The 72,089-nt window shown below is 38.9% G+C and overlaps 1 protein-coding gene across 3 annotated transcripts; it reads left to right on the plus strand.

Moving 5' to 3' along the window:
* The first annotated feature begins 900 nt into the window (after positions 1–900).
* On the plus strand, positions 901–41,085 carry LOC104570138 (vitellogenin-1-like). 3 transcript variants are annotated; one of them, XM_088526073.1, is made up of 36 exons: positions 901–940; positions 1,221–1,241; positions 1,454–1,605; positions 4,049–4,300; positions 6,472–6,633; positions 7,270–7,421; positions 10,138–10,288; positions 10,394–10,551; positions 10,662–10,827; positions 11,833–11,955; positions 13,489–13,707; positions 15,679–15,896; positions 15,979–16,076; positions 18,890–19,014; positions 19,100–19,201; positions 19,285–19,404; positions 19,666–19,855; positions 20,018–20,111; positions 20,231–20,416; positions 25,193–25,337; positions 26,929–27,148; positions 27,956–28,125; positions 28,817–29,156; positions 29,256–29,527; positions 29,606–29,659; positions 30,558–30,743; positions 31,726–31,932; positions 32,539–32,681; positions 33,207–33,345; positions 34,236–34,371; positions 35,000–35,186; positions 35,585–35,682; positions 36,245–36,339; positions 36,445–36,604; positions 37,851–38,012; positions 40,916–41,085. In XM_088526073.1, the coding sequence occupies exons 1-36, from the start codon at positions 901–903 to the stop codon at positions 41,032–41,034; spliced, it is 5,562 nt and encodes a 1,853-aa protein (XP_088382199.1). In that variant the 3' UTR covers positions 41,035–41,085. The 3 variants fall into 3 exon arrangements, with proteins under 3 accessions (XP_088382199.1, XP_088382197.1, XP_088382198.1); XM_088526071.1 differs by having other exon boundaries at positions 28,817–29,527; XM_088526072.1 differs by having other exon boundaries at positions 28,817–29,521.
* The last annotated feature ends 31,004 nt before the right edge of the window (positions 41,086–72,089 follow it).

Here is a 72,089-nt window from a genome sequence, read left to right on the forward strand (position 1 = left end):
GCTTTATGTTAAAATGAATGCTAAACTGTTTCCCAAAGTAGGTATAATTGAGTGCACGGAGCAAATTCACTCATGACTAAATGTACACTTTTGCTGAATGGATCTGAATGTTGTTACAATAATTAATTTTTAGATACATTTTTCCAAGCACCTCTGCAGCCAAAATCTATTGAGGACTTGACTGTTCTTATGTTTTTTGAAACATAAGTATTGTTTTTTATTAGAACCATCTCATAAGCAAATTAATTTTCCTCCTGTTTTATAATGCAAATCTTGATTATTAGCCAGAACCTGATGTGAAGGGCATACTGAGAAAATCTTTCCCGGGTGAAGGCAATAAGATATGCTTGCAAAGAAAGCCGTGATAGATAACTGTGTAAAGATGGTTTTCCTTGCATGACTATGAGCTTAAAGGAATCCCAAATATAATACTGTAAAATCAGTCACAAATTTACCTCTGCAAGTAGGTATCCTTCTTCAAGGATTAAGATGTGTAAACAAGGCTGTGGTCCTCAGCAAGAGTAATTCAACAGGACATCAAAAGCATGGTTAGAGCTATGATTGGCCAAGTTAATCTCGTTATGATTGAAGAACTATTTTGATTTTTTTAATATCCAAATTATTCTTTTATTGTATAACTGCAGCGTTCAGAAGCTGAAAAATAGGAATTAAGATATTTCAAAAATAAATCCTGTGTATTACACGCAGAGTAAAATTAGTTGCCATCATGAAGTTTTAAGTTGTCAGCATTCATGCTGTTAGAAATGTTTATCCTTTGATTGATCAATACACATTCTAAAATACACTTATTTATCAAATCAACATGCCAAAAGAAACATGTGATAGCACACACCTTTATAAAAGTGAACTCAACATGTTCACCTTTACTTTGTCCCCACCATGAGGGAGTTGATACTAGCCCTGGCTTTAACCCTTGTGGGTAAGTAACTTATCTACCTTGATGATTTCAAATAATAAGAGTCAGAAAAAGGTTTCAGAATCTAGATGTGATTCATTTATCAATACAAGCTTTAAAGTTTTATAGGAAAATTCAATTTATGACTTTTGGTTATATTAAGTTATGTTCCAAGTTAACTGGAAAGAGTTACACCATATGTGCAAGCTGAGAGGTAGCTTTTCATACTAAAATATATGAAATTTTGTATTATTCTTGCTTTGTCACTTCATCACTTTTTTTTTTTTTCCCCCTTCTCTTTCAGGGAGCCAGCATCTTAATTATCGTAAGTAATATTCCTATCAGCTAATATAATTAGAATAAATGAAACTCAAAATCTGAAAAATATATCAATGTTTAATATGATTTTTAAAATTTCTTATTTTCTTCAGATGCAATATAAAAATATAAAAAAATCATCTTTTCTCCTTCATACTAATAGGGGTATTTTATTGTATACATAATGTATAATGTTTTGCTGGAACTATTTCTTTGCAGAACCTGATTTCAGTGAAAACAAGGCTTTTACATATAATTATGAAAGTATACTTCTCAGTGGACTTCCAGAGAAAGGACTTGCAAGAGCTGGAATAAGAATGAGAAGTAAAGTGGAAATTAGTCGTATTGGGCCAAAACTTTGTTTTCTTAGGGTAAGAGCATGTATCTAATTTGAAAGGTAAAATTACCTTCATACTTGACTCTCTCTCTCTCTCTTTATTTATTTATTTTTTTAAAAAAAGCTTTTTGGAAGTAATTAACTTTCGTCAGATGTTGTGCTTACTCGGGCAGAATGTAACTAACACTATTATTTTTATTCAGTGCCCTGAATTCTATTTGCACTTTGCTAGGTAATTCTCAGCTCAAGCCAACCTTAGGCTTGAAGGATTTCTTCTGCTTTATGGTCAGGGAGACAGTGGAATGTAATTTGAAATGAACAATAATTTATTACTGGATCAGTCCAATTGTTCCAAACTGTACAACCTTGGATTATTTAATCACCTGATTTCGTAACCAGAAAACAAAAAGCAATAAAACATGCAGCAGTAGTTGGATGTGATTCAATATTTAGCATAATTAATGTCTACTGGTTACTTCTTTTGCTGCAGGGCCCTAAATGACACCCTTTGTCATCCTCAATTGTATATTTTTACTGCATGCTGAGTAATTACTAAGAGTTCTGATTACATGAAAAACACTTCTGCCTTAACAGAAACCTTTACGTGTTGCTAATGAATGTATTGAAACATATCCCTCAATTGTGTTAGAAAAATTCTGCTCTGGCTTCTGTATATGCAGAAGAAAAATAGTCGTCTTAAAAGCTTTTATTTTGCAAATTGAAAACTGCAGATTAAAAAAAAAAAAAGTTGACTGTCTGATAAATGTCTGTAAATGCTGTTGCTTCCAAGTCTCAACTAGCCTTCTGCTACTAGGTATTTTTGTAGGTTGCAAATTATAATAGATATAGACAGGAAGCATTGCTTTTCAATGACCTTTGAACATGTCTGGATTTTTTTTTGGGGGGGGGGCAAAACCCAAGCAACTAGAAGCTGTACATCAGTGCTGGTGAGTAAAAGGCATCCCTGTCAGAGAGGAGGCAGGACCACGTCTTGTCTTTGCCCCACCAGTCCTGGTGAAACAGCCCTTGCTGTGCTGGGGTACATCTTCCCCCCAAATTGCCTCCTGTTCCCCAGATCTTTCTGATACTGCTTCACCTCTTCTGGTGCACTTGGAGAAAGGTTTCAGTTTGAAAAAATAAACATTTTCTGGCAAGAAAAAAGAGAGAAAAGAAAGAAGATTTTGGGCAAGTTCTAAGTGAAAGGTAATGATACATATATTCCCTTCTGCATTGCGAAAAGTTTAGTTTGCTGCTGTTACATTTAAATTAGACAGGCTGGAGGGATTGTTGAGAGAATTAATCTTTCATCTTTAGCCTACTAGTTCACATTCAGCCCAAGTAAAAAGCCCTGCTCCCTGGGTGGTTTCCAGCTGACAGTTTTTTCCTCACAAGCCCGCCAGTTTGAAGCGCCTGCAGTGCTGGAAGCCGCAGCAGGCAGCGTATTGCGTGGGCCCCGAGGCTGGGGGAGCTGCTGGAAGTGACCCTGCAGCACCGTCCTCAGCCTGCCCCTACATGACGTGCCAGAAGCGTGTCTGAGAGGTAGCATGAGGGACCTGCTCCTCTCCGCGTCCTCTGTAAACTTCACTGACTGGGGTTGGCAGTGATCTCTGCGAAAAAAGTAACAAAAATAAATATGAAAGTGCAGTCTCCAGTGATTTGCTGCATGAGGATTTAGTTGGTGTGGCTTTGGGGAAACTGATCTGAGTTTTGCATCACTTTGCCAGGCCTAAAGTGTTGCAAAAAAAGTAAACAAGCTCCGTTCACATGGTATAGAAATAGTTCAAGTTATACACAGCATAACTTTTTGTTGACTTAGGCTGATCCCAGGTTTAAGAGTAGAGGACTAGGTGCAGAATAGGGCAGGTACCAGTTGGCCTGAGCCTTTGGCTCTCACACTGTACAGAAAAATACATGGGGAAGGACACTTCTTGTAACCTCTCTCCAGTGCTCCTCTGATGATGACACGTGGCTGGCCCAGCAGCCATGTCGTTATTAGTTTCTGACTCCTGCCTGTGCTTTGTGACCCCGCTGAGGAAGATGCCAGAGTTCACAACAGGAGTTAATGATGTTTTATATGCAACATTAATTTTCTCCTGCAATTTCCAGCAGATCTTCCATCCTGCTTTTGGGTGAAGGCAACCCGCTTCATGCAGCTCTTCTCTTGCCTTTTTTTTTTTTCTTTTTTTTTTCTTTTCATGCAAGTCAACCTTTGTCAATAGGGATTATCTGTTAAATAGAACATACAGTGACTTGGAAACATCAGTACAGTCATCTGCATTTCTCAACATATATGTATATAAATGTATATGTTACCTGTAGACTGAAAGTTAAGTTATATCATTAAAGAGGCTTTGTGTTATTTAAAATTATATTTTTGAAGTAAATAGGACTCTAGATGATATTTGCGCTGTTTATTTGTATGCATTGAAAAAAGTTAGTAGAAAAAAAAGAGAAATTATATTTCCTGTCTCTTCTAGATTCACTCAATCGAAGCAGCCGAATACAACGGTGTCTGGCCTACGAGCTCATTCTCTCGGTCGCTCAAACTGACTCAGGCGCTAACAGGACAACTGAGTAATCCCATCAAATTTGAGTATAGCAATGGCCACGTTGGAAACCTTATGGCTCCTGAGTCTGTCTCAGAGGATGGTCTCAACGTCTGTAAAGGAGTTTTGAGTCTGTTCGAAATGAGTGTAAAGAAGATGCATAACTCATACAGCTTCCAGGAGGTGAGCATTTCATCTTGCCCATTACGGTTGCTTTGTCACTAAATAAGCCCTCTCTTCTGATTCTTTTACTCCATTTTCTGAATACTTTGTTGATATAATCTTCAGTAAAAAGAAATGCTTAAGCTTAGGAGACAGTCATTATTTTTGAGACATCATCTGATTGAGCTGTAGGTAAACAGGGCAGAAAAATAAGTATATTTTTAATCCAGCTGATCAAATTATTTAGAAAGTGCATCTGCAGCATTAGACCTTTATAAAATTATTGTAGTATAAGTAAGCTTATATGAAAGCAGAAGCCTAAATAAAATTTGAATACTGTGTTAAAACAGGCTTAAATGCGCAACATAAGATTAAAGCTAAAATAATACCAATTTTACTTTTCTACCAATCAAATATACTTTAATCTCTTCTAGCTCCTACTTTAGGAGGAAAATAGTATATATGCCATGATATTGTTTGTAACAGCTTTGACAGCTGCAGTTCTATTGGAATTTCCCGTTTTTTAGGTTTTAATATCCTAGTAAAGGTAAATCATCTGATATTACTACTCACCATAGAAATTGCAATGTATTTAGTTTTTTGCAAAACCATATTTACATTGATTAGACTGCATGTGATTCAGAGATCAGCAAAATCCTTGAAATTACTGTGCTTTCATGTTATTTTTATTGGAAATGCAGACTGGAGCAACTTAAATATTTTTAAATATAATTTTATATGAATAGAGTCCTTTCTGAGAAAGGAGCTACATGATTTAGTATTTTCATGCTGCTTATTGCACATAAAAACCTGTGTGGTGGCGTCATATATTTTGCAAAGCTATTTTCTCATAATCTAGTTCAACGTCTTCGTTCTTTCTAATTCAGTTAGCAATATCTCCTGCTCTTATTGCTTAGCAATATTTGTGACTTCACCTCCTAAAATCTTTTCCAAGTTTTCTTTGCTTTTATCAGATGGTTTTATGAGCATTGGCACCCTTGCCTGACAGTCTTAAGTCACTCTATAAAAGATGACAACCATTATAAGTCCCAAAATGCAGAAGGGGAGTCTAAATGGCAGATAGGTTTAAGTGACTAAGCTGGGACAGTCTGCTTCGCAGCTTTGCAGAGGGTAGGGTAAGATACCTGAGCGAGCCATAACCTAAATAGCACTTTCTAGAAGTCCAGCTATAGCAAAAGGCTACTTCATCCTTCTAAGACCTGCAGGCTGGGCATTCCCATTTAAAGTTTAAATGGCTCTAGCTCAGTCTGCAGAGCAGCCCCCATAGCTGTGCTTGCAGAGTGCAAGTCTTTGGACATGTGGTCATGCTTCTGACCCTTAGTGATGCCCCAGTGCCCCAGGAGTACTGTTAAAGCAGGTATATCTTCCCTTGCAAACTATCACATCACCATTTGACTTAGCTGACATAGCCCAGAGCTCCTCTCTGGAACAGCTACATTATCAATAACAATAAAAAAAAAATCATGAAAATAACCCTTCCTTCTAAAATGCAATCGGATATTTTGCTTTCCAAAATCTCCTGTCTGAGTTGATTTAAGACTTCTTATGAATATATATGCTTGAAATATTATTGAAGATCTCAGTTAAACTGCAAACTCGAGAAAACCTGCAATCAGAACTCTGCTATTCTGAAATTCTTTTTAATTATTGCTGATGGCATTGTGATAGATTGCCTGATATTCCAAGACCTGTTCTATAGGCATTTATAAGCTGTCTATAAAAGCAAATTTTAGGGGCAGAATGTCGTTTCCAACCTTAAAATACTTTGCTGTTGAGTTTTTTATTCTGACTGATCACATTGTTTTGGCATTTTTTTTATTAATATTCTTCAAATCATATTGTATAGTTCACGGTTCTATCTGGAAATTACTATCCATCTTTTCTGAGGCTCCAATTCTTGTTGCAGTGAAGCTATTGAGCATTCTAGCTCTCTCAGTGAAACTCTGATTTGACTTAGTGTACAATCACCTGTGCATGTAGGAAAGAGAAGAAAGTCATCCTGGTTTGGCTTCTGGAGAGTACTATGGTTAAAAAAGTATACACCTCTAACGAGTTTTCAAGCTAGGCAGTTGAAACAGGACAGTTTATATGGGGAACTCAAGGCATTCTGCTTAGGGGAAAACATTCTGTTTAGGGGTAAACGTTCTCTGATCCCATCTAATTTTTGCCAGGCTAGCATTGGAGGAATTTGTAATACTACCTACACAGTTCAGGAAAACAAGAGAGCAAACGTAGTGTATGTGACCAAATCCAAGGACTTGAACAGCTGTGAAGAAAAAGTTCAAATGGTCACTGGTTCAGCATACACTCATCCTTGTCCGACCTGTCAGCAGGTAAATTAGAAGGATTATATTTATGAATTTTATTCATTTATTTGTATTTCTATATATAAAAGATAAATATATATGTTACATGTTTTAAGTAGAGCCATAGCTGTTGCATCTGGTTATCTACAGTTTCTTTCTACATGAAGATCCTGTCTGGGGAGCAGCAATGAACTGTCACATACTGCAGAGATTCCTCAACTGGCTTAAACCAGCTAGGTTGAAAAGCATTGATTATCATCATAACTTAATTCATCTCCTCAGTAGAGTAAAGAGCTAGCCATGATGTCTAGTTTCTGGTATTCAAGACAGATATTTCTGTGTCATATTACAATGCAATGCATAGGCATAAACCATGTTTACCTCAGCTTCCTGTCTTTAAAATAAGAAATTGTGTGGCTCTCACTGCTGCTCAGGGAATAACCAATGACTTATATTTGGGGAAGGCTAACACTTCTTAGCAGTAAAAGCCTGGCCGCTCGCATGGAGGTGTACCTGCAGAATTCACATAAACTGCGAACAGTGAAGAAGACAGCCCTGAAGAAAAAGCAGGTTCAAGTGGGTGATATAATAGTTTCTAGTCACAAAATTTTAAAATTAAATGACTTCCCCTTTTTTTTCCTTTGACGCTTTTTCATTATAAAGAGAAACAAGAATTACCGGGCAACTGCTACTTACAATTACAAAATTAAATATGCACGTAACGAAGCTGTAATTACACAAGCTGATGTCGAGGAAATCCACCAGTTTGCACCCTTCAATGAGATAACGGGAGGAAATGCTGTCGTAGAAGCAAGGTATTGTACATGTGTCTTTAATTCAGCAACTCAGCATCTCAGTAATCTGGTCAAACTCCATAACTGAAATAAATCCTTTATTTCCACGGCCCATTTTTTGCCAATATTTAATTACATAAAACCCCAAACAGTTCATAAAAACAACCTTCATTGTTAGTTGTAAATCTGAAACATGCGCATCACTATCCAAATTTTGTTAGCTGAACTTGGCAGGGTTTGACTGTTTTATTTCTCAGGGATATTTGATTTATGTCATAAAAGCCAAAACAAATGTAATTCCATCTGAAAAATTGTGAACTAATATATTTGCAGTAAAATACTTTGAAAGACAGTTACTCACTGAAAGAGATTTCCCTGGAAAATAATAATGCAGTAAGAAACCCTTGGAGAATAGTTCACAAGAAACCTAGATATGACTTTGGATTCCAACATACTTCCTAAGTATTGTGGGCTGCTTGCAAATATTCTATCAAAACTGTTTCTTGATAGGAAATTGGGTTTTATTGCAAAAAGATTGGGCACAGGACATGTAAAATTTATTTGCTTTCCCACAGAAAATTTTGCATATTTCTTAAAGAAGTCTTAGGCAAAACAAGAACATGATTGTCCAAGAAGTGAATTCCCTGCTTATTTTTATCTCGTCTCTAAACTTCCAGAGTTTGAAAGCTTTTTGTATCCACATCAGTCTTATTTATTTTTTTGCCTTTCTTTCTTTCTTTCTTTCTTTCTTTCTTTCTTTCTTTCTTTCTTTCTTTCTTTCTTTCTTTCTTTCTTTCTTTCTTTCTTTCTTTCTTTCTTTCTTTCTTTCTTTCTTTCTTTCTTTCTTTCTTTCTTTCTTTCTTTCTTTCTTTCTTTCTTTCTTTCTTTCTTTCTTTCTTTCTTTCTAACATCTGTAAAAAACCTCTTGGTTTGCGGTATATACAGTTTTGGAAAATGAAACGTCAGAAAATTCATGTCAGTAAATTCTTGATTAACTTAATTAATATGATAAGCAAAAAAATGGTGAAAGAACTTCACTGTTTCATGCAATCAAGGTGAATATAGATACAACTGTAGTACCTTTATCAAATTATAGGCTGGTATGAGAGAGCATTGGTCCAGAATCAATGAAACTTTGCTCATTTAAAGTTTCTTTCTGCAAGCCTGCATGGACTTCTAACTCAGGAATTGACCTCCACAGAAAGGGTAGTGCTTTCATTCTTCCTTATTTTCTCTGGGTCTCTTGCACTGTCCAGCAGAAAGGGCCAAATATATGATAGTTGGGAAGATACAAATCTGTCACCCAACTGTTCTGAAGTTATTTTTCTGTTGCACTTTTGTTGTAAATTGAAACAACATCAAGGATATTTGGAACTGAATTTTCAGTCCTGTTCAGCATAAGCCTCTGTCTGCACCTTATGAAGTCAGGAGATGTTTTGCTGTTGTTTCACCATTTTAATGCTGTCTTTAGTATTCATTTGCTCTTCTGCATGGAATATAACATTTTTCCATATATTCTAGGCCAATATATCTCCTCTTCTCAAAAAACTGGAGATGAAGGCATAGTAGAGTCATCTTGTTTTGAAAAGGGGAGCTAAATCTGTTTAAGTGCACCTAGCATTATATCTTCTGACCCAAATGCCCTTCCAATAATATTGTATAAAATTTGAAGAGAGAAAAAAACCTTGCTTGATTCTATAGTGATTTCTATTCAAATTCCAGTGGCTTCTCTGCAAAGCAATGCTATATTATTTTCTGCAGGAGTTCTGTGAAATCCATATAGAAAGAGTGGATAGAAATGATATAAAAGATCATCATAGAGATTCCAAAATAAACATGCCAGTTTTCTACAGTATTCTGAGATACTGTGTAGTACAATGATATTGCTTTTGGAATGTTTTCAGGTGTTCGATGAAAATGCCTGACTTTATTGTAGTGTCCTAAATGACCGATTTTAGACATAATTGGCAGGATAGGATGCATCTTTAAATGAAAAGGTAGAACACGTAGGAAGTGTTTACAAAGACAGTCTCATTGGAATTATTCTTAATAAAAAAAAAAGCTGAAAGTTTGGTAATATATGAAAAGTTTCCAAGAACTTGAGTGCTTCTCCAAAGCCTAATCTTTGAGTTTATCTGGCCCTCTTTGTTTGGGAAATCCAATTTGAAGCTTCATGAGAACCTTTTACTTTCTGTAGTCCCCAGGACATTCAGTTTGCTGGGCAAAAAGGGGAAGGGAATTCCTATAGTTCAAGTAAGAAAACTGTAATTGTTCTTATGGTATGTAACAATTTTCAATTTCTTTTGAAGCTTCTAGGAAGCATAGACATTCAAGGACTTTTATGTACTTTTTAAAAGGTTGAAATTAAGTGATAATTTCTGAAAAAGTTTCTCATCAGCTATTTTTCTGTAATCCTTAATTTACTCCCTAAAACACAATGCACAGCTCCTGTGGTTTTATTTAAACCACAGCTTCTCACCTCCCACCTCTTCCTTAATCTCTCAAACCATCTTAATCCCAAAAGAAGGGAATGGCTAACTCTCATATTAAGCACTGCACACACCTTCCCGCAGTACAGCTCTGAGCACTGTGTCCTAATATATTTATTTGTAAATACTTTTGCCCTCTTTTTAAACAAGTTACATTGAAATGAGGAGAGGCAGAAATACTATTCTCCTCTCTCTATTTTTTTTACCCTGTATCTTGTGATGTTAACCCCTCGGTTCCTCTATTCCAGGCAGAAGCTTGTATTGACTGATGTGCAAAAGCAGATGGCTGAGAACCCACCAAAGGAATTTTGGAAACGTGGATCACTCCAGTACAAGTTTGGCAGCGAATTGCTTCAGCTTCCTGTCCACTTATTCAAAATTAAAAATGTGGAAAGCCAGGTAAGCTTTAGCCACCAAACAGATGCTTTGTTGAAAGCCAGAATCAGTGTATGTGGGGGAAAAAAAAAGCATGTGTGAACATTCTGTATTTTGATCTTCCTGCAGATAGCAGAAGGCCTGCAAGATCTAGTAGAAAACACACATGAACAGGTTTCCAGTGATGCGCCTGCAAAAGCCCTCAAACTTTTGCAGCTTTTCCGTGCAGCAAGCGAGGAGAATTACGAGTCAGTATGGAAACAGTACTCAAATCGGCCGGCATTCAGGTAGCAAAAGTAGTGATGGTTCTTCTTTTGAACAAATCTGTTGGAGGCAATCTGACATTACTGTGTTCCAATTCAGATCCAAAAAATGACCGCTGCCTTTGCCATTACAGGCGCTACCTTTTGGATATAATTCCTTCAGTTGCCACGCATCATGCCCTCAGGTTCTTAAGGCATAAAATGGAAAGGCAAGAACTCACTAACTGGGAGGCAGCTCAGACATTGCTTGTCGGTCTGCACTCAAGCGTGCCAACTCGTGATGTGATGGAGGAAGCCACAGTAGGATTCTTTAAACACTATCTAATTGCTCTTTATTAATTTTAGAATGTCATATTTATTCCTTTGACAAGATGGCAAAGGCTTTGAAAATACAAAGGTTTTTTTTATCCTCTAGCGAGGTTAAAAGGAGTTTATTTCCTGACTGTCTTAAGGGAAGAGAACGCAAGCCAAAGGGGTATAAATGAGTCCACCATAAAACAGAAAAGAAAGAGTAAAATACCCCTCAGTGTCGGAGGTTATTGCTACAAAAAGTGATTTCTAGCTTTTCTTTGTCCAAGTGTACTTTGTAGTTCCAGCAGATCAGATCTCTAACTGAGAATCTCTGCAAAGACTAGGGAGTAAGAAATACATGTTTGTTATATTGGTTTTGGTTGACCTAGCAGAGTGGGAATAAATCTGAGCAGATCTAATGAAATCAATGGAATTAAGCCCATGTGGGAGAAAATATAGTGACTTTTTACAATTTTATAGCTCTTCTACAGGTTCAAATTCTGTCCTCTGACACAGGAACCTTCTTTGCCCCCTCTATGAAAGCTGTCGCAGCTCAGCTGTTACTATGCTGTAATGCTGTGCTTCCCACTTAAGGAAGTGGTGGGTTGCTACCGCCTGTCAGCTCTCACGCTCCTGTCTACCCATGCTGAAGTCCACTCAGAATGCATGACTTTTTTTTTTTTAATGCCTGTAGCTCAGGCAATTACAAAACAAGTGCTTTCTGAATAATGAGAGCGCTTCTCCATTCTGTAACTGGGTGATTTTGTCCCTTTGGATTATAGCCCCTACAAAATCAAAATCTAGAAGACTGTTAAAGCTACAGATCTGTCTACCAGATGTTCCTTAGAATTGCATTATGATTGCATTGTCAAATACAGTAATACCAACCAATTAACTATAAATCGATCAATATAAAAGTATTGAAAGCTGGCTCTTGCCTTGCATTTGGCAGCAATGTATTTTTTAAATTGTTTCTTCTTCACTGGTTGTGCTAATAAACTACTTTCTCCCTAGCTCATCGTGAGAAAACATTGCCCACGCTCAAGTACTGTACTTGGAAAGGTTTGCCATCTTAGCTATGCATCATTGTGCCATAAACAGTGTTCTTCATTGGATTCCTGCTCTGAATGTCTCCAGGTAACCTGATTTTTATTTATTTTTTAAAAGAAAAGTTAAGCCTAGAATTCTGTCTTCACTATTCAGAGATCTGCATTTCACTTTCCCGTTGAGGAAAGGAACCTCAGTTGGTTAAAAGCAGCATTTTTATCTTTAGATTAGCACAGAAGAGAGAATGAAAGGAAGAAGCATGTAATTCACAGCACTTTCTGAGTACTTCTGTGTGCTTTTTTGCCAATTATTAATGAAGTCCCACGGCACTGCTCTAAAACACTTCTAAACACAGGCACTTAACAGATATGTAACCTAAGTGACACAAAAGCACACTTTTTGCCTGAAGTTGTGTATCTCATCAGTTTCTCATCCAGAGATGAGCTGGGCGCCCATCATCCATGTCCAGTACAAGCTTTAAATAATAATAGTACTAATACACACCTGTTCTGCATAGTTCTTAAATCTCAGTACACCTCAAAATAGTTTAATAGTAGTATTTCTCTGTTCCTGATATGCATGCAGATTTTTATGGAGATCATCCACCTGGCCAGCAGCAGAGACAAAAAGAAAACCCTTACTTCCAGTAAGAGCAGGAACTTCTCAATACATTGTGTGCCTGCTGTGGCTTTTTTTTTTCCTCCTATTGTGTGCCACAAAAGGCTCAAACAGCTTTCTGCAGTTCCTGAGTGCATCTCCTGTGTTACAGTTGCCACCAACAATCTTGAGCTAATTAAATATAGGAAGCCCAACATAAGGAAATAGGAAAAAAAAATGACCAAAGCAAATGATTGTACAGGTTATTCAAAGGGTTTCAAATTTCCAGTTTGATTAGTAATACCAAATTTTTGTTTCTGCAGCATCACTGGATCTCTAATGTGATATTATAAAGCATAGGAACAGCATGGAAATTATTCTGTGACATTTTGGAGTTTCCTCTTTAAAGCCATTGTTTAGCATCAAAAGCAGTTTTCTATTAGAATTTAGTTCTTACATTCACAGCCTTCAGACATCTTCTAATCTTGCCACATATGTAAGATGTGATCCAGTTGCTTACAAAGAAGACCTGGTGATCTCATTCCCAGTTATTAATCTTCACTAAAAAGTTGCTGTCACAGCTGGAGGCGAAGGGCACTACCACTATCTCTGCCTTCAGGAATGTAATCTTATTTAAGGGTATGAAGAACTAAGGTTCTGCATTTTTGCACCTGTCTTTAAACAGCAGGGAGAGATATCCACAAAGTATTATTACCAGCTTCCTAACCTACACTGAAAGGCAGTTGGACTAGTCCCTAACCATTATTTTTGTCTTTAAAAATTCTAGTCAATAACTTCAAGGCATAGGGATGAAGAAGCTGTTCATTGCTGCTTTCTTGACTATATTCATTCTTTGAATAAAATGTCCTATTCATAAGAACAAAAAGAATTTTCAAAATATTTACAATAAGTGAATTGAACAAACTGAAACTATAAAAGAAAAGTCAAACCTCAAACACAGGTGAGGGAACAGGATATAGATAAGAGCTATAACTGAACAGAAAATCTGTTTTGCTTTGGTTTTAGCTACTTCACGGCTTTGCAGGAGAGGCACTGAGCAAGTCTAACACAGAAGAGATCTCCCTGGCCTTGAAAGCCCTTGCAAATGTGGGACATCCAGCCAGCATCAAGCACATCAAAAAATTTTTGCCGGGATATGCATCTGGTGCTTCAGATCTGCCCCTTAGGGTTCATGCAACTGCTGTGATGGCTCTGAAAAACATAGGCTTGAAAGACCCAAAAATGGTAAGGAAGTAAAGCTGTCTGCCTTGCACTTACGATAACTGTACATGTTACTCCTAACTGATGATGGAGGCAGGGACCAGGAATACCAGTTTTTCAAATGGAGTTGTAATATGTAAAATAACTAGCCAATCCTAAGTGGTCGTTTCTTATACCTTTTGACATTAACCTCTATTTCAAAATGCAGCAAAAAATGCCATTAAAAGGGTACACTCGTTACTCTTTTGTTGAAGACAAAGGAGCATTTCTATTGCAAACATTTTATTTTCCAAGGACCAAAAGCTAAATTATTGACCAAAATGTGTTTAGTGCTATTTCAATTTCGGTATGTGAGAGAACCACAAAACAAGATTTTCTGAGAATTGACATTTAATACTGAGTGTCACATCTAATTGTAATTCAAGACCAGATCTTATTGTAAATAGATACTAGAGGTTTGCATCCTAATTACAAATTTAGAGACATTGTGGGTTTAAGTCATAAACAGAGCATTTACTAAATGTGACTTTTGTCCCTGAACAAGATAATGATTAGATATCACATACAATGGTTACACAGGCATAATCTCATCCACCACAGCCATCACTCTGCTATCATTTTCACCTGAAAAAAGTCTGCATCTAATAGGAAGCCTTGCATTTTCAAGATTTCTTTTCCTGGTATTGAAATTTTTTATTTTATGTAAGACCATTCTTAACATAAAAAGGAAAATAAAAGGCTTTATTTAGCCATTCTCCTATTAATCTGTATCAGTTTTCCATTATATTCATTTTTTGCATATAACTCCCAGTTTGAGTGCATGTATTGATCCACTGACAATAGCGTGACAGGAATTTCCTTTAAGCAAAGGGATAAAGAAGCAGTATGCTAAAGTGTAGAATCTAAGTGTGGAAATGGTAAGGTGGAGGAGACTAATGAAGGTAGGAATTGGGGTCTTTTCTGGGAAAGAAAGAAGTTGATTTGGTATTTTAAAAAAGATGCTATGTCTGTGAGTACCCTTTGGCTCAGCTTCCCACATATGACCCAGACCACTGTTTAGCATCCATTTTCTGTGCATTTGCTCTGGAGACAATTGATCTGGAGCTTGTTAAGGAGTGTGGCTCTATCTTTCATTGTCCCCAAACTAGTTTAGTCCCTGGTTTGTGGCTAGCCACACACCCACGTTGCATTAAACAGTCTTACCGTGTGGTCTAACACTTTTATTGCCTTATATGCCAAGGTAGTCGTATTAAAATGAGCCTACTGTATCCTTGTGACTGCTGTTTCCAAAGCATGTTGAAAGCTTTCCTCAGAGAGCATGGACGTGCACTGTGCAGGTGGGGGCCAGAAGGTACCAGACAGTCCAAGGCTGGCCTGAAGTTGGGGTCAAAGCTTTGAGTGAAGCTCATGGGAACTGGAGATGTTCCAGTATGAAATTAGTCTGGTCTGATAATAAATACTGTAAAGATCAAACACATGAGCAACAAGTAGTAATGTGGTCTTGTATTTGTTGCATTAATTCACAGTTTTAAATTGCCTACAGGGCATAGAGACTTCTGGTAGTAGCTTGACTTTCAACATAGCATAAAAGACTTGAGGAAATCAAATGATTAGAAATAAGGCCTACCATTATGGCTAGGGGCAAGCGATGAAACTATTTTTCAGGGGCTGAGAGGTGGTGAGTTCTTGAAGTCTGTGTTCCTAGAGTGATTATGCTGCAGATATATTTTTCTCTAGCTCAGAAAGGTGTAATAAGTTTGATGTAGGAGTTATCCAAAGAAGTTCTTTAGCTTTGATTGTATAGGAAGTCAAAATACGTTACCCTAATGCCCTTTCCAGCCTTCAAACTATGAAACCAGAAACTTTGTTGCCCTAAAAATTAAATTAATACAGATTTGTACTCTACTAGTGATGAAAAGATCATTACTGATAATAAAAAGCTATTGGCAAACTGTTTAAACATATGGTAAATTTAAGCGTGTCTTTTATTTTCAGGTACAGGTTATTACTCTTGAAATTTTCCTGAATCACAAAATGCATCCTCGGCTGCGAATGTTAGCTGCCTTAGTTTTGCTTGAAACCAAACCAGGTCTTCCTATATTGATGATGATAGCTGATGCTGTGCTGAAGGAACCTAGCATGCAAGTGGCAAGTTTCATCTATTCTTATCTGAGGGCTCTCGGGAGAAGCACAGCCCCAGATGTCCAAGAAATGTAAGGAAAATCTGTGTTCCTTCTCTAAACGAACCTGTTATAAACTTACTGGGGTGTTAATGCGCTCGCTGAATCTTTTCAGGGCTTCTGCCTGCAGGATGGCTATTAGAGTACTAAGCCCCAAATTTGACAGATCTGGATATCAGTTCAGCAAGGTTTTCCGCTTCAGCATGTTCAAAGGTAAGGTTCAACTTCCTCCCGCTAATGCTCAGAACCTGAAGATTTTGTAGAGAAATAAATACATGGGAGTATGTAGCAGGGGGAAGCATATAGTATACGATTCCAGTTCTACTTGATAGTTGCATATTACTCCTCCATGTTTTCCTGTGTTCAGAGAAACAAAACCTCAGCCTCTCCATTTTGAGAATGTGTTTTGCATTGTACACTGCCAGCATGAAATTACCAGAGGGCTTGTGGGGCTCTAATCCTCCACTTTCATTAGCCAGTGAGGCACATGCTCTTGTATAAAATGCCGTAGTCTCAGCGGTGCTTAACAAATTTCATACCATTGTTCAGCACCAAACAAACAGAAGGGACTTAAATTACTGCTGAAGTGGATTAATTTCTACGGTGTGAACATCTACAACTCTTGCTGAATTCAAATGTGGTGCTAAATGCTCTTCACCCTCAAGAGTGGCCAGTAACGCAGCAACCACTGAATGTGTTGAGATGTTACAATTCATTGCAGCCATGAGCATCCATCTCTTATTGCTACAGATTTTCCTTGCTCTTTCCTACCAAATAATTCTTTCCTAATAAAGAATTATTTATTAAACTGAGCAGATCCATATGCAGGATCTGGAAGCAGACCAGTGATATCAGTGGAAGCTAAATATAAAAATCAAGAACATTAGTAGTTAGAAGGGAGAGGATGAGCTTAGGAGACTGGCTGTTGCTGGGCCAAACTGTAGCTATTTGCATTTTCCATTATATTATTTTCTCAGCAGAGATTGTTGTTTTTTAAACAACTCCCCTATGTAAATGACCATAGCAGTCTCAGTTATTTGGCATATGTAGCTGGCAGACTAGGAAGAATATATCTATAGTCTCCTTACACATGCTCTTTTTCTAAAAGCACTCTTGAAAGTTTTTAGCACTTTTGTTATTTATCAGTACACGTAAAGATTCTTTTCAAAGTAATCAATAGGAAAAGAGACTCTGAAACCCGCAGTGCTAAGTGTGCAAGTACTTTTGCCTTTTTTTTTGAAGGGGGAGTTGATTTGGAATGGTGTTGTAGATGTTATTGTTGCCCTTCCCCTGTTTCATAGATTTTACAAGACCACGTAATCTGCTGTTTAATAGAAATAAGTATAATATATACCACATAGTGACCACAGCTGTATGTATTACACACGCTTGCTACCTCAGAGATGGAGGCAGAGAGTGCCTGAGGAAATACAGTCACTAATACGTGCTGTGTGAACTTTTGTACCATTTAAAATGTATTCAGGGAGAGGGAAACTTTCCAGTAATAAGCAGGTACATGTTTCTAGTCTTAGGTACTCATTTTGTCTTCTTATTCTTGCTTTTAAAATGAAGCTGTCTTAGTGTTCACACAGTGAGACAGAAGGGTTCTGTACGCATCACAGTAGCTGGCAAAGGGCTGTGTGGAAGGAATTATTTTGTTCTCCCTCTAGCCTGAGAATGTAGCATCTCAGTGAATTGCGACTACTTTCTTGGTGAAGATAAGGGTCAGGAATTTGGTTGGTATGCGGATGTGATGTTTAGATCTCCCGTTCCTGAAGACTAAGGAACGACATTCTTTTCTCAAACATGATGATGTTATATTTAGATAATTCAGCTGGCTAAGTCCTATATTACACCAGTGTGGAGGAGGATCCATCCACCACCTTTCTGATTTGATTTGTCACCACTAGTCACAGGTGAAATATATTTCCATGAGCCCATTCTATAGGAGTTACCATAGTGACTGCAGTATTGCAATACCTCTTCTCATGCTACAAACAAAAATGTGCCCTCAGCATCAGATCTTTGTGGTGCTAGATAATGAATTTTTAATGATAACCGCTAATGTCAGCTGAAAGTATCTCTAATCTGGAATCTGTCACACTTGGCTACCATGAATAGTGCTTTATGCTCTACACACTGTAACTGAAACTGTGTAGAACTGTGTCTAACGTGATGATAGCAGACATTTAACACAGGGACACCTATAACACTTCCCTGTCCTCCAGCTAGTGTTGAAAGAGAAGAGGGAGGAGAGTTGGAAGAAAGGAAGCATGACAGCGATGCCTACATATTCTGTTGGGTTTGAAATCTAAGGAAATTTAGGGAAGCCTAGGGATTACTTTAACTCAGAAAGCTGTGCTATATTGAACTGCACCAAGATCAGGGAGAATATATGACTATGCTTTGCAATGACTGTCTTTATTTAAGAACATTGTAGATGATAAATCTAAAGTAGAGAAAATGCACACCAATTACGTTTGTTCAGAGTTTACATGATAGTTAACATTTATTTAACAGTTGGAACATTTCATGTAAAGAAATCGTTAACATTACAGCATTGGTAACTAGATACATTACCGTGCCCTTTAGTCATTTTGGAGACAAATCTACACCTCACCATCTGTCCTTATAGGACATCTATATCACTTTCTCTAAACTGTTAGCAAAGGATGGCAAATCTGTCTTCATTTCTGATCTCCTTTGTCAAGTTACCTTGAATGATGTCTCATAAAAGCATTTCATAAAATGGTATTACAAAATCTGACTGAATGTAAATGATTTACCAGAAACAATTGGAAAAAATAGCATAACTGCTATGCAATGAGCAAGAGACTTGTAATTCTGTCCATTAATAGTTCAAATACACAGAATATTGTGTTTATGACTGTTTTATAACATCAACTTTATAGATGGATTTTCTGGCCTTTCTCATGTCATGCTGTATCAGTTTTCTAATGTTACAATTTGCAAACTGTGGCTTTAATAACTAACTGTGCTGTGTGTTATTGCCTATTTTTCTGTAGATTTTCTTATGACTGGCCTGGCAGCTAAATATTTGGTATTGAATAATGCAGGCAGCACAATTCCAGCAATGGCAGTGTCCCAGCTGCGGACACATTTCTTTGGAAGAGTTGCTGATCCTTTGGAGGTAATTGAGTCTTCCTGCAGGTCGCCATCTAACCTCTGCTTTTGAACATCATCCAGTTGGTATTTACACTTTTTACTTCCCACAGGTGGGAATAAGAGCTGAAGGGCTGCAGGAGATGTTTGCTAAAGGTTACTCCCTTGACCAAGACTGGGAGACTGACTATGATTTCAAGGAAATCCTAAAAAGGGTAAATTCACAAGAAAAAGAGAATCTCTAAGGTTACCATATCCCAAATATTATGAAGAATCAAACTTCCTTCTTCTCGTGCAGCTTTCAGACTGGAAGGCCTTCTCTAGTGACAAACCTTTTCTGTCAGGCTACCTGAAGATGTATGGCCAAGAGTTATACTATGGCGGACTTGACAAAAACACCATGCAAAGTGCACTGCAGGTATTACTTCAATAACATCACTGGATAAGCATCAAAAGCTTTTAAAAATTTAAAAATGCCACACACATTCCCTTGCTTTTTTAACTTTTTAATTCAAGATTTTTTTTTGTCCCTAGTATTAATCGAGGCAAATAAGTTCAAACTTTGATCAGGATTAGCTATAATCATTGATAGCAGAAATTCTTCTGAGGAACAGTTAATGCCACAGGTTGTGATATTCAAGTTCTGCTTATTTAGACAAGTTGAACTCTGCAATTTCAGGCATGGTATGGACCTGATGAAAAAATCCCTTCAGTAAGGAGATTAATCAATAGCCTTCAAAATGGTGTAGGGAGGCAGTGGACCAAGACTTTACTGTGCTCCGAGATGCGCCATATTGTGCCTACCTGCTCTGGATTCCCACTGGAGACAAGCTTCTATCATGCCTCTGTCACAAAAGCAGCAGGAAATGGTAATGTATTTCAAGACTTTAGCAATACAAATGTGGGTTTTATTTTATATATATATATTAAAATGAAATATTCCTATTTTCATATTATACATATTTCATATTTTCACATTATTTTTATATATAACTTATATATAAACATTTTGTTTACTTTCTTTATAATAGTTCAAGCACAGATTACACCTTCTCCAAGGTCAGATTTCAGACTGAGTGACTTACTAAATGCCAACATTAGGCTGCGATCCAAAGTGAGTCTAAGGTAAATATTTAGCCTAGAATAAGAGAATCCATATTTCCAAGTGACAGAGGCCTGTCATAAAAATTCAACAGAGATTTACTGTATGTACATAATTTTACCATCACATTCTAACTTTTCAGCATGGCTAAGGACATGACTGTTGTAATGGGGATCAATACACAAATGATCCAGGCAGGACTGGAAGCGCGTACCAAAGTGAATGTTCACGTCCCTGTGAGTGTTGTTGCCACTGTCAATATGAAGGAAAAAAGCTTCAAAGTTGAAATTCCAGCATGTAAAGAAGAAACTAACATTATTACTTTAAGGTAGGCTACAACATTTATTATCTTTCCATGTAGCAGTACTGAATCTTTCCAAATAAGATGAATCTTTTGCTTAAGGATTGTGCCTTCAACTGACAGTTTGGGTAATTGCCAGTGCAGTTTATTTAATTTGAACAGAGTGACATGAACCTTTGCATGGAAATAATGCTGTCTCCTGTGGCCTTCACTTGAAACTTGAAGTCCTTGAGAGTCCCAAGCTATTTAAAGCACACGTGACATAAAACTTCTATCCCAATGCGTGGATTTGTACTGAGTTTGTACTGAAGACCCTGGGTAAGATATGTCACGTGAATCTTACTAGTTAGAAAAGACAACCCATATATATGTTTGTGCTTGATGCCTTAAAGTGTAGAGGACTTGGTGTTTCTTATGTTTTTATCTGGTTTTCCTGTAGCTGGCATCTGGTTTTCTTGCCTCTTAGTCTGCTTGATTTATTATCAGTTCATGCAGTTACTGGAAGACTGTTGTAGCCAGATGCCAAACAAATGAAAACAGATGGAAATACAAACACAGAGAGAGGGAGAAAACAGAAAGAGTATGTCCTAGGAATCAAAGCATTAGACTAAAGCTTAGAAAACCTTCACACACATACACGAAAAAGACGCTGAGAAAGACAAGCTGAAAATTCATTACAAAGGAAAAAAGCTTTACTGACAAAAGAAATCAGCTGTTACACAATCCCCAGAAATGTTAACAAGATTCCACTCTAGAAATATGGCTGTAACAAAAGAGCTTAGTTGCTTGATTCAACTGCAATTAGCATTCATGGCTGCTAGCCCAGGGGAGCTCTGCAGGTCCCTCAGTTTAGCCACCATAGAGGCTAATTCTTCCTTGCTTCTCAGTGATCACAGACCATCATCTTAAGCATTTGGCACCACAACCTCCTCCTAGAGATGATTCCTCCACTCTGTCAAATGTGGTTGTAATTAAGTTCTTCTGATTACATGAGTGTAATGAGTGCCTCCACAATTCACAGAGCAATGGTTAGGTGTGTGAGAGCTTCTTGGGCACTACAACCCAAAGCTGTTTGTTTGGTCTTTTGTGAAAACCATGACAGCACCAGCACCTTCCCAAGGTCATCTGGGATAGCAGCCTGCTGCTCTCACTAACGCTTGTTGACTTGGGGCGGGGAGGGGGATCAAATCAGACAGAAAAGGGTTAAAAAACAGGCCACAAAGCATGGACCAAATTCGTATTGGAAGGAGGACATTATAGCAGAGAAGCTTATACGTTCCAGCCCAAGCCCTGCTCTAGACCCTGCAGCATTATCGTTTATGAAGTGTTCAGCTGGAAATAGCTCTATAATGGCAAGCATATAAGGAAGCTAATACTCACTAGCTAACTTTTAGCACCATCCTTTTTTTTTTCCCCCCAAAAAAAACATTCCAGTTCACTGTTACAAAACAAATGACCAGTGGAAATCACACAGAAAAATGAAACAGCAATGAGTACAATGAAAGTTAAGCAGTAACTGGAGAATGTAATGTCGAAATATATCTCTGAGGAGGTCAAGCAAAGTAAAATATGAAAAGTACGAGGAGAAACAATTAGGCATCATCATATAGAGAGAAAGAATGTGTGTATATTCTATATAAAAACAATTTCAAAAGCTTAATCTGAAAGAGCCCTTCTCTTCCTTTTGCATAACTCCTCCAAAAAAAAAAAGGGGGGGGGGGGAGACAATCTGATATTTTTAGAGATATTCTGACACTATCCCTTGTGAGCTTTAAATTTTCCATTAAAGGAAATGGTTCTAGAAAGCTATTGCTCTTTCAGTTGTTCTTGCGCAGTGTTTGAAATATTTTAATATAAGCACTTTACCTGATGGTCAGTGACTTGTCTGCTATTGGGTTGTGGTATTAAAGCCCGTTAGGGTATATTATTACTTCCCTCGTCATCTCTTACAGCTAGACCAGAGAAGTAAACAGTTTTCAATAGCATTTAGCCCAGTTATATCATATATACCACACAGGTTATAACCTGTCACAACTGTGGGATTTATATGAATTTCCAAGAGCCAAATTTCCAGGAGACAAAGCACAATATTAAAGACTCAACTCTCTTTAGAGAAAAATCAGAGCAAAATAATTAATCATGCTATGTAGAGAATATATAGCATGTGCTTCATTTCAATACTGTCAAAGTTAAATTTAATTTAAAATAATAGTTATTTTTAAAGTTCTTTTAACATAATTATTTGGTATACTACAGATGGCTACTTAACTATACATTTTAACAACATTTACAGGAAGAAGTAAAACTCAAATAAATTTCGGGAAAAATTAGAGCCTGTTTAAAGTATAAATATGGGGAGTTGCCAGAGAATGCACTTTGCAAATGTATCGCAGATTCATAATGACAGGCTACTGAAGTGGATGCTTAATCCTGAATAGAATTTGTCTCTTGGGTTTGTTTTTACTTGCTATAACTGCAGGAAATACAGAAACTGCTTCACATTGCATCTTATAATATGAATTACAAAATTACAGCACTGTATACAACGCGTATGCAACATATATAAAGGAAAATGCAAAAGAGTTGGTTCATGAGTTCACGTGAGCCCTGAGTCTGGAGATGGGGAGGGAAGCGACATCACCCTCCATGTCTTTGTTTTTATAAAATCTTTGCACCAGGGTCAGGATGACACTGGGTAGGAAAGACCTTCATTTCACTGCTTGGAACAAGAGTGTAGGATCTGGTGCTAGCTAGGATTGTCACTTGCTTCTCATTTGTTTAGATATGTTTTCATGCTGTGCTTTAAAACCTGGTAAAAATAGTCTGGGACTTATTTTTCTTGTTTTAAACAGACATTGAGCTCTTGTGTCTCTGAGTCAGAGATGTGTGTAAGGCCACACTCACTGAAACATTAACGGACCCAATGGAGATGAATTGCCTACCCCTTTCCCATGCAGTGAATTTGGCTTGTACTATAGCACAGCTTCTTCTCTCATCCAAAAAAATACACTAATACATATTGGAAAATCTCCCTTTTATTTTTCTCCCTTGTGTGGGATCAGAGAGAACAGATTCTTTCATACCATAGCTTTAGGCCTTCTTTGTGACTGTTTTTCTTGTTAAAGTACCAGAGCTGGCTCTTATAGCCTATTTTTACTGTGTCGTGTGATTCTGCAGACATTGACATGTGTCACCTGTGATGCAGCTACATTTGTCAGCTCTCTGCGCTCAACAGGGAGGAATCGATCCTCCACTTTCATTAGGTGCAGAAGTAGACTATTGGCATAAAAAAAAAGAAAAAAAATACAAAAAAAAAAAAAAGAATCCCCAGAGCTTTCTCCTTGGAGACCCAGCCTGCAGTTCAGTGGTCATTTGAATTATTGAATGGGATTAAAATAAAAAGCCATTTCCTTTCATTGTCCCTTTACCTAGATGAGCCATCTGAAATGCAAGTTGATTTGTATTTTCTTTTATCCACTCAGCTTGTTAGGAAGAATATTTTATTTCAGATTCCATTCTTCAAGGTTCTACTCTCACCCAGCATGGAGCATTGCTGTCATGTCCTTATCTAAAAAAAGAGAGAGATGGAAAAGAAAACAAAGCCCACAGGTGACACACGTTTTTTTGAGGTGTTCCACATGAAGTGCAATTGTGTGCTTTACAGTGCACACAGCACGGCAGGAGCCTTCAAGAGGAAGAGAGCACTATCAAATGAATACAAAATCATCTTTCAAAAAGGTTAGATAGGAAATTCTCAGGCTAGTAGTGTGGACCATGCTAAAATAGAGACCATTTGGAAGGCCACCTTTCCATTCACTGTCACAAAGGCCATCTCCATTGACGTGCTACAGTGACCCCATGGCACTTCATACATCAGCAACAATACATGGGGAATTTTGAGCTCCAAGGTACTTGATGGCTAATGGCTAATAAAGTAGAGTTAGCAAATGCTATTAGCTGAAGGAAAGAGGTTTCTTCTCTCAAAAGTGTTCAATATTCAAAATGTTTCCCTGATCTAAGACAAAATTTGTAGTTGTCACGGCACTGTCACAACTTTATAAAGAACCTGAACTACTCAGGACCTAAGGATATTCAGCTGTAAAAGCTTCAGGTTCATGTTGCATCTTATGCTGCTAGAGCTGGATCCTAACACTCTTTAGCCTACAACATAGGAATCTGCATGTTGAAGGTTTTATGTAAATAGGCTCTGAACCTTCTGATGCTGCCATGTTGTGAGTTGGTACCAGTACAGTTAGCTCGAGCTCCAGAGACTTGCTTTGATGAGTCTAGGCTTCTTTCTTAAGCCTGTCTATGCTTTAACAAGAGTTGCAAAGGAAACAGCATTTAGTAACCACCACTCTCTAATGTTCTTTTTTTGAAATTACACCAGTATTATATAATTGTAGCATTTTAGGAAGTGAGTTCAGCAGCAAATACACAGGTGTGGGTTCAAAAAATTTAAAGAACAAAATCCACAAGTAGGAGAACCAAGACTTTAGTATCTTAATCCACAGCCAGGCTTCCAAGTGGTCTATTCTTAAATGCGTTAGGCATACAAAGATTCCATCAGCTACGGGCTTTTAACCTGTACATGATCGTCTGAAAGTGCAACTGTGAACTATCTGCCCCAGAGATGGGTCCAAGCTTTTATTCATTCTTTACTTGAATATATCAGTAGCAGAAAAGATGGTGTAAATACCTGTAAAGCATTTTTTGAAGTATGATGCTTGTTGCTGAGTACCTGCTACAAGATGCTATTCAGGTCTTTTCCTCAGCAGATTACCTCTAATGTTCATTCCTCAGGTCTAAGACATTTGCTGTCACACGAAATGTCGAAGATTTGGCTGCAAGTAAGATGACTCCAGTTCTTCTACCTGAAGCAGTGCCTGACATAATGAAGATGTCCTTCAATTCAGATTCTGCATCAGGCGAGACTGATAACATCAGGGTAACTCATGTAGCATCTGACTGTTTCTTTTTTGACTTCTAATCAACGGGAGACCACTTCTTTCTATCCACGGGGGAAATATATGGTTCACCTCTGACCAATGCTATGTCTCTCAAAGTAGGTCAAGTTCAATCTAACTACACAAATAGCCCTATTGGAACATTATTTTAAAATCTGGAGTGTAATCATATCTGACTTGCATGACCATTTTCAGAAGCAAGAGCATTTCTTTAGTAATTAATTTTACACTGCCATCTGCAGGATTGGCCCACAATCTTTAAAGTCTATTGTAACCATAAAGTAATCATTACATGCCTGGGGTAGGCATAATAATTTCACCTGATGCTTCAGTACTTGACTAGTGAAACCAAGTGTAATGCTTCTAGGCCTGGCCTCTCCTAATTCATGGATGGATATCAATTTATGTGTCAAGCCAAATGACTTCATAAGCTGCAGTTTTCAGTAAAATCCAGCACCAAGGATCATCATGAAGACATCACCATGACAATTAATTCAGTGCAAGATTGACAAGGGCAAAGAATACACTGCCCTGTTTCAGTTTCATTGTAGTCCTGCAACTCTAAATGGTTTTCAGATAAAATGAGAGACAACTGGAGGATGAGTATAGCACTTTCCTACAGAGAAGGCCCATATGCAAATATTCAATCAAATACAGAAATTTCCAATATGCTGGAACAAGACAAGTTCTTCCACTTTGTGCCTCTGTGTTATAGTCTTAAAATATAGCAGGTAATCTTAAATGAGCAGCAATTGAAAAAATGGCACTAACCTGAGCATCTTCTGGATCATTAGAATTTCCTTTAGGAAAAAAAAATAGAGTAGCATTAAAATTCCATTTTTTTATTATGGCTCATACAACTTAAGAATCTTGTCAGACATAGTAATCTGAGCAAAACTTTAATTGCCAACCTTGTCTAACATATAAAATGAAAGCTTATGGTTATGTGTCTTCAGCTATTTGCTTCATTGCTCCAGGAAATCATAGCTTTGATTTCATGGATTTGATTCTTACTTTAATTAATTTTAATTCATTCCTCTGGGAGCATTGCTTAATATATATGTATTTTATACTTTGGAGCAGAAATTTGTAATGTCTAATACGTTTTGACCATCAAGAAAATCTCTGTGATCTTCTTACTTTATATATCCTTATATTCTTGTTAGACTTCAACTTGGACAGATTTTGCATGGACTTGGATAAAGATTTAGTAGTTTGGCCAATCATAAATTAAAGAACTAGAAGTGGTCTAGAGCACACTGAAATTTACCTAGATTCTGTTAATGTAGTTTAAAGCCCAGGGAAAACAAAATGAAATAATTAGAATTACTTTTGAGAGACAACTTTCCAGATCCTGAAGCTCTTTCTACTCTACACAGTGTAATCAAGCAATTCAGCTAATAACTTCATGGTATTGAAAAACAAGTTGCTCTGTATGATAATCTTCCTATCTCAAGGTTTTGGTTAATTCCTTTTACAGAATATGTGTTACCCTATTACTGAAAAAAGGAGTCATAGCATGCTAGAATTGCTCTTACTTTTGTCTAACATGACTTGTGTGTTACCTAATAGGACAGACAGTCTGCAGAAGATGTTTCAAGAGAAAATTCCTTCTCCATTGGACACTCATTTTCCCGGAAGGAACCATTTGTTCACTCCATGTGCTCCAATGCAAGTACATTTGGAGTTCAAATGTGCACTGAGAGGAAAAGCATACATGCAGCGTTTATCAAAAATGTGCCTCTTTATTACCTTGTTGGAGAACACTCAGTTAGAGTGAGCTTCAAACCAGGTAAATACATTACGCATAAATAGAATTTAATGAACGTGTATTTGTATGTGTATATAGGTGTATATATATCTGTTGTATAACCATCAGAACTACTGTTACAGCTTTCAAGCCTGCAAGTACTGCAGGTTGCCCATGTGGCAGGAATCTTGTTTCTCCTGACCTTTGAGCAGTGATTTCTCAGCTTCCTTAACGAGTGTCCGTACGGCGCAGCGTGAGGCGGCCTTGATCTGCGCTATTGCGAAACATTGGATTTAAGATGCTGGCACAGAGCAATTGGATATGGGCAATGGATCTGATGTAGTGTCCTGCAGCTACACTCTTAAAAACTCAGGCTCTTAAAGGGAATTATGGATTAACCTTGCCAGGATCTGCTCCTTAATGTCTTAATCCCTAATTTCATAAGAAATGAAAGCACAGCAGGCCACTGAATCTTGGTCCCCTAAGTATCACACTAATGGCCATTGGGCTGTTCTTTACAAGAATGCTTGTCAAGAATGAGGTTTCAGTTCCTTTCTGATGCCTGATTTGCTATCCCACAGTGTTATTTGTTTAAGCAATCCAATTCAGTGACTTAGATCTACTGATCAGTTTTTTGACTTGAAAAAAATAGAGTTGTGTTAATATTGTTAAATCACTTCAGCTCTTAAAGAAGTATTTTACTAGTTACTTGGTACCAGAAGAAAACATTTACATTTTCAGATGTGAAAGACTGAATAAATTATTTGAAAAGACTTATTTTACTACTAATAGCTGTTGCTAATGTTAATTTCTGATCATTTACTAATATTAATTTTTTTGCAATTTCAGTTTCTACAGAGGTACCTATTGAAAAAATACAAGTCACAATTCAAGCAGGGGCCCAAGCTCCTACAAAAATGGTACGGCTAGTAACATTTGAAGATCCAGAGACACAAGCATCTTCCAGCAAAGAAGCAGTTAAAAGAGTGAAGAAAATCCTTGATGATACTGATGGCCAGGTACTTTTGTAAAAATCCCCTTTCCAGATATGTGTGAGACAATACACAAAGCATGGTTATTTATACTGTTTTTACTAAGTAGCCTTCATTGTTTAGTTAGTATACAAAAAATGTAAAACAAAGAGAAGCTTTTAGGTACACAAGTCTTTCCACAGTTTTGTGGTGATTTTCTTGTTTTACTTTGTTTTTTGGGGTTTTTTTTAAGTTCATTTCTTTTGGTGGTGGTTCTTTTGGTAGGTGAGGTGAAGGAGATTAGGGAGAGTAGGTTGATTTTACTGTTTTCTAGAAAGATTTCTGGCACAATTATTTAAGGCCAAAGATTTTGTGTGCCCAAAAGATTGTCTGTTCTTTCTAGCTACTGCAACTGTTGCAAAAAGGTATAATACCTCCTAAACAACATGTCTTGAGACAGCTACAGTGCTGCCATCACTAACATTAGTTACATAACTCTATGATCAATAATTTCTACCTGTGTTCATTTTCACACATGGTTTTGAGGTTCTACTTAGCTGTGCTTTTGACACACTATTATGAATTGGTTTTATTGTGATGTGTTGCAAGGATGCTATCACAGGCTGCTATCCTCTGAGACGGCAAAGAGATTCATAGCACTCTGTATCTGATTTTACTTACAGCTTTCTACATGGGAATAGAAAAATAATTATCTTTTTCCAATGGTACTTTTGACTAGGGGACAAGAAAATCAAGAAGCTCATCATCCAGTGCCAGCAGCGCCAGTGGAAGCACTGAGAGTACAACGAGCAGCCCCTCCAGCAGTGACTCTGACAGCAGGGCTTCACAGGGAGGCTCCCAGATAAATCTGAAAACAAAACAGTCTAAAGCCAAAGCAAAGAAGTTCTATCCCTTTGGGGACAGCAGCAGCAGCAGCAGTAGTAGTGACAGTAGCAGCAGTAGCAGTAAGAGCAGTAGTGGAAGTAGCAGCAGTAGTAGTAGCAGCAAGAGCAGTAGTAGAAGCAGCAAGAGCAGCAGTAGGAGCAGCAGCAGTCAAAGCAGCAGCAGCAGCAGCAAAAGCAGTAGGAGCAGCAGCAAGAGCCGCAGCAGTCAAAGCAGCAGCAGTGGGAAAAGTAGGAGCAGTAGCAGCAGGAAAAGCAGTAGTAGCAGCAGCAGAGCATCTGGTATGGAAGCTGCAGGCAGAAAGCATCCTGAGACCACTTCATTTCCACATGCCAGTGCTGCTGTTGGAGGGAGAAGTGTTCATGAGCAGAAGCCTAAAATGCAGAGCAGCAGCAGTGGCAGCAGCAGGAGCAGCAGCAGTGAAAGTGTACCCCATGGCCACAGCCAGGAGCACTCCAGCAGATACGACAGGCGAGCTGGAACAAATCACGTCAAGTCCCAGTTTAACAGTCACAGTAGTTACGACGTTTCCACAGAATGGGTAAAAGTTTCTAATGCTATGACTACTACTAGCAGGAGATCCTCACTGAGCTGCTGGCTATAACTTATTTTGGAATTTTTGCAGACTTACCTTCCAAAAGTGTACCAGCTCCGCTTCAGATCTGGCCACGTCCATTGGGTAGGTCCAAATTTAAGCGTGCATTCCTGTCATTGTAGGTGACAACCAAGGCTGTCACTAAAGGGATTTGGTAGGTTCATCTCCCCAGGCATTCTATAGAATCTACCTTATTTGTTATTTAGTAATACCACTGATGAGCCCCAAAGTAAGCTGATATGTTATTAAAATATCATCTGTCTTGTGGCACTTGCAATCACAAATTTTTGGTCAGGACATCTTTGGACTAGATACTGTACAGTGCAGTAAAATCTAGGACAAGAAGTATAGAGGAAATATAAAAACATAATCCCTGTTAACTTCTCATTTTTTGACAATCATGGCAGTAAAGCAAACTTATTGTGCAGGTAGGTAGTATCAGAAGCCAGATTGACTATGCATTGCGGTACAGAGAAATGTTGTCCGTATAGTGGCTTTTGGAGGTGTTAGCTGGAAAGTTGCTATTTACCTTGCTTATGAGAAGGACGATGTTTTTGCATCACTTTAAATTAAAAATGGGTGCTTTCTGATCACTTAGTAAATGAGGGTTTCACCTTGTCTTGTGTTAGACCTCTACAAGGTGAAATCCCCATTTCTAGTCACTCTACATAGCCTTCCTAATCAGCAGAGAGGTACAGCTGGCTTCAAGACACATTCCTACCTGATACATTTCATATTTAGAATAAAAAGAATCACACTGAAAATATGGCTGAGCCTCAGATTGATACTGATAACTCCAATTTAGATGGCTATGCTGTAAAAATATAATTTACAATGATGAATCCTGACCTGTAGTATTGTTTACCTCTGTGTCTTTGTGTTTGTAAAGCTAAAGTAGTAACAGCTTCCATTAGCAGACACTTTTCATGTCTCCTGGATCTAGAAGCCGTGCCGTAGCTTCATAGCATGTTTTTGTTTGCAGCATCCGGATCAGAAGGTATCAGGCAGCTCATCATCTTCCTCCGCATCAGGAAGCAGTCACAGCAACAGCAGTAGCAGCAGCAGCAGCCACCACCACGCAGGAAATCCTGGCAGCAGCTCTCGGAGGAGCCACGTTAGCAGAGGAACCGGCATTGATCACCGGAGTGATTCCAGCTTAACACGTGAGGTAGTCTCTGCAATCTGCTCGTAAATGGTAGGATTTGCTGACTGCTGAGCTGGAACTTCAGAGGCGGTTGCACCCTAACCGAGTTAAGCCCAGGAAGTACTTTGCATGCTGAGTTTGTAAATTGAAAGTCAAAGTAATTTGACATTTGCGTGAGTTCGCTTGACTTCAGGGTTTCATTTGTTGTTTTCCTGAGCAAGTTTTCTTTTAGTATTTGCAGTACGTGAAAACTTGGATTTGGAAAGGATAAAAATTGAAGGGAGTGGCGTTATAAGATAAATGGGAAAGAATTTTCTTTTTCCTATAGAAACCTTCAAAAGAGAAAATACGACTGGTGAGGAAATAAATAGATTAAACTTTTTTTTTAAGCTTAAATTCTCCAAATTATTTTAAAATACAGTAGACCAGGTCATGAGAGCATGTAGAGTGTAACTAAAATGAGAATCTTCATGCTTATTACTGGTTGCAATATATAAACCCCTGTTAAGCACTGATCATCCTTATCTTTGGTATGCACTTAATTGTACTAAGTTAATGTAGGTCTACATAATAATAGAACAAATAGCCCTGCAAATACAGTCAATGTGTAAGAAGACTCAATGAGTTAGAAGGATTCCAAAACAATTAGTTGTCTTAAAGTCTGTCACCTATGTTGTGAATGAACTGAAGATATCTGCAATCTATCATAGATATATGTTTCCAATATTACAATAACAAACAAAATCTTTAAAAGTGCATAGAGATAGCTCAGAAAAATCTTGAAATCTGCATCCAAACAATCATGTCTTTGAAAACTGTAATGAAATAATTAAGATTCTAATCAGATTTATTATAAAATATTTGGGGTATGGAAATATATGCAACAAACCAGGATGATGAAAGATGAGGAATACTCCCTGCTATCACTGTAGCCTAACTGGACAGTAGGTTCCCAAGCGAATACTGAGAAATACTTAAGCACAGATGGTTGGGGGTTGTTTTTCAGCGCAACTTCCTGGGAGAAGTTATTCCACCTGGCATTACGATTGTGGCACAGGCAGTAAGGAGTGACAACAGAAATCAAGGTTACCAAGCTACAGCATATGTTCGTTCTGATGCTGCCAAAGTTGATGTGCAACTAGTTGTGGTTCAGCTGGCTGAAACCAGTTGGAAAGCATGTGCTGATGCTGTAATACTGCCTCTGAAAGCACAGGTAAGCACGCAGTCAGCTTTGCCAGCGAGAGCTCTAGAAAGCCCAGAATTTTTTGAATAATGATATAGCACCTGCTGATTAGCATAATCAAACAGGGAAACATACATATTTTAAAATATGTTTCACAAGATGTTCATAAAATTTCAAACATTGCACATATCTCTTTCCCGTCCTTTCAAATTATGAAAAAAAACTTTCTAAGTAAGTATGCTTTGAAGCTGCATCAAAATATGATGTAAAATTTTGAAGAAAATTTAAAAATTGACTGCTTTATTATTTCTTCATTATTTGTTTCAATACCAGTTTGCTTTTCTGGGATTCTGTCAGTTTTGCGCTTAGCTACAATGTTTCAGTGGCTGCTTTGGAGAAGGAACATCTTCATGTAGCTTAGCACAGCCTCAGGAATGTCATTTTCTACTTAGCCTCACATTTTTCCAGATGTAGTCAAAATTTCTCCATGAGGATGTTTAGAGGGAAAGACTTAGGGGCAGCAGAGATTATTCTGAAGTTTCAGGAAGGCAGGAACATTTAAATTTTCAAATGGCATTAAGTTGTGCTGTGATTTCAAGTCAGAAATGCGTGTGACTGTTTCCCTGTTTGGTAAAGGCCAGGCTGAGATGGGGCAAGGAGTGCCGGGACTACAGGATAGAAGGCAGGGCTACCACGGGCCAGATGGCGAGGAAACCAGCCGTGCAGCTGAAGGTGCAGTGGGGAAATCTTCCATCCTGGATAAAGAGGACAAGCTCAGAGTATGTAATTTGTTCTCTTCTAGGGTGTTGTGTTGCACTCCTCACATGGATTGGGCTGTATAAAAAAACTGAAAGAACTGAACGAAACTCATCCCAACCTTTTTTATTTTTGATGGAAAACACAAGTTCAATGACACACAAAATATTTTATGTATGCTCATATTTCCTTATATTTTCCTCATATTTTGTATTAAACGTGTCAAGTTTTCAGATATTAGGAGGATACTTTGTAATTTTATTTTCAAAATTAAATGATTTTGAATTGATATTTCAGTTCAAAATGTCTTTTGTTTTCAAATTTCCTTTTATTCTTTCTCAAAAAAAAAAAAAAAAAAAAAAAAGCCCAAGATGATTAAAATTAGAACAATGTGTTTCCTGTGGATGAAATGACACATTTAGTTTGACACAAAGTAATGTTTTTCTGACTTTTCAGTTCAGCTATTCTTTTCTCAAATTTTCAGAACTGCCAGTAATCCTCATCCTTTGTTTGTGGACCTGAGTTTGTCACATCTTGTTTATCTCTAGATTCATGCAGTATGTTCCTGGAGCAGCACTCATGTTGGGCTTCTCAGAAGCACATCAGAGAAATCCATCTCATGAATTTACAGTAAGGGTAGCTGCAACATCTCCACGAACAATTGATGCAGTAGTTAAAACTTCTACGGTACGTGTCCTTTTTTTCCCCCCTCACCTTGAATGGATTTTTCAGCTAATAAAATTTTTGATATTTAATGTAAAGGGAAAAAAAAATGCAAAACATTACTTCTTAGGGAAGCTACTGTGTCCCTAAAGTCTAATCAAGTATGGATACCTACTTACACAACCTGCCTTCAGCAAACTAGAAAGGTTGTACTTGCAGAACAGTTTGCATAGGCTTCGTCTGCAGCATCCCAATGATTAATTGGCCCTTGTCCACCAAATCCCTGTGCTCCATTTTGAAAAATTTCCCATGCGACTCTGTAGCACAGTAAAAACAGCTTGCTATTCATAAACGGAAAAATTAGTTTGTCTTTAACTTTAAATGCTGCTTTAGTACTGCAGGATCTTTTAATATATGGTAATGAAAATGTAAGCACGATAGGCATTAATTTGATTCTCTTGGTAAATGTAATTTGTTTGTAATCATGGTAAAGGATTTTACCACTTTGGCGCATTATGCCAATTTTGAGCCTGTAATGGATGCTGCCTACCTCTCCACACACATTCATCCACTTATCCAGTTACTTAACTTGTTTGGTTTTTTGTTTGTTTGTTTTTTTAAGAAGTCACTTAGTTATCACTTGGACTTTCTCTATTTGCATTAGCTTCTAGTGTCCCTTTCTCATAAAAGTCAGGAAGTGACACTAGAACAGAAGACAATAGTTCCTCACAGAAGAACCCTGAGGCTTGGGCACATTCTAAAGTGACTAATGCAACTACAATTGCAGAAATACTTCTTCAGGATTTTTTTTTTTTCATTTTTTTCTCTCAAGATGGTCTTTTTTTTGTTTGCACTTATATCTTGAATAACGTGGTCCAGCTGAACTTAAATTGTTTTCCTGTCTTCTTTTTCAGGTAACATTTTACTACCAGGCATTCCGAATTCCATTCACTCTGCCCTTAGGCCCATCTTCAACTTATGAGGCTCAAGATATCACTGCTTGGAATTTCCTTCCTGCAATAGCCTCACAAATAGCACAAGAAGATCAATGTAAATATTACTTGCATGCTTGTCTCATAAATAAGCAATGTTTGTAGATCCATCCTCTGCTATCATTGGGTCTTGTCTTTCCTTGTAAGAAGGGCATAACATCTGCTTTCTCAGCAACTTCCATCACTTGGAAGCACTATTGTTGGGAAGTGACAAAGAGACTTTAAATTGCTGTAAAGGTTTTCAGAGTGACTATTATCTTTTTCCACTTCTAAGAAGTTACTATCTCTGCATTGAGAGGCATCAGATGATGCATAGAGCCAGATCATGAATTTATGTCCTATTAATTTTCTTCAGTAAAGAAATGCCTGTGTTTTAGCTGGCTGCTGTCTAACACTTTTGGGAAATGTTAACAATCATGGTTTCTCAAGAATTTAGTACATTTCAATCACTTTAATATTTATCATGTAATCAAAATCAACACTAGTATAGTCCACAGCATTTAATTTTCTATAATGGTATCCCGTCCTTAAAGACTTTGGCAGCTTTGAAAACTCCTGCTTAGGAGATAGTGAAGATTCTTTCCTATTTGCTAGATGAACAAATCTCCAAGGCAGCCTTCAAATACTTAGCAGCAACACATGTATCCTTGTTACATCTGCCATTTATTTTCTGTGTTTTTCTGCAGCCACATGTGAAGTCAGCGAGGGAGAATTCAACACATTTGATCATGTGAACAGTACATACTCTTTCAATAAAAGCTGCAGCCTGATAGTGGCCCAAGACTGTACTGAACATCCAAAATTCATCATTACTACAAAAAAGGTTGATCCAAAGTCCTTCTCAAGAGAAGTTCACATAAATACAAGCTCACTGTAAGTGCAATTTATGTGAATGCTGAAGAACTAAATATAAAACTTCAGAAAGTTAGTCTGGGGATGGATGATGTCTCACTCCCACATGAAATTAGTTTGCAGTCAAATATTGCAGAGAGAGAAAGATGTCCTGGAAGGAATCCCCTTCTTAAGCGCTTTTGTTATTTGCCCTTGTCTTTGTTTTCACAACCCATCACTTATTCGATGACTTGCTCAACAAGTCCCCATTCTGTCTTTTCTCTACAGGTTGAATCTCAACAGCCAAAGTCACAATGAATTTTGGACTTTGGAAAGAAAACAATTCATTGGTCATAAATAGATTGGTCATAAATAGATTACATAAATACATTCCACATCTTAAATAAATCATGTTTTTTTTTTCTTCTTTTTCTCTCAAGAAACATCACAATCTGTCCTGTACCAGATTCATCTCTTCTTGTGACATGCAATGAAGAGCCAGTCCTAACACACAGTGAAGATTCTGAGTATGAAAAAGGTAAGCTGTGAAACCCACCTTTCCAGGACCAACTTATAAACTAAATACCATCAAGACTGTATTTCTGTAAACTTTACAGAAACATGTCAACATTAAAAAATGCAAGTGGGATTAAGTCAAAGAAAAACTACAGACTTTATTTTCTTCAGATTTGCATTACTTTTGTTCCTATATTGCCTATACTAAGTATACTCTTCCTTTTCACTAGCATAACTGAGGTGTAAATAAAGCCCTTTCTTATTTATACTGTATGTCCCTGTTGGTGTTTGCATAAAGAAGGTGCTTGTTCCAAATATTTAGCAGGAGCTCCACGCATGCTATTATCACTTCAGGACTTAATAACCTGGATGCAAAAGTCAGTTTTAGCTATAGGGACCAGCAGTAGATTTTTTCTATTTTCCTTTTTTCTCTTCACAATAGAAGAAATACATTCCATGTTGTTAGCAAAAATATATTTATGCATACATATTGCAAAAGAAAATACAATTTACGTTGTGCTAGTCAGTTTCTTGGTTATTTTGAGATTAAGTAGATCACTTTACAATGAACCGTCTTTTTACAGGCAATATTAAAATTTATAAAAACGGGACAACAGTTATTGTCGAAGCTCCAACATATGGACTGAAGAATGTGACTTTTGATGGTGTGATCCTTAAGGTATTGGGCTTTTTCTACAGATTGCTAGCTTCCTTACTGTTTAGTGCTTTACAGTGTAACAGACCATCACTTCAGTATCCCCTACAAAGATGTGCTGTTTTGTAGGTTACTGTTGCTTCATGGATGAGAGGAAAGACCTGTGGAGTTTGCGGAAATAATGACCGAGAAAAGCACAATGAACTCCTAATGCCAAATCATAAACTGGCCCACAGCTGTTCTGCTTTTGTTCATTCGTGGGTGCTGCTAGAAGATACTTGCTCTGATGGTGAGTAGATGTGAAAGTAATTTGTGCTGGGGAAAATGCAATTTCACTTTTCCAGTACCAATAGCCAGGGAAAAAAAAAAAAAATATATATATATATATATATATGTATTCTAGAAAAAGAAGCAGATACAGTTTACTTAGAAAAGACAATAGCAGTATATATCTATTTTAACTTCATTAACTACTGACTGCTTAAAATACTACTTGTAAACATAGTGAATTTGTACTCAGCGAAAGTCTCTGCCTTATGTGCAGTTCAATGTTAAATAACTTGACTATAATTTTTTTACACTAAGTAGCTTCTTTCTTCAAGAGGCGAAATCAGGCCTAATTTTTCACCCACTGAAATCTGTGTGATTTTCACCGATCAAAGTAATCTCAGCTTTTGTTTGTAGACCTCTTTTAATCAAACAAGTTGCAAACGTCACAGATGTCACACACAATGGACATGAATGCAATAGGCCAGATCTTAAGTCTATACTCATTTGCAGATTGTATTAATTCTATTTTTGGTCTAAATCACCTGAGGGAGCAATCTCAGGGAAATGCTTTGAAATATTCCTAAGGTAGAAGAGTTTCCTCTCATGTGGAGCTGGAGAAATAATCATGGTCTCCCTTAACATCATTACAGTTTTGTTCTGTAAGTTCCCATTTACCTTGGACCCGAGACAACTTTATTGAAGGTAATGGTTGTTTTCTCCTTGACTTCAATGGCAGCAGAAATGTACTTATCTGTATGTCAGGAAACAGAGCCATAGCTGAGATCCTGTTAAGTTACATTATACCTTTCTAGTGAGATAATTGCAACATTATAAAAATCATCCAATACAAAAATTATCCTTGATGTTATTATATAAATGCTGCCATTTTTTTTATCCATTCACTCCAGTTGACATTTTTCATAATGCAATTAAGTAGCCATTGTGCTGACAGTATCTGTTCTTAATAGCTTTCAAACATGAGGGGTTATTTTCTGTGTATTATGTAGTTCTAAAAAACTAGGTATACATGATTCCATTTCAGTTATATTGTGCAATTCAATTTTAAAAATAGCTCCCCTTTCAAAACCTTGCCTCTATCCCCCAACTTATTATCATCCTATCTTGATAACCTCACTACTGTGAAAATGGGTTGTCAGGGACCTGTGTTTTAATAAAAGCTGAGGAAAAAATATGGACCTTTATTATTGTAAGGATCAATTGGGATTTATTTCTACCATTTTAACTACCTTTCCTTTCTCTCTTAGGGTGCAAACTACAGCGCAGTTATGTGAAGCTGAATCGAAATCCTACTGTTGATGGAGAAGAATCTACGTGCTACTCTGTTGACCCAGTACTGAAATGCATGAAAGAGTGTACTCCCATCGAAAGAGCTCCAGTTAAGGTTGGCTTCCACTGTTTCCCAAAAGGTACGATATTTTTTTCTCTTTCTGTGTCACATACAGTAGCAGCTCCGTCAGAGCACTCGAAGGAACAAAACAGAGCACGGCCACGCACAGACCTGTATTGCTGCAGCTCCTTGAGCTGCTGCTTTTAAACCCATTAGGATTTGCTATAACCACTGACAGTACTGGGTAGCTAAAAGCTGGTTTGGATGATGGCAGTAGCATCATCTGAAGAAAGCATTTGAGGTGGTAAAAGGGGCAGCAGTGATGGATAATTTTTTTTGCACGTTTTCAGGATCTCCATGAAGTTGTGATAAGCAACAGTGAGTCCTTTTATGCACATTACAGCCTGCAATTTTGTGCAGACCAGGGCAAGCAAGGCAATTGAAAGTCAGTCAAGTAGTCTGACATGACTGCTGTGATTAGGCTGCCATGCTATGTCACCATGCAATACATCAGCAAAAAACACAGTGCTGAGATGTTCTCTAGATTGTTTCAAAAAATACTTTTTTTTCCCTGACACACATTTATGTTCAATGTTTTCTCAAAGTACTGGGTCTTTTTCTCCTTTCCCTTATATTGATTTATTGTGGATGCAATCTATTTTCTAATACAGCTTTACATTAAAGTTACATAAACATGAACCTACAGATATTTTGGTGCATTTTTTACTAAATCTTTTAATGTATCACACAGGACATGTATACCCTAGAGGGAAACCTACATTAGGAATTACCTACTGAACTGGTCTGTTTTCTATGTTAACCATGTTAGCTAAATCCACAACTGGAATAATACCAGTGTAATTTCACTGAAACCAATGGATCTCTATGTTGAGTTACAATGAAGAGAAATTATGTCTGATTTAGAACAACTTCCACATAGAACTCTACAATTTGTGCATATTATTAATATGCACAATGTGCTGAATCAGCCGGTAAAAGCAATGAATATCTTTCTATAATAGTCAGCCTCCTACAACAGCCAATTCAACAAGTAGCCCAGGGAGAGTGCTAATAGTTTTCTGACAGCTCCCTGAGATGTGAATAGATGCATCCTTTTATAAAAAGAAAAACTCACCCTTAACAAAAAAACCTTCTAAATCTTGTCATATCCATGTTTCACAGATTTCTTTTGTATGTCCAAGTCTCTCTCTCTGAAATGTCATCACCCCAGGCCACTCACTGCCTCAGAAAATTAGGCTATAATAAAGCTGTCTCATTCTCTCACAAAAAGTGTGAGAAAAGAGGAAAATCAGAAAAAAAAAAAAAAAAAAAAAAGATATGTTCGTTGTTGCAGCCAGTGCTGCTTTTACAGCAACTGCAGGCTTCTCTGGTTCATTTACTGAACCAGAGGCTGGGAAGTCTGCTAGCAGCAATCCTAATCAAGGGCTTTATTTATTTATTTATCCATCCATCCTGAGGAGAAGACAGGGAAAAGATGCCATTTGTGTTTTTTTTCATGAATTTGATTGTTTTTCCTCAGGCTAAGGATCAACAGGAATACAATGCTGGTCCTTAAAACATCATTCCTATTCTTTCTTTGTTTGATGAGTAGGAATAGCAGCAGAAGCACAAGTCCCTTCTCCCCTAAGCTGAGGACATGTATTTGCATGCACAAGGCAAAGACTTTCTCTCGGCCCTTTATAGGGTAACTCGTACCTGAGAATCCATTGTCCGAAAGGAATGGGACCGCGTCTGTGTCAGCAGTGGAGCGAGGACAAAAGGAAGTAGAAGGATGCAGAGTTTGCTCTGTTAACCTTGAAATCCAGCAGACTGTAGTCTTAGGATCTTGACCGAAGCAGACATGTTAATATTTCAGCTATGCCACCCTACCTTTATGGGTTATAGTTACCCAGTCATGAGCCAGCTTGTACAGGGAACTATTTCCTACATGGATAGGAAGGTGATAAGATCCACAATGAGGCATAGCAAAAATTAATGTATATAGGGGGGGAAGAAAACAACCAAACAACAACAAAAAAAAACCCAACAGAACACACACTCTTTTACATCATCTCCCATTTCATAGCTTGAAAATATATATTTTTAGAAAGCATCTCAAACAATTTTCTAGGAAGTATTTATAATCTGCATATTATGCAAAACTTGTGTGTAAAGCTAGACAGTAATTCAGCCAAAGAAACTTTAGCATTTCAGGAGATGCCTGACCCATTACAGCCAAGTACATCCCTGTGATGAGAGATGGCATGTTGTAAATGTACTGTCCAACTGAGGACTAAAACAAATGGTGATAAAATTACGAAAGCTTTGCACATTCTTATTATGCAAACTTAATTTAAATGGATGTTCTAATATTCTTCCAGATGCAATGATAAACCTCCAACTACCTAAGAATATTTATTGAGAGGATGAATATTATTATTCCATTTACATTATATCAGCATTAAGGGATATGGCTCATTCAAGCTGCTATTGATAAGGCAGTGTGGTAAGGTTAATACTGCAACTGACAATGCTCTGCCAGATTTCCCAATATATGGGAAACTTTAATTAGAAGTTTATGAACATCTGAAAATTCTCTGAAGGGCTTATCCTTCAGAATGAACTTCAACAAATAATGAGTTGAAATACGCAGTGATACGCAGCAGTTCCATCAAGAGAGATGTCTATCTGTACATGGTGGTCTTACTTTGAAGGTGGCCACCTCCAGCACTTTCATAGGCTCCTGCCCGTTGTCTTTTTTTTTCATGAAACATTATACGTTTTGATTTTAGAGTAGTAGTATAGTAATTATATCATGGATGAAAATCCTGCTCCAAGTCTGTGAGTCAGTTAGATGTCAGTTTTGAAGGCAGGATTTCATTCTTTACTTGATGAAGGAGTTGGCAACCATCAAAACAGTATTTCCCTGAAATGTGTTAATTTGCCTGATGTTAGTTAACAAGGGCTTTGCTCTTCTGACAGATACAGCTGTAAGCCTGCTGGAATGGCAAAGAAGCAGTGATAAGAAGTCTGCATCTGAGGATGTTGTGGAGTCTGTGGATGCCGACATTGATTGCACCTGCACTGGCAACTGTAGTTAAACTCAATGCTTTAGTGTTGTGCTACAGCCATACTAGACAAATAATTGAATAGCTGGACAGGTAAGAAGGGAATACAATAACTGTAGTAAAATATTAAGAAATGTGCTAGAAGAAAATAAGCCCACTGCATTGCATCCCAAGTGACATGCATTATGTACAGTCTGCACTGCTTAATAAATATGTTGTTCATTAAATAAGTATTCATGTAGTCTCTCTCTGTTTTTTCCCTATCAACAAAACAATCAGGCGGACTATAATATTATCCAGAAATTCTGCTTCCTTTTATCTGAAATATAATTACAGCAGTCCTCTCTTGAAATTATGTTCGCTAGGTGATGAAAGGAAAACATGATTACGGCTACTACTAACATTCCATTGTGTAAAGAACTTCACATTTAGCATACTAAAGACACAGTAAGCATTTGTTTTCTTTTATGTTTTCTGGTAAAGAGCAAAGCCTGTTCTTGGAACTGTTCTGCAAAAAAAATATGTTTTACTCCCAGCCAGACCATTAGCCTTAGTACAGTGTACAAAGGAATGAATTGGACTGCTAGACTCCCACTGTAGCTTTCTAGAGAGCTATAGTATACGACAGTCCCCATTTTGATTTAAATTTCAGTGGATTTGCTGTTACCTCATGAGCTAAAAGCATGAATAGGAACTTTTTTTCTTAGTTTGCTATTTTATATTGTGTTTATATATGAAAATGATGCCTACAACAACTTGAGGGAACAATAATACATCAGGTAGCAGTCCAAATACACCAAAAAGTAAGATATAGGAAACTATATAACATCACAAAGCTAAAATAAAGTACAAGCAGGACATCAGCCTCTTTATAACGGTGAACCTATTGCTCTTAACTTAGGTGGGACATGGGCTGAAACGCAATTTCGTCCCACTCTGGGGGACTAGGAATCAGTGGCACCTTCAAAGGCGACGTGATGGCACAACCCCCCTGGGCCTCGCGGTGACTCATGATCCACCCTCGCACCAGGCAGGAGCCCCAGGCGCACGCTGGTTCCACAGACACCTTGGTATGAGCAGGGTAGAGCGTGGAAGTGTCATTAGATAAAGCACATTCCTTCCCAAATCCTGCATTATCAAAAAGAGGAGGATGGAAGACTAAATAGCTGGACAATTACAGAATAAGAGTGTCAGTGCCTGATTTTTTTTTTTTCCAAGATTATAAATGTTAGCAATGTAGTCTCGCTCCCCTCCACCCGACCCTGCAATGGGGCAGCTAACCTCACTAACCTGCAATTAGAAAATGCCCGGTTTAGAGATCAGCAACATCAGACAAGCTAAGATTTCAGAGGGCAGTTCTTTAAGATACAAATTACTCACTTGCTCCCTGTCACCTTATTTTAATCCAGATTTTGCCTGGCTTTGTTTCCTACATGATGGAGAGCAGGCCATTCTCAAAGTACTGCAATTAAACAGTTAGTGAAGAAAACAACAAGCCATTGCATGGCAAAAGCTGGGGCCACGGGCTGAGTGCTGGAGCCAAGGTGCAGCCTCCAGGACATTCTGCCTGCCTGTGGTGTCCTGCTGGGCCTCCTTCCTGAGGTTAAACAGCTGCAGCAGGACTGCAAAGTGCACACGAGGATTCCCTGTCCCTCTCTCCCCTTAATCCTACCCTGGTCTGTATGATGCATGTAAGCAAGCACCTTCATGCACAGTGGGCCTTTATGCAGGCAAACAACGCTCTGCTCAACAGGGTGTTGTTTTTTTTTTTCCCCCCCCCCATGTTCAAGTTAAGAGGAATAGCATGGATTCCTGCACTATGTTCTTATTTGTGATAAAGCAGTCAGAAATTCCTTGTTCAAAAGCTGTGCTGTTCACTAACTCATCAGACGTGCTACCCTGCAGGAATGTAGCCGCAAACAAGAAAGGAGATGATTAATATCACATTCTACTTCTCTCTAAAAAAAAAAAAAAAAAAAAAAAAAAAAAATCACACTACCATTACACTGAGAGCATCTTTTCTTCCCACTATTGTTTTCACTGCAGCTTATAGAAGATTTGCCATTGACTTTCATAGGATCAGATTGGGGTCTGTCATCTTTAATCCAACACCTTTCTATTTAATCCACTTGTTTACAAAAGAGAGACTTTTGCCAGTCAACCACTTCAGCTAAGAGAAAGGTAGGGAAGAGAGATCTAGTGGGGAAGGGAAAAAAAAAAAAAAAAAAAAAAAAAAAAAAAACACCTTCCATGCCTAACTACTGGAATAGGAATTGAGTAACACCAAAAGTCATTAGTAAGTGAACTAATTATGCTTTTAGTAAGATACAGAAAGCATGACACTAATTAACAATGATCAAGCTGGAATGTACAGTATGAGCAGTGCAAGCAGCTCATGAAGGCAAAGTCTTGGCCAGGAAACCATTTACAGTCTGGTAAAGTCACTGGAAAAGTTTCAAGGGAAAGGCTGATCAGAAGTTCTAAATTAGCTTTTCCTACAATTATGATATATAATAATAGTAATTATTGGGCAGTGTTACAGAGTGTGCCACATACATAAGCCCTGTTCCTGCAGAAGCCCTCGTCTGGATTCTGCCCCAGCCCTTAGAAGGAGCCTCCAGGAAAGCCCCTTTCATTCCTTCACGCCTCTTCCTGTTAAACAAACTGCCAGGGCTGAACAAGGCACGAGGGCCCTGCTCAAGCCCCTGCGTAGGCCCTCCCTGCAGGCCCACCTCGCGTTGCGCTGGCGGCAGCGAGTGCCACACGGGGTAGTCCGAGCCCAGCAATCCTACAGAAACGCAGCTCCCGCGTTGTCCCTGGCGCAAGACAGACAAAGTGCAAGTGGTGGAGCTGACTTCGATTCCTGCTCTAAAACAACTCGCCTCTCCAAGGCATGGACAGAGAGAACCTCTAGTGAAACCAAGGCAGCCTGGGCTCTTCAGGGCATCGTTTATCCCATCTCATATTATCTCTATGTTGAAGGGGCAGCTTTCATTTTATCCAGTTCCTGTTCATTAGCGCCCTCTTACTGAGACGGTTCAATGTATTTAACTGGCTGAAACGTTCCAATGATTTTGCAGTAGTAGAATCCAAATATAAGTCAAGAAAGCCGGAGGTTGGCACTGGGTACTGTGAAGCGAAACAACCTATTTAGCCAAAGGAATTAGGAGGCGCATTAACAGTACAAGTATGAACAAGCCAATGCTGCGGTTTCTAATACACTACGTAGACATTTCTAACCCACCTGGGAGGATATCTGGCGTCCAGATTTAAAGCTCATTTTGAAACCATGCCTGCCCTATCTTATAAAGCAAACCAAAGTTACATTGCCTACTATTAAACTGTGTATTTCACAGTCTGAGCTTTTATGCACTCTACTTTTCTTTACCAGTGATTCTCAATGATGTGAATAAATCAACTTTAGACTTTACAGTAGCAATCAAGGAAAATGACCTTGCAATTATAGTGCTCCAATATTGTTTCAGAAGAATGAGTATCAGAAAAAAAAAAAAAAAAAAGACATAGTGCTAAGCATGTGGCAGCCTCCAGTTTTAATCCTGGCTTTGAAACTATTAATGTGGCTTTCTGTGAGGCTCTCTGCTTCATTTTTTTTGCATCAAGAGGATATGAAAATTTACCTACTTGATAAGAGTCAGAAATACTTATAAATTATGCCATGTGTGTCTTTGGCAAGTTCTTCAGCAAATCTAGAGATGAAAAAAAAAAAAATTTCCACTAGATCTCCTAACCACATGAGTATATTTTAGTGCTAAGTTGAAGGTTTTCATTTTCAGATTCACCCACATGTAAAATAACTATACATTTGGAAAAAATCAAAACAACTTAATTTGTTCACAGTCAGCTTTAGTTAAACCCTAGTGGATTATTCATAAAAGCCAAGAATTGGATCCCCATATTACAGTGGAATAAGCAAGAGCTGTTGAAGACGGAGTCTTTTGTACCCTGGACCAAGCCAACAAACCTTCTGTCTAGCAGCCCTGGCTCTTTTGACTCAACTAATTTTAAAAGACACAGAGGCTCCAGGGAAAGCAGGGCCGTTCTGTGCCAGAGAAGGCGCTTCAGCATGATAGGAAAGGATAAAACCATTAATATCAGCCCCATCCTGGAAATAAAACACCTGCTCCACAGTATGAGCATTAAAAAAGAAAACGGGTGCAATTCTAACCCCACAGAAGTCCATGGCTAAACTCAAAACAGCTAGGTTTTTACTCAGCATGTTTAAATGAGTTATTAAATGAACTTTAGTTGTCCCTAAAAATAAATGTTATTGTGTGGATCTAAGTGTAGCTGATGAATAAGAAGCCTCAGGAATCCAGCAAATACAGTGGTTAGGCCCAAAGCCAGAGACAGCCCAGAAGGTTGGAGAGAAGAGCAGCTATTAGTCACTGTTTGAGCATCATGTTGGATCTTAAGGTCTCTCGTGCCATCTACTGGCTTCCTCTCTTCACTAGCAATGGCTTAAACCTTTCTTTCCCAGGTTTATTTATAGGTCTGATACATTCCAGGCAGTTTTATATAAATTCTAAGCAACATTTAGGACTTTTTTCCCCTCTAACCTGCACACTTGATTACTATTTGTTTTTTTCCCTCTAACTACATGACAATTCTCTACTTTTCTGAACACCATTTCACATCATCCCTGGAGGAAAAAGGCATTGCCTAAGACATTCTCATTTCGGTTGTTGCTGGATAGGCAGTAATTACATGGCAAGCAGGGCTGAGAGAACAGCTCACTAAGAAAACCCAGAGCTACTCGCAAGTGGTGCTTACGCTTCTTCCTCAATCAGCAGGAGGTTATTATTTTGGTACCTGCAATCATTTCAGTGCACCAAAAAAAAAAAAAAAAATCCAGTCTTCCTGCTTTTTTTTCCCCCTCCCCTAGCACCTCAGTCAGCTGTAATTCCTAGTAAACACTTTTTTGTCCTCATGCTGTTAAACGTGCTTGCGGGTGGATTTTGGGGAGCGGGAATTACGTACACAGATGGTTGTATCTGATCACAGCACCACCCTCTATCGCCTTAAACCTGCCCCCCATGCTCATTTCTCCATCTCCCACGGAGCACAGACCTGCTTCACTATGAGCACGATGAGCTCCAGCACCTCGTGACACCTGCAACCAGCCTCTCAAAATGCACCTTGCACCCTGCACCCATCCCATGCCCTGGGAACCCTGCAGGGTGCCCCAACAAGGGACCGTCCGGGCAGCCACAAAGTTTCCATGCACCTTGTGCTAAAACATCCTTTTTTGCTGCTCTGGAAGCTTGTGCAGATGCTTCCATTGTGCATCCTCTCGCTGAGCTCTCTGCCTCCACTAATCCTGCCCGGTGGTTACAAACAGGCTCAATCCAGGCACTGCGTGCAGCGCCGGGGCTGGGTTGCACAACTAGCTGGGCTGCAGAGGCCACCCCAGGTTGGAGTTCAGGACCCTGGAAGAGTCCAGACATCCAGGACCTCCTGGGCTGGCCCTGGAAGACACAGATTGCCATCTGCATTATGAAGGCAAAACAAGACCCACATCTTTACAGTAGCAGCTACCAGGTTATGCATATGCAGCCCAAGTAAATGTGAGTCCTGTTATCTTTTAACCAAGTTCTCCGTTGTCTTTCAACTTAAATAAAGGCAAAATAAATCAAAGTGCTTTGGAGAAAGAATAATAATTGGAGATTCACACTGAGAAGCCCTGGGTCCTGCATGAACTCAGTAAGGTTTACTAAAACAAAAATAATGCTAAACTGTGATGCTGAAATAACGATCCTTGGGCTTTCGCCACATCTTTCTTTTATCTCACTGGGAAAATGGATCACAGTCTCTTTTAGTTCTGAACCTTCAGGGCACTTTCATGACTCTCAGAATTCTTCTTCTGGGTAATGAAATGAATTTCAAAATATAGTAAGTGGTGAAAAATGCATGAACGTTGTGACTAGCTTGCCTCAAACCTACCTCCATTATTTTTTCACATGATTTCCTGCATCTATCGTCTTCCCTTCAAAATCAGGAATAATTTGACATTCTTTATAGACACTATATGAAGCAGTATTTAAATGTCTGGTTTAATAGTGGATATTTAAATGTCTTCTTTAATAGTGGTCATGTCTGTCTCATGAGGTTGAGAATTTATTCTGCCTAGATTTGCTTTGATGCTTTGTTTCCTAGCAAGCTGAAGAAATTATAATTGGGGGGGGGGGGATAAGAATTTGGGCTTAATAAGCTAGCTCTAGAATTCTACTCAGATTCCTGCTTGCATGATCCAAACTAAATTATTAATATTCAGGATCTGCTCATGAGCATGAGACTATGGGGACCATACATAGATTAGACTCACTCTGGGCACTAGAGTTAGGCGCAGGCTCAGACTAGGGCTGAGACTGGCAGTTGAGTATTTTCCTCATGATGACACCAGCCTGTCTATTACTGTGGACTCAATGCAGATATACTTGGTCTTATGATATTACACATAACCTCCTAGGCACTGACACCTGCCTTGGCCCTTCTTAAACAGAACCGGGGCAACCAAAGAGAAGTCACTGTGCATTTCAGGTAACTAAATCACTGTATGAAAGCAAGTGAGAACCACTGTTGTATCAGTGAATGAGTATAAGCACAAATACTGCACTGCACAAACACTTTACAGCAAGAAACACCTAGAGAGACAATATGTCTATTGCTTTTTTGTTTAAAAGCCCCATTTTAAAGATTTTTTTTTTTAGATGAATGAAATTATGCATTTTGACATTAGGTGGTCAGGACTGCATATGCGAATTGCCACAAGAATGATTATATAGTGGCACTCCATAAAATTTGCGATTTATAATCGTGCCCATCCCTTCACCATGGCTCCAAGCACCAAGTTCCCTTCTGGCTGCAGCCCTGCACTCAGCGAGCCAGGCCGTGCCCTGCTGCCACAGCATTACCCTTGCACAGCCTCCACCAAGCTCTGTACCAACGGCATCACGAGATTGGCATCACTGCCAGCTATAAACGTGGTTGCTCAGCCAAGGTGCTCGCATTTGTGCTCTGGAACGCCTTGGTCTGCTAGAACAAAATAATGCCTCTGCTGCAGAAGTACTAGTAGGTCATTCAAAACAGCATGTAAAACAAAACATACGGCATAAGAGTCCGCCATACTATTCCAATGACTCAAGTCAGAAAACTGGAAGTTTTTCCTGAACCACTGTCTGAGCAGTTGCATTGCTGTTTATCACTCTGCAATTCCCCAGCTACTGGGTTTTACCACTCACTCTCCTTCCCGGAAGGTTTTCTTCATATCAGAAGATATTTCAAGTTTAGTCTTAGGTTAAGTTCTTCTCTTGGACTGAACACCCCAGTACCCTGCTTGCAGGGCTGCTTTCCTTGCTACCCCGAGAGCAGGGCTGTAGCGGCCGCGCTGCCAGCACGGCTCAGAGCAGAATCCTACAGTGCAACCCCGGGAGCTGCAGTGCAGCCTCCGCTCCGAACCCTCTGGATAAGGGCCCTGGGGCAGCTCTCCAGCCTCGGTCCTCCGCTCCTCGGGAGCGGGCAGGGAAGCACATCACGCGCTTCACCTCTGCGCCAGGAGAGGCTTCCCCCACCAGGGAAGGGAGGGACGGATAGGAACGTATATATGTATAAATGGACTGAATCGGGAATCAAACCACAGCAGCTAAACAAAACCCATCACGTCCGCTCTTTGCGAGGAGCCTCCGCTGCGCTGGTTTCTGGGAGCCTCTAGTTTGCAACCTCTCCACCACTAGAGGGCAAACTTGTCCAAGCCATTTAACAAAACAAAAGAACTCTCCATAGACTAATATATATTTAAATGCAATTATGGTTGATTCTCTGGGAAGAGACCTCTTGCCTAACTGCACCTTCAGAGAAGTTAAGGTAACTGTGTCAGAGAACTTGATAGCAGATACACTAAAAAGATTCAATTTCAACTATGCCAAAATACGCTGCCACTTCATTACATGTGGCCTCAAAGTTTTTATAAATATCCAAGTCAAACACTCTGATCGCCTACTCAAGTAAAAATCTGGTATGCGTCTTGATATTAGTCAAATCAATACAAATGAGAACAAACTAGATCCATTTCTCCACATGGAAAACAATAATTTTGGAAGAACAGATTCAAAACAAGATAAAGTTACCAGAACACCACTGATACCCTCTCTGGGAACATCCTATTAAGAGAGAAAGCAATACAAGGAAAAATCCACTGATTGATTCTTTCTACAAGTCCTAGACCTGACTTTTACTTTATTCTGACGGAAAGCATTGGCAATTCAAGTCCAGTTCAATAGCTCTCCATAATGGCTTCAGAGTCTGCTCCTGAAGTTAGGTATTTTCACATAATATGGGTTTTTAACACTGAAATACAGAAGGCAGTTTATAATATAATAAATTGAAAGGAAGAAAGCCAAGAATGTATAGCAAATATCTCAAAGTGTAATTCTGGGAGGAAAAAGCACTTTTTCATAATTTCTTGAAAGGTTTGTGTAGGTGAAAGAAAATACAGTTTTGGAAAGGTCCTACAGCCCTATAAGGCTGCAGAATTGGTATTAAAGCTCGGGAGCTGGTGAGCCTGTTCTCCCCTGGATGTAAACAGAGCCAACATTTTCTTAAAAGGGAGGTCCAGCATCTCTAACCAGATGCAATTTCCCCGATATCTCTGAACTTGCATCTTCTTGCGGCAGCAGCAAGTGTGACCCACCCCCAGTGTCAGGATTTTATAAGGATTATCCCAGCAAGCACACAAAGCTATAGGAAAAATTCAGCATTTTTCTTCAGCAGCTCAGAAGAGAAGTTGTCAAAGTAGCTGTCTGCTAAACATATCATCTGCCTTACTATAGAAAAGAGGATGTCAACACTGCACGTCAAATCCAACCCTGAAAAGTATTCTTTAAATGGGCAGGATCTGACTTAGATCCCAAATCTCTCTGCAATTACCTGCATCTGTAAGAAAGGCACAAAAGGGTTTATCTCAAAGAATTCTCAAACTATTTTCCAGCCCTGCTTTTTGTGACAGAAGCAAAGTAAAAATCTTAGGAAAATATTTTCAGAGGCGTATTTTGAAGAGACTATAAGTTTTAGTTGCTCCCATGCCTGCACACGGGCAATAGTGCCACTTGCGTGCAGAAAGGGTGCAGAGCTGGGGCAGTGACAGCCCGCTCAGCCTCCCCAGCCTGGGGGTCTTGCAACCCTTGTCCAACGAGCTCAAGCCCCCTCAAGCCAGGACATGGGCACTGCGACACATGAAGGCGTTCATGAAAGAGTCTCTGTAGAACTGAGTTAGCACCACCTGGATGATGCATCCTGCAGCCTGTTACCCTCAGAAACAGTGTTTGGGAGGCTGCAGCATGGTTTGCTGCAGAAGTTATGATCCCTGCACCTTGCAGATGCAGGCAGAGCAGGCGCAAAAATACAAATATGTGATTAGCAAGCTGAACTCTCCCAAAGCATATCAGCCTAACCAGGGTAACGTATCCAGCATGCAGATTATTCCCTGACATATGTACATCCAGAGACCTACCACAGCGGCTGGAGTGGACCCCGCTTCCCAAAGCCAAAGTTCCCAGGGGCACAAATGGCCATTCAGTTCATTCATACCAACACAGACTCATCTTTTCCCTGCTAGCCTTTCTATCCACTCAAAGCGTATTTCAGGCATGAGAGAACATGATCCAAGACTAAACCCCAGCGCAAGCTCTAGCTTCTAAGGTGCCCTTTCCTCAGGCAAGGGGATGTCACATCAGCCAGGTGTGAAAATCATCATGTACCATAGCTGGTTTCTCAGATTCATTTTTCACATCCTGCTGCAAATGGTCATTTTGCAGCTGTATGCAGCCAATATAACTAATTAATTACACTCTGCTAGCACAAGCTCAGGATAGTGATGCAAACCACTAATGACAGCAGTTTAAGACTGTGACATCCTTAACAGCCTTTTGTTTTGCTTCATATTTATACCGACTCAAGTGGGTACAGAGCCCTAATGTGACTGTTTGCAATAATCCTGTGAATGTTCATCAAAAAAAAAAAAAAAAAGAGAGAATCAAGCCTTCATAGTCAAAGGTTTCTGGAGTTTTGGGTTGTTTGTTTGTTTTTTAAGATTTTTTGCCTTTATTACAAAACTTTATCCTCTCCTGTGTCATATTTACTGAGCATCCAAAAAAAGTAAATCTCTGAATAGGTTTTGCAAGTGTTCCTAAAGATTCTTAGTAGTCAAGCACCAAGGAACTGCTCATAATTAAGGCAGCAGTGTTTAATTATTAAGGGACACGGCCTCAACTGCTAAGCCAGCACATCCGAGTTCCTTCCTATCTCCTCCCTGCCCTACTACACAAGAATCCAAATAGCAAAAGTGCTATAGTAAATGATATTCTGAAGCTGTGGGAAATACCCAATGGGAGAGTTCTCAGTTAAACAGATATAACAAAATGCCAGACGTTCTGAATCAAACCAAACAAGACAAGAGGTTCTAACTCTTATTTTTAATGAGTTTCTAGTATCTTATTCAGCTACATTGCTAATTTATTCTTTGAGGGATACGTAAAATTTCAGTATATCTTAAATGTGGAGGAAATACAGGGCATGCTGGGGTCACGTTATTTGCATTTTCAATATATGCCAGTCCATAAGGGGACACAAAGTCAGTATCACTGCACTTCACTGGACTTCCTTGTGCCCAAGTATCTTCCTCAAAGAACTTCCTTCATCCAGAGGAAATGACACTCTTGTACTAAGCAATCGGGCAATCTGCTAGAAACAGTTCCCTAAATAGCCTCATTGCAATTGTTTCTGGTGGAAGACAACATAACTACTCTGTTTTGCATAAAGGCATTAGGTAGAAAAGCTTTAATTATTAAAAGAGTGTGAATTAAGCAGACACTGTGATGCACCTCCAGTGGCTTGGTGAGAAGGCGCTCTGTAAACAGAATTATTATTTCATCAACGCAGTAGACTCCTCACTTAATGGCTCACTAACTGGGCCAGAGATGAGATTCGATGTAAAGAAATCAATGACTCAAAGCAAAAGATTCAGAAAATATGAAACACCTACTGCTTAGCTCTTAAGATCACACATTGTCTCCTATGGAAGTGACTCATATCACACAGGGAGAAAATAACAGTCCTGCTGCTGCATCCAGCTGTAACCATAGGAGATAACAGTGAACTGGTGCATGCTAGCACCAGACTCCCATACTTTAGGGGTTTTTATTTGCCTTCTTGTGCTCTCCTTCTGTGCTGTAGCTGCTAAATAAATAAGTATTGTGGCTTCATTTTTCCAAAATGGCCCTATTGGCTTGCTTTAGGAGGAAGGAGGGAACCAGGGGGAGGCCTAATTCATGACATCAAAGTCAGTATTTCTTAGTATTAGCAGCTTTATTTTGGTGTCCACCAGACGGATGCATCAATCAGGACAATTCTGCTGTATTGCAGAGTAGGAGTATAAAAGGGCATCCTGCAAAATTAAGTGGTGAGAACAACGCAATCCTTCAGAATTGCTATCTTTTTCTAACCTTATAGCTGCTCAGGAGAGTGAAGAGAATATTTTCCACATGTGCCTACAGGTGCAGGAGCCTTCTTCAGAAGAGGGTAAAAAGCCAGATCATTAAGTATCTCTCCTCCCTAGGAATAAGCATGTTTCAGAGAAGGAGGATACTTTATTTTCCTCACCAGTGTATTGAGGCTTTACTGTGAAATTACTGCTTAAGTTTTCCTGTTCCCTTCAGTACTAATTTAGGGACATAAAACTCACCAAGCTGCCACACTTTTCACTGAAGCTGCTTCAGCTTCTCTTCTAAACTCCTAGGGAAAATCTCAGCTTTATATCCACCACATTTATATCCAGGGATTGATTCTTCAGAGGAAGGTTATTGGTGTAGTCTACAGTACCTGGACAGAGCTGTTAAACTACTTTTTAGTCAATTTTTTGACAAGATGGCACAAAACTTAACAAAAACTAACCTCTCTGAAGGAAGGGTTAAAATCCTGTTATACAGGGAGGAAAGTAAAACATCAGACCTAAAAACCTAGGAAAATCGGTCAGGATCTCAACAGCCTCAGTCCTGCATTCATGTTTACAGGTGGAAAGCCAAATTTGGTCAGAAACTTTGCTATTTGTGGGGTGGTTTGCTTATTTTTCCAGAAGAAACAGCCCGTCAATATTTGTTTGAAGTGATTTTGGTCAGAAGATGCTATTGCTTTGTGTTGGGCTTATTTCATCTCAATATCTGTTCTAAATTTTTGGAGTTAATAGAATATTATATTAGCAGTTAACGTGTCCGTAAACTATTAAACATGACACGGAATTCTGTGATAGCCAAGGTGCCACATTTCATGTGATGTGTTTAAGATACCTGTGTTTCTGAGACATTTTCCAGGTGCTTTTGGATGAAGGGAAACAGCACAGCACAGAAATACGCTGTTGAAAAATGACAGTTTCCAATTGCTTCCTCAATAAAAACCAGAAATATTTCTCCATAAGTCATGGCATTAAGTTCAAGAAGAGCACATAATAGATAAGAATACAAAATGAATTATAGGATTTCAATAAGAAACAGCTGCCTCATGAACTGGACATGATATGACTGCATCTCTAGTTTGCAAACAATTAGCCAGAAGCAATAATTTATCTGAGTTGCCACAGTTGTTTTATCAGGTATTCAGGGTATTCTCATGTAATCATAGAACTCGCAGAGCTGATAATGCTTGATTTTTCCTGCTCCAGTTGAATGAAGAAATAAAATGCAAAACAGTGACAACACATTTAAAAAAAAAAAAATCTGATTTCATCCATGATTTTTTTCCTCTTCTTGTTAAGACAAAAATATTGCATGTTCTCAAACACTCAGGAGATCTCAAAACATAATTAATACTCACACCTGTATATTGGAATCAGGAGAACGCAAATAAATCCCCTCCCTCACTGCCTTCTACTTTCCATTCTTCTAATTTGCAGTAGAAAATTGGAAACTGGAAGAGTCTTCTTTTGATGAAAGAGATGATCACTTGCAAGCGTCCTTTGCAGCCAATGGGACATGCAGCTGTGACATTAAACAACTAATGCAAATCAAGGTTGAGTTATCTGTAGCGAGACAATTAATGGAGCCTAGAAAGTTTTGCTGTGCTCTCTCATAGCAGAGCAAAACCTCAGATGATCTGCAGCTCTATAGAGGTAACTCAACAGCATTACAATAGAGTAAGCAGCCTTAGGAATAGGTTAGAAGTCATTAGGAGGTTGGTATTCAGAGCATAGCAGTGCACAATATACAGCACCGTCACGCATTCAGGAAAACAGATTCAGGTTTTATAAGCCACAAATGCAAATAGGGCCTGGCAAGCTTTACAGTGTGAACATTAGATTTAACATATGTAAAGCGTTGTGTAGCTCAACCAGAGAAATAATGAAATAATTTATCTAGGAAAAGGGGTGCCAACATAGTAAGAAGTTTATGGCCAGGGTGAGGTAAACAGTATCCAGGACTCTAATATCAAGTTTTCCAACTTCTTGTTTTTGAAAGAATCACCATGATGCATCTTACAGAATATTGCCTTGCTTTTGCTGCTGACACCAGACATCGTTTTCCAGGACGTCCTGAGCAGCTAGCCAAATGCAGCATAGCTTCATAAAAGAACCTCCTGTTGCTTGTTATTAAGTTATCTAACTTAATGGCTTTGGGACACAATCTCTGGATAGTCACTAAGCACATTGCAATTGCTAGCAGTAAGCATTATTCCTCAGGAAACTAGGAAGGTTCAGGTGTTAACTGCTCATGTATGTATTAAAAGGCTATTTCCTTTCAGAGCTGAATTCAAACCATCCATTTGTACTCCTGCAATGTTTTTAATTAACTTTTTTATTGGCAAGCTCATTTCTCCTTTTATAAGCATCTTTTGAATGCATAAGCAGACTTGGGATCTCTCCGTTGAAACATTCACCAGGTTTCTGTGCTGAGCCCTAATTCGTGCGGTCCTGGATGCTGCCAGGCCTGTGTCCTCGCACAGGCTGCAGCGCCACTTCCCGCCTCACTCCTGCGCTGCTTTCTGGGCACAAAACCCTTCAACGGGGCTCTGAGGCCCGGCTGCTAGAGGGGCACAGGACACACAGGCAGCTGAGCCACACTTCATCCTGAACGCCAAACGCCAACGCTCTGCCTCATGGATAAAGGGTAATGAAAACTGAAGACACAAAGGGATTTTGCACTAGATTTTTGAAAAATCCAAGATGAGCTGGCAATCTAAGCATTTCTCTGTCAACAGAGGCTGTCTGGGATTTACGGACTAGCTGCTCTTCCTGAGAAGTCTGATTTATTTGGGCTGTTCTGGGCAATCTTAAGGCATGCCAAGTTTTTATTCACAGCCATGACATTTTGCATAATACCCAATTTGCTTAAGAAGAGGTAGAGCTAGACTGCAGGTGTACCCCAGCTGATGAGGGCTGAAACTACAGCTCTCATCTCCTGCAGGAAAACGCAGGAATGATTGGGCCTGACAGGGCCCCAGAGAAGTCTATCTTAGGTCTGAGTGGAAGAGACCTGGGACCCAGTTTCTGCTCCCTGGGGTGTTTAAACATCTAACATTAGATGGCAGCTGGATTGAAAAACAAAAACAAGCCAGCAATAATCAAGGTCATAGAGACCAGCACCAAGAACATGTTGCTCTTGGCTAAGCTCCATAATCACTATATTAGATAATGATGCCACTCCTCTTGGCAGACCTCATTTGCAACATGCTGATGCAACTATATTATTTCTATTTTCTGGAGCAGCTTGAGTGCAACTAGGTATGTGGCTGTGCACCTCCCCTGTACAGTACAGTATAGATCTACTTTCATCTTTTCTATTGAAACAGTTTGGTACAAACTACTTTACTCCTCCCAAAACAAGAGGGTGCTTTACAGTGACTGACTTGTACTTATAATTTAACTACCACTGCACTATTATTACTCATTACTAAATTTGGACTGTACATATCTTGGTATCCATGGTACTGCCTGTAAGGGGAACAGGATTCCTTCCAATTTCAAGGAAGTTACATGATTACCACAGCCCTGTCAAGTTCCATACCTACTCACAGGAGTGATCCATATCAACAGGTATCAATACTTCCTCGTAACCATCAACATCGATGCCTGATGATGTTCCCCTGCATCAATACCTCTTGATCCCCACTGGCCCCTAGCTCTGGCTCTAAGGAAGCAGAGACTACTACCAGCATTGATCATGCCCAAAATTGAGAGGCCTCAATGAGTGCTCATTTCACAACCTACCACTATGAAATGATATCCATCGATATCGAGACCCACTGATACGTCTCGTTCTCAACAGGTGCCTAGAGCTTTCACTCTTACACTCATTTTGCATCAACAACCAGCAACATCTCAATATCACGAGGCATGGATGCTTATCGTTTTCCATACCTATGTATAGGGATCAATAGTCATGAATAACCATAAATATTCTCAGCCTCAGCAGATATTTAATGCTTTCGCTCTTAGTGGCATTGATTGTATCAATATCATTGCATTTTGACTTCAGAATCTTTAACGAAGACTTATTTCTATACTTACCAACACTTAGCAATCCCTATTGATATATCAATATTGATGTCTGTTGATAGAAATAGGAAATTAACAGGCATCAGTGTCTCTTGATAGCAGAAGGGTTCTATATTGATATTAGTTGATGCCCACTGATACCAGCATTGGTCCTAGACTAAAAAACACTAAAACAGCATATCTTCTCTTCCTCTAAATCATTATACCATCTTTTTTTTAGGCCTGTGTCGGGTCAAATAACTTATTTATTTTCTTTGGTTTAATGACCGACACCATCCTACTCACAGAAACTCTGCTCAGTAACCCTGACACATCTGTCATTTTTAAAGCCCAAGTCAGATGGCCGAGACGCATGTTAAAATAAGAACCGAATTTGGCTTTTCCCCTTTCTGATCACTGACAGTTTTGATCACAAATATTGATTTAGCAAGGCTTTATCAGAAGGAAGAAAAGAGATTTTTGGCACAGGACTAGAAAATATTTGTATTCTAATCCTTCAAATGATATTTTCAAAACAATTAAGTGATTAAACATGTATTTATTTATATAGATAGATGTAAGTATTAATAGATGTATTTTTTATCCTGAAAGCACTTCAACAGAGAAGTTGAGAACAATTATTCTATAGTAGAGAACAGTTACTCTATGAGAAAGAAAATTGCACTCAGTGCATTTACAGCCAAAGCTTTTAGGTTCAGCAAAGTAACAAGCCTTGCTTGTGAAATTTGGTGTATGCTATATTTAAGAAAAAAACAACAACAACAACAAAAAAAAAAAAAAAAAAGAGAGAGAAGAGAAATTGGAAAGCATTGCTTTGAACTGAAGTCTTAAGGCTCCACTGACATTAACAGAAGTTTTGCTACTGGGATTAGAAATACATACTGCAGTACTGACTGAATTTATATCCAAGTCTAATTCCCTAAACACACACACAGATAGGCACAGCAGTAAAATAAGGGTCTATGCTTCCCCTTACCTGAGCGTAGTCTGCATGCGCCTGCCCTTGCCAGAGGTTCCCTCTGCAGGGAATGATGCTGGGAGCTGCGAGGCAGGGCAGACATCAGTAGGTCTTGGCAGGGGAATACATTTATAGGACAAATTAACCTGCTCAGCCCTGTTTGCTCTCTCTCTGCCCTCCCAGCATAGCACTTCAAGCTCTCCTTGCTACCACAAACTTGTAACTGCCTCTGATCCTGAATTTAAATGCTCAGTTAGCAATTCCAAGTCTCACTGCTAGCACTTGACCTGATTAACTTTGTGGACAATTTCATACCATTTTGCCTAAGTGTGATTTTAACCAAATATTTGTAAACACAAATATTCGCATCTTAGTGATGTTTGGGAACAACCAGCAGCCTGCAGTTACCACAACAGCCCCATGCAGGTGCCTCGTGAAAAGCACGAGTTCTTCTGGAGCATGAGATACTATGTAAAGTGCTAAGAAGTAATCTCTTACATGAAAAGCCAAGGAAATAAATTTTAAACTACTTTTTGTTTGTAATTTAGTGTTCTAACTAAACAAGCCTAAGTGATTTCACTGTAAGAGATCAGCTTCCTAACAAAAGGAAAAAAAACACAAGAATATATATATAAAGCCTAAAAAAAAGTTTCTTGCAAACAGATGCAGTGAAGAATGACCAATTTTCTACATACTTGCACATTTGGTAGCACTGCTAGAATCCTACACAGATGGAAGGATTTTGAACAAAAAACAGGTAGTTACTCCTCTCAGAACAAAATATAGCAGGCTTACCAAAGGAGGCACGAATGCCTTTTGCAAACATAATTTCACAAATAACAGCGCTCAGTTCAGGCTGTTGCATTAAAATGTTTCTTTGTAAAGAAACATTAAAGAAACATTACTTCTTTGTCAAATCATGTTTCTTCATACAGTATTTGCACCTAAAGAGTATTTTTTTCAATCTCAGAGGAAACCAAGAGATGAGAAAAACAATCTTATTTCTTTCATCCTTTCATAAATAACCTCTGGAGAAAGGATGGGATTTCAGCAAGATTTCAGTTGTCCTGGCAATGGGATGTATCCTTTATCATCCTTGAGGGTGATAAAAGGTCTAGCCGCAATGGCAAGGATTCAATCCCCAATTCTTTGAGCACATATTCACTAAAAAAAGTAAAAATAATAACGTGTAAGTGGATTTTGAACTTAAACAAGCTCAGAATGCATTCCTGTGAGTTCAAAAAATAGCTAATTAAAGGATTTAACCAGTACAATATTTAAACCCAACCCTTTTCACATCTATAGTTATATATAGCTCACTTGTGGTTCATCCTATTTATCTTTGGATGCCTCAGTTTCATCTGGGAACCGCTTTGACTTTCCTCTTACACATACCTCAATATCCCCATATCCTCTTCAGAAAGATGTTTGTGAGGTGGCTCTGGATGCCACCTGCCTTTTTCTACTACTCTGTCAATAAAATAAAATAAAAATATGGATGTCTAAGGATGTTTCCTTTATTGCAGCTTTAGACTGTGAAGCAGTTTGGTTTTTATATTTCTGTCAAAGGACAGCTTTTCTATTGAAGATGCTTACATTTCTTTAAACCTAAAAGCAATGGCTTTACAGCATTTAACTACATGTTTGAGTGACTAAGAGCAATTCAGTGAGTGTTGATGTTTTGCATGGACTTCCTGATTGCCCCAAAATTTTCTGTCAATGGAGAAATAAAACCAACAGCATGGCCTAAAAAAATATGGCCCAAAAAGAAAAAAAAAAAAGAAAAAAAAAAAAAAAAAAAAGAGGCATGACTAAAGAATGACAACAGACTGCCCAAATAAGACAGCTTTCTTGACTGTCTGGCTTGCTTTATCACAAGTTGTAAAGAAAGAGCGAAGCTGACTAAACCTTATTCAGTAGTTTCTTAATAATCTCTCTGCATACAGGACAGTCTAGATTCCTACAGTGATAAATGTTGCAGAGGATAATATATGGTTTCAGTAGCTCAGACCAAGTAAGAATCTATCTTCACAATATGTATAAATTTTACAAACATGCAAGGATGTTTGTTATTTTTTTACATGCTACAGCATACTACAGCAAGTGCAACTAGCCTCTATAAGCAAGAAAAATATTTGACCCACTTAAATTCATTCATAATTCAAGAGTGGCAAATTAGAAAGATGAATCTCTTGGAATTTGCTGTGTGTTTACGCTGCTGCTTTTACCAGCGCAACGTTATTACATAGCTTGGGATAATATATTTGTCCAGGCATTTCAAAATAAACTATGTGCCACAGTTAATCTTCTCAGGTTATATAAGAAAATAATGAATTCTGCATCACTAAGAATACCCAGTAGAAAGAAACATCTGGTTTCTTCTTAGTAATATTACTCAATACCATGCAAAATGGAGGTATTTCCCTTACATTTTAACAACTCACTTAAAAGAAAGCAATTATATAAAAGTAGTACTAACTAGTACTATCATACGTATTAGTAACTTCTCAAAAGTCAATAGCTCAAAGGAGGATGGAGAAAGAAGCCCCATCCATTAAAACTCATCTCTCCCACCAGAGTCAGCACCTCGACACTAACTCGCTTAATTTGGGCAATTCAGCAATTCAAGTTAAAAACTGATGGATATTTCACGTTGCTCACAGCTACGTGTGTTTTGTGCATTAACAAATGTGGTTTTGCTTTTGTTCTCGTAAAACCACCACCCTCATGACAGGGCTTGGGGGACATGGGGAAGTCAATTCTGCACCCAAATGCGGTCTGTGGAATTCACTACCGCAGGTAGGCAGCAACTGAAATACTACAGATGGTTTTACTACTTATACATTATGCATTTTTATGCCAATAAAAGCTGATCAGAATTCACACCACAAAATTTAAGGGATGAAAAGATAAGCTTTTTTACTTGCCATACAGTACTGATAGCTATTGCAACTCCAGCATTTGTTTTTAAAAAGTTGCTTTGATTTCCACTAATGTCCGTTATGTCTAGTAGTTTTACTATATTGAGAACTGTACATTCCTAATGATTTTTATTGAACTTTCTTTCATCTCAAATATATGAAAATAACATTGCAATAATATACTATTATAATGTAAGCACTAATGCAATTACCAGTTTGAGAAGGAGCAACATATAGAATCAGAATTCTTTAAAATGATACCTTATTCCACTTATATGTACTGTTTAAAAAAATAAAAAAATAAAAAAAAACACCTTCCTGCATCTTTTAACAAAATGACTTAGAACTTCATTCTTCCCATGCTCATCAATTTTAAGAAAAAAATTCAAAGTGTCAAGAACTATATTTTAAATGACAATTTCAGTTTAGATGACTATAGTCCTAAACGGAAGTATAATTTATGCTAGCTTTTCTCCCTCCACTTACTCAGCTTTTCTCAGGTACAGACCATGCATTTCCCCAATCTTTTCCTTCTACTTCAAGTTTGATTTATCCCTAGGGACAGCTTTGCTTAGTAGCAGGCAGGCAGCCATTTCTGATACTTACCCCCCATTCTCAGTCATATTCAGCTTTTGCAGATAAAAAGAAAACACCTTTGGTGAGCTGAGACACTATTCACAGATCTTTTTGCCCACCACCCCCACTGGAATAATAATAATCAGAGACAAGGTGTCCTTGTTCATTCCTTGCTACCAGAACATTCAGGATTGACAACTCTATATAGAGTTGCTCAGTTAATCACACATGTTCTCCTGGAAATTACCACCTTTATTACAAAGCTGTGTATAGATAGAACTAAATGCTCATCTTTGCAATAAAGAATGTGCTCTTGTGTAAAATAATTACTCCATTATCAGATGTACTTTAAGTATTGTGAAGCTGCTAGTCATTTTTCCTTCTCTATGAGGATTATAAGAAAGAGCTGAAGTGCAGAATTTAAGACTATCAATTATTTCCTTTGTGGGGCCCTCCCTTTCCAAAAGAAAATAATCTCCTCTGAAGAGGGTGTCATTTTGATGACAACAGATGGGTGCAATATCACACATTCACTCGGAACGTCAGACCTCATTGAAAGCCCAAAAATTCAAAGTACGTGGAAAATATCTTATTAACATTAGAGAGCTGTTCATCAGATCCATTGAATGCAACTTCCCTTCTTTTGAGGCCCTGTTAATAGTTCTCAAGGCCCTTAAAAGTTTTGACATCCTGGTTCCTGTTACAGCAGCTCTCACGGCAAAACACCGTTTTCCAGCTCATCATTATTGGCTATATTGAGTCCTCTGTCCTTGTTTGAGGAGTGTGTTTGAAGAAACTTAACTTTTGGACTTTACTTGGTTAACTGCCAAGCATTACAAGGACTGACAGTGATACCATTGCAAAGTCATGGCCCTTCTAGTATACATAGATTTTTGAAACCAAAGAAATCCTCTGTGCATGACAATTCATGCAATAGTAAGTTTTAAAGAAAAGACTGTGGCATAATTACCATTTCCTGCAAAAGATGACCACTACAATGACCTAAAGTTCTGAATACCATGTGTATCTGAACTCATTTACATCTGCAGAAACGTCAGCCAATTCTTTGATTAAATAAACAGTTTTGAGAACTGATGGGCTAAAAAAGCTTTCCCTGACAGGTGCCATCTTTTATAAAATAAGGGATCACAGAAACAAGTCAAGAAAAAAATAAAATTAAGACACTTACAAGCAGCAGGTAGAGACAGAGAGAAATAAATATCACAGGACAAGACCGAACAAAACAGGAAATTCAGGCAGGCAAAATGACAGGCGACACATCTTACACTGCAGCAGGTAAAGGAAAGAATATAACATAGGCAAGATACTAGGGGAGATTATTGAATTAGAACTAGAAGCTGAACTGGAATCACAGCTGAAAACAAGACTGTTTTCAGTCTTGAAACGACCGCCATTTAACACAGGGTTTAATAATTGTCTCCTGGAGGGGAAAAACAGTCCGAATCAAAATCAGCCCAAAAACCACAGAGGACCTCGCAGTCCTTTCTGCTCACAGGTAACCAGCAGGAATAATTCAACCTGCATGAACCACAGCTGAAATATTTCCTCTGCATGTGCCCAAATAAAAGATTTAGAGAGGCACTCAGCATTTTTCACAAGGGATTGGTTTGGTCTTTACTACAGACAACACACTCTTGAGCAGTACTACCACAAGATCCTATCCACAACTGTCAAACACATAGCAGCATTACAGAAATGCAATCAAAATTGAGAGAAAATAGGTAATATCAACTAAGCAAAGCAGAGCTACAAAAGCAGCAAAGCTATAGTGTTCATACACCTATTACTACTTCTGAAATACACCTGTTGACCTTGCCAGTACAGTGACAGAGTCCGTTGTAACATGGCTGGGCTGTTCTCAGTCCTCGCATTTCCTAGTAGTACAGCGTAATATCACACTTTGGTGTGACATTACAGTGGGAAGAAACATTGCTGTGTATTGTGGACCGAGGTGCCTTTTTCTGGACACTCAAGCTCTCATGCTCTCTGAAGGGGCACCATTACTCTGAAGGACTCACCAGGATTTTGATCTCAAAAGAGCTCATCCTGCTCCCCCACCTCATTAATGTCAATCTTCTCCACAATAAATAAGCTCTGTAGTCAGTATTCACTGGCCTTTCCTGGATGATTTATGTCATCAGCTTGCAATAAGTCATGCTGAAGTTTTCTTGCCCTAGATTCATTCCAATATTGTAACTAGTTTGGTGACTTCTTTTCAGTCTTTCAAATCCATTATTCAGCAAGCTGGTGCTGATGATGCACTTTTTCAGCCAGGTTGCCTTTATCTTTCATTTTCTTAAATGCAAATTGGCTTTGAAAATGAAGGCGGACAGTGTTGTAATTGTACTGGCAAGTAACAGTGTTATTCAGCTGTCAACAGAATTCAGCCTAAACAGATCACGGCACAAGGAAGAAATCGTATCAATGACTTTGCTTACTTGTCTTTAAATATTACATCAAACCCATATTGTCACAGGGGATAAAAAGCAAGCATAAGCTGCAGACATAGCATTCTTATTTTACATCCTTTCCCTTTCTTCTGGCCCTTGGCAAATCCAAGGAGAGTTCTTACAGAAGGAAATTTGTGCATTGTTTGCCAGAAAGCTGGCAGAGTGGTAAGAAACTATGCAGCACCAATGCCACAGGGCCCCATATTCTATTACTATTCTAGATGATCTAATTAATTAAAATTTAAGAGCATGCTATATACATGAATGCTCTAAGTTCTGCACAGTTCAAGAAGCACTACATACAGTTACATGCCATTAATACCGATTTGCTCATCAGTATGTTATTTATAACAACACGTTGATCTGCTTTTATCAAAGTAACTATTAATAATTAACTATATTAGCCTTTCTGAAATATAGATGAGCATATCCTTAATGCAAAATACTCTGTCAACTGTGGCAGAGTTGAAGAAATTTCTTTCATATCTTGTTGATGAAAGCAACTTCACTAAGAAGTGCTTATTTTGAGACTCTGCCTCAAACAAGTCATAAGTCACTTTTCCTTTCCCATTTTAAGAACACAAATGATTCAGTGTCAATCTTAATTAAAAATCTGTAAGCATATTTATTACTTACATATTTTAAGTGTATCTTCAATAGAAAGATAGAAAAGTTTTCAGAAGCTCAAGGAAAATATTTTATTTCCCTAGTAATATTTTTAACTTTTAACAAATCAACAAGAACTTAATTTTAAAAATTATTTTGATGAGGCCTGGTCTCTGATTTGGGCATTGATTTTTTTCTATCATTGCTAACATTTTAGCATTTAGGAGCATGTCATTGATCAATATTGTATTATTACTATTAAAACATGAGGAAGATTTAACTACATAAGGTAGTAGATAGTTGCTTGTACATTCTGCATTGAGGTGATTATTCCCTACAAGGAGGAAAGCAGTGCGGCTACAATCCCTCCAGAGAACAGATTAAATCCTCCGAAATGTCCTGGCACATGACACAACATGCAGGATTGTCACAGATGGAAAAACATTGTTTTTTGTTTGTTTTGTATTTTGTTCTTTTCTTTCAGTGGTTGCATTTTAATAACTAGTAGCAATGCAGAAAATAAAACCTTGGCAAACGTACAAGGCTGAGGTTACTGCGTCCATCTGCTCACTTTCCCTTTAGCTCCCAAAGCCAAAGCTTCTTTACTAAGCTCAGTCATCCTAAGCAACTGTCCCAGCTGCGCAGCAGTCTCAAGCTAAGCTCCACTGCACATTTCAGATGTTTTTCTTATTGAGAGTTTAAAGGGAGAAGTCAATTTGGGAGAGGACTGTGAGATCTGCACAGAGTCCCGTCATGTACAACACTGAGGATGGGATAGAGAAACACCTGAAGGCTCAGGTGCAGCACCAGCATCGTTCCTGACACATTTCATTTACTCTGTACTTCTGTGCAAACACCGAGTCTGTTGTCAAGCATCTAATCACCTAATTCTGATTGCAGCAAGCAGCTTTCTTGCGCTAAAGAGCTACAATTTTGTGCACTTGCCACTTACAACAAATGCTGTCAGAAATAGAAATGAACAAGTGGGAGAAATACTTACATCCTGCCGCTATCTCAATTAAATGAAAAAGCAGAAGGGAAGTAGTAAACCTGTTGGCACGGTCGGAAACAGAATTCAGCCTTTCCACTTGCCCGTATGCTACCCGAGGCTTGAACCACAAGCTCGCACTGCGGTCTCTCCTGCCAGAGGGTGCCCAAGCAGCTGCTCCTGCATGCCAGGATGCATCCCCGTGTGCACTGGCAGCTTCCCAAGAGTGCCTGGACCCAGGCATCTTACAGTTTGGGGACCTCAATTGCCCAGGTGGGAAGGGAGGTAGCAATAGCAAGGAGTTTTCTACTGAGCTTTCCCACAGACTTTATACACATACATGATAAACCACCTACCAGGTTGTATATATTTCATACCTGGTAGGTAGCATTATTTTTTCAGTGCCACAAGCAAATTCCCCCCCCCCCCCAAAAAAAGTGGCTGACAGTGACTCTAGCAGAGTATATTCTGAAAGATGAAGGTTCTTTTAGAAAAAAAAATACAAATTCTGAAGTACACTTTAATGCCATAACTCGCCCCAGCTCACACTCCCTTAGTGCGTCAGGGATTTCTTTTCCCATACACACATCAGTGCTGGACACTGACCTAATGAGAAATACCCCCGACTCAGCTGACTGTGGACAGAGAGCTCTGCTGTGACTTAAATCACGAGTCTGCAGCAGAGGGCACTGTAAAACACAGTGTGTGCTCACATCGCATCAAACCATACGCGCTAGTCATGGCAAGCGGCTGAAAAGGGAAAAGAGATGTTGCCATAGGGGACCACGCTTCTCCTTTCATCCCCCTCTGGAAAGGCGGCTGATGGTTACTCCTCCGGGCTGGTATCCAAAAGGGAATTTGCTTCATCACGCTTGTGCTCAGCCAGGGCCAGCTGAGTCCTACCTGATGCTGGCTGTGGACAAGACTTCCTCACAGGGGCATCTCTCACGGCTTTAGCTAAAGCCAGGCGCAGACACCCGTCTGCAGGCGCCGTGAGAAGGCAGACTGAGCACGACCAAGCTGGAGAGACCCAGCACCCAGGAGCTCCAGGACTCGTGCCAACCCACGGATACCCCCGCTGCACCTTGGCTGGCTCAGCTCACAGGAGATCCCTGGGAGGAACAGGGCCTTTCAGATATGGGCTTTGTATTCAGTTATTTTCAGCTGGAAGCTGAAGCAAGCTCCTCTGCTCTTCTTTCTCATACAGCACTGCCAGATGTTCCCAAATTCCCTGCACGAGAGGACTAAGCCTGCGGAACTGAGGAAATAAGTATTTACAGCCACGCTCAGCAGCCAGGGTCTCTCAAGCTACGTCTCCTTGCACAAGAAAGCAACTTAGCCTTTCTCCCTCCGCACATTGATATGAAAGAATGATTTTAGAAAGCAAATGAACTATTACAGAGCCATTAAAAGAATTAAATAATCCATACGCAGCAGCAAAGTGGAACAAAAAGAAAAGCTCAGTGTTATTAGTAAAGTTTGTTATGTGTGCAAAAACACTGGCTGATAACAAGAAAAATGTTTGGTCACCCAGACCTGCAGCCATTTGTAGCAGGTGGCCCAAGTGTGTTCTTTTGTGAACACCCTGCTCCTACAACTCCGGCTCCTACCTGATCATGGTCCTCCAGAGTAAGCAAAGCTGAGCCTGCCCCGCGCTGCTGGGCAGCTGATCCCACTGGGAATGTGTTCAAGAAAAAACTCCTGGCTTCCTCACGAGGTATCTGGATTCACCGCAAAGCACAAAAAAAAAGGGGAAATGGATCAATTTTGAGAGATGAGAGAGAAAAGATCATATTCAACTTTCTGTTGATCCTGCCTGTGATCCACTACATTTGCATGGGCAGGCTTCACTGAATTCAGCACTTTAGTCTTTTGTCCTGAATACTGGCACATAGAGCTAAAGAACAAAGGAATTGAGAAAACAAAACAAACAGACAAAAAATAACCAGTACAGACTAGGTGCTCTGAATGACAACTATTAAGTAAATGTTCATTTTTGTTTCAATGTTTCAAGTGTTCTAAACACTTGCACACTGATGGTGTTTTAATCCATGAATTTCAAATAACTTCTCTACCATAGAGAATGAAAGAAGTTTCCAAGACAAACATATATGAAATATTCACCAAGAAGAAGCTCCTATTCTAGTTATTAGTCCTGCAACAGTCTTCCCAACTCATAGAATACAATTTTGTTCACATCATTGGCGCAGCATCACAGCTAATGCAGCTGTCATTTACACTAGGATTAATGACCTGAAACACCAATGGAGCTGCTGTTCCATAAAGTAGATGATTTAAATCAACTTCTAACTATTAAAAATCCAACTAGCAGTATCTTCAGGTATACAATAAATATCTGAGAATATTCAATTCTTCCCCTGCTCACAGGGAATAAGCTTTCTTTGACCACAAGATGGCCCTCCTAGTATACTGTGTGTGCTAAGGGATACAACATGTTTGTTATTGTACGGGTCTGTTTTAATGGAAAAAATAAAACAACAAAACAATATTAGTACCTTTTGTTAGTATAAGACAAGACAAAAATTACAGGAATGAATTTATCTTCAGGACCGCACGCCTACAACACAAGAGCCCAAATCCAGCAGATTATTTCACAGCTGAGTCACTCTGCCCCAGGCTGGGTTTGTTGCGTGGCTGTCCAGGGACACGGGGCCTTGGGCACTGGGCTCAGCACAACAGCAAACACACACATTGCCACTGTTTTCTGTACATGGGAGGGGAGACAGGGACAGCATCACCCTACATCCCAAACGCACCCCGCAGTAAAACCTCTGCCTGGGCGCATACATACACACTTGGAGAGAGGCCTTGTCCCCACCTGCAAGGGCAGGAAGCAGTCAGGCCAGACCTGGTGTGGGCAGAGTCCCCCCATCCACAGACTGTCTGCTTTGCTTTTCTTGCCTTTCTTGAGGCTATAGTGATTTTTGGCAGTCCTCCTGGAAGCATCTGCTTTCTGACATCCTTTCAGCTGTCTAAGGCTTAAGAAGGGCAATGGAACCCGAGCGCTGAGGTTTTGGTGAGGCCAAACTCCACAGCTTCATCTTCTCAGACTCTAGCCTGTCACCTCTGGCAGGATGTAGGATGCAAACTGCTTTGAGCTACCAATCTGTGATGCTTTCACATCTCACCAGCCCCCAAGTTCCTGACCCAGGACAGACTTCGGTTTATCAAAGTACAAGGAAAAAAAAAAAAAAGGTCAGTTCCTCACCCCAGACGAAAGTCAGTTTAGCCCAACACTCTCTCTCCATTAGTGGCTGTCTAAGAACACAAGAAAGAAGCATTTTTCATTGCAGTTCTTCCCGTCTGAGCCAGCATTACTACTGCTACCACTAGACTTACTGATCTCTTCCTGTACCAAATACAAAACTTAAAGTTGTTTATTGCTTTCAGCATAAGTGAGAATATGCATATCAATAACATGCTTCTATAGCTCGAAGCAGAGGGTTGATGAATTTAAAAAGTACAAAAAACCCTCCAAGGAAATATGGAATGAAAATAAATTCCTTTTATGACAAACCTGAAATTTTTGCTTTAAAAAAAAAAAAAAGTGTTTTAGCTCAATACCTGTTCAATACCCTGAAATGTACCAGTCTCATATGCTCATAGACAGGAGCCTGGCATCGTGTCTTCAGTTTGGCAGAGTTCAAATTTGAGCTTTTCGGTCTCTCCTAATTCAAACCACAGCGGACTGGGGGAGAGAGGCAAAATTCAAAGCAGAAAATAAATCAGCAAAGCAGAAAATAAATCAGCAAAGCAGAAAATAAATCAGCAGAGATGCTATGCTGCATTGGTTCACTCCAATGTCCCCAGAATATGTCTGGATCTTAACTGAGCTTACTCAATATAGAAAAAAAAAAACAAAATAGTAATGACAAATTTTCACTGCCCTCTCTGTGATCCTCTTTTTTCTGTACCCCACACATCATTCTTTTTCTTTCTATCTTAAAGGTGAACACTCTCGTGCTGAATTATTTTTTCTTTACTGTGAAGTTCTTTGGGGCTTATGTAATTTGCAGTTAGGAGATACACTCATATCTATTAATATTAAATATATAACATGCTCTACATATACACACACATGCATACTTAATTTTTACAAAAGCTTTGCTCTCTGTATGACCTCTCTAGAACTGGCAGTCACTCACTGCTGTAAAACTTCAGTGAGATTGCAATAAGATGCAATGTCACTTACATTGAATGACGATGATGAACACGTCACAAGGAAATGCAGGTCCAGATACTCATGTATTTTCCCGTGGAAGACAAGGGTTCAGTATAGGTTTAAATAGTTGCCTGGTGTTTTAATTCAATGGTAGGTGCAAGTATGGAAGTGAAAGCTGGAAAAGAGATTATATCACAGAAAGACACCTTAGGTGTAGGCAGCAAGGACTGTCCTTGCCCAGTGACACACCAGAGCAGAGCGGCTATGATGGGCACAGGCAGGAGCAGCTTCACTGCATCTGCTGACCGGGTGCAAGAGGCAGGAGAGGGGAGGCAAAGGGGCTCCATCCACTACCCTCAAAGGGTCATTCCAAGTTTTCTCTCATCCAGAGATGAGACCTCTTCAGGCAACAATCCATCATGATGAAAAATCTGTTTCACAGTCCTTTGATGAAAGGAAAACAAAAAAGCTTATATCATATTTTATACCTCCTGCCTTTCTGACCAAGAAATACGACTGAAAACCCTCAGGCCTGAGAGTCTTCATGAGAAAAGATTTCCAAACCCTCTCCAACTGATGCACTGCTCTGGAATTTAGGTTTTTTCCTCCTTTCAGTGCTAAGAGGCAACATTACAGGCTCCCAACTGCAGAACTAGAGCCTAGATGTCACTGAAGAAAAACCTCTTCTGCTGCTGAACACCTCCCCACTGCTATAATGCAAAACATGTCACTGCCAACCATTTCCAGAGCAATTTGTGTCACTGCCTCTGCTACTTGGTGCATAGGCAGGTGTGTTAAAGACAGAATTCTGGCTGTGTCTCTTCTTCATTATTTCCCGGCCATCTGCTCAGAAACAACATAAATTGGCCCAGTCTCTGCATGTGAAATTGAGCAATGAGAGTAGGAAGATGATTTTACATAGAGCTACTCAAGGCAAATTAATGCAAGCATGAGTCTGGGTGATTATTGTGAGCCACACCACCCCAGCAGGACAGGCAATAAACAAAAGAATGCCACAAAAAATGTTACACAAGGAAAAATAAAAATCAGTGCCAAGTCATTCCGAAATGGTCGTAGAAAGAAAAGTTGCAATTAAATAACTTCAAAATTTGAGACCAGCATCCTTAAAGGTGCCAGTATCAAGAAAAACTTATTGCCTACTACTGGCAACTAATTTCCTTAAAGCTAATGAAACTGATTCCTCTTCACAGTGACTTGACAATGCCCACACCATAACTGTATCACATTGTACTCACTGGTGTTTTGCAGATTATTTCTCTTAATGTTGACATTATCCCAGGTCTTTGACTGATGTGAGGCAAGCTACATTAATGCAGAATGGCAGTAGGAGGGAGAAAGAAATCTACAAAAGAGGAGAAAGGTTGGAGAGTGTTTTGAACATAAACTCTGTACCAGAGCACTGGAAATAGTATGTTACGCCCAGGTGTTTCCTATCTGATCATCCTTGTTCAATATTAAAATGAAGAGATTTGTTTATAACTCATTCACTATTCTTGACATGTTATATATCCTTACTCTTAGAAGAGTATAAATTTGCATGTAATGCCACTAAAATGAAGACAAGTATATAGGCAAAAACTAGCGCAAGTTGGAGAAAAAGCAAAATAAAAAACAGGTAATGACTAAATTGTTTGACTTCACTTTAGTGAAGTTGAGCCTGTTGATCTTTTATAAAACATTAATTGCTACCACCTTGTTCTGCCGTGCTTATTAAGTTTTCCTGAGAAAAATCTCAGTTTTTCATAAGCACTAAGTTGTATTAAAATTATAGTCTGACAATTAAAAATCTCCATTTTCGTAATTTTATTTTTCCAACTAGCCAATTTGAAGTAATCCTTTGTTTTGACTCTCTATTTAGGGAGCTCACTTAGTAAAGTGTTTGCAGTGTTGTTACCATTTTCATTTCTCGAGAGAAATGTCACATATTTTTAAAAGAATATATGCTTTTAAAAATGTATATGCATTTATATGCAGATTGCCATTTTCTAGCTTTATACAAAAGTCCTTTTGATTTGTGGAAATTCAAGGTGAACACCCACAGCCATTTGTGTTCCTAGGTCACAGAAATCTTTTATGATGCTGTGAACAGATAAATAAAATAGGGGCCACTTTTGGTTACCCTGCCCTTGCACTTAACCCAAGTGCAGGAAATGCTAAGAGTAGCTATTTACACTCTATACACTCTATACAGGGGCCACATGTTGCTAGAAAGGAACAAATCTGGAGTATGCAGAGCACCAGCCCAGTAGATGTGTCCTTTTAGGACTGCTGTTCCCCAGAGACCCATTCAGGAGCCTTGGACTATCCAATATCATCAACGAGAAGTCAGCTTTCCTGGACAAGTGGGAGCTTACACCATTTGGAGAGTCAACGTCAAAATCTTGCAGAGATCTTCATTTTTCTTTGAAAGACAAGATTATTTTTCACTATGTAAGCATATGTATGCCTGTCAGTGGTTTCCCTCTGTCTGTTAAAACTATAGCCATACAAGTTCAATGTAGCAGTTTTTATTTTAGTGAGCATCAGGCTTCTGCTGCTCCTGAGAGACTCTTATTTTGCAGGGCTATCAAATTTGCTGCCTCCTGACACACCAATTTGGTTTCTGCTTTGATGCTAGCACTCTCAGAATGGATTATGCACTGGGAGTATAATTTGAGCTGCTGGCCACTTAATACTGGTAATGAAACAGAAGTAAAGAATATGATTTGACTGCCAGGGCCAAAAATGAATTTGTTCTGCTGGCAGTTACAGAAAAAAAAAAAAAAAAAAAGTTGAATGCTGAAGATATTTGCCTTTAATTCCTGGCAC

The sequence above is a fragment of the Tinamus guttatus genome, unplaced genomic scaffold, assembly GCF_059628265.1.
Source record: "Tinamus guttatus ecotype Peru unplaced genomic scaffold, ASM5962826v1 Tinamus_guttatus_pri_ptg000242l, whole genome shotgun sequence".
Lineage (NCBI taxonomy): Eukaryota > Metazoa > Chordata > Aves > Tinamiformes > Tinamidae > Tinamus > Tinamus guttatus.

Excerpts from the sequence above, each read along its gene's own strand:
- LOC104570138 (XM_088526071.1), top strand. The coding sequence starts at position 901 with ATGAGGGAGTTGATACTAGCCCTGGCTTTAACCCTTGTGG. Across the intron at positions 10,828-11,832 it reads ATGTGATGGAGGAAGCCACA|CTCATCGTGAGAAAACATTG; the intron begins GTAGGATTCTTT and ends CTTTCTCCCTAG. Across the intron at positions 33,346-34,235 it reads CAGTAGTTAAAACTTCTACG|GTAACATTTTACTACCAGGC; the intron begins GTACGTGTCCTT and ends CTTCTTTTTCAG.